Raw genomic sequence first — 56,672 nt, 5'->3', positions numbered from 1 at the left:
AAGCACGCACCCCTGAAGGGCCACGATGTTGAGGATCAGCATGGCAGATGTGTTGTTGCCTACCCTTACCACCTGGGGGTGGTCCATCAAGAGGTCCAGGATCCAGTTGCAGACGGAGGTCTTTAGTTCCAGGGTGCTTAGTGATGAGCTTTGTGGGCACTATGGTGTTGAACGCTGCGCTGTACTCAATTAACAGCATTCTCACATAGGTGTTCCTTTTGTCCAGGAGGATATGTTGGGGCGGTATGCGAAGTGGGTCTAAGGGTGTCCGGGATGATGGTGTTGATGTGGTCTGCTTGAAACATGTAGATATTACAGACTTGGTCATGGAGAGGTTGATATATCAGTGAAGACACTTGCCAGTTGGTCCGCACATGTGACCTTGTTAATGCTGACCTGTTTCAAGATCTTACTCACATCGGCTATGGAGAGCGTGATCACTCAGTCTGGTGCTCTCATACATGCTTCAGTGTTGCTTGCCTCAAAGCGAGCATAAAAGGCATTTAGCCCGTCTGGTAGGCTCGCGTCACTGGGCAGTTCACAGCTGGGTTTACCTTTATAGTTCGTAATAGTTTGCAAGCTCTGCAACAAAAATGAGTGTCAGAGCCGGTGTAGTAGGATTTTATCCTAGTCCTTTGTTGACGCTTTGCCTGTTTGATGGTTTATCTGAATTCATAGCGGGATTTCTTATAAGCGTCCACATTAGTGTCCCACTCTTTGAAAGCGGCAGCTCTGGCCTTTAGCTCGGTGCAGATGTTGCCATGGCTTCTGGTTGGGATATATATGTACGGTCACTTTTGGGACGACATCCTCAATGTACTTATTGATGAAGCCAGTGACTGAGGTGGTTACTCCTCAATGCCATTGGAAGAATTCCGGAACATATTCCAGTCTGCGCTAGGAAAACAGTCCTGTAGCTTGGCATCCCCGTCATCTGACCACTTCCGTATTGAGCGAGTCACTGGTGCTTCCTGTTTTAGTTGTGGTGACAAGCATGAAGTTCCCTGTTATGGTGAAGGAAACCGAGGTGGCAGGAGTGAGGGCTGTCCAGAATGTCTCCTATCCAGGGACGATGAGAAGAATGGAAGTAGGGGGTAAAGTTGAAGATAACATTGTAGGTGGATTAGAGAGACCAGTAAATGTTACTCACCAACAGGATTCTGACACGTTGCATGTTAAAAAGGTGGACTGTATCGTTTATGCATTGCACCACCGCAAACAAAGAGGAAATCTGAGGGAAAAGGCATTGTTTTGAGTGCGGCTGGATGTTTTTTAGGACTCAGGGATTTTACAGTAGAGGCATTACAAGGAATCCTGTCGACAAATGTCTTCACAGGCACCTGAGCCAGTGTCGGGATGTGATTTGGACTATGACTGAAGGAGTGGGATGGGTTTTTAAATGTATTTTATTCTTGTATTGCTTGTGTTTTTCTTCTTCTCCCTTTTCCGCAACCCGTACAGTAGGTGGCAGCATGCACCTTTAACTTTTGTCTGCTGATCGCCATAATTACCAGAGAAGAAGAAGTGACCAACAACATGACTGAAAAACAGGAACCAACTGCCGCAATTATGTATACAGTGGATATGTACTAATTAATGTGATATTAGGGTCTCTTTCAGTGTTTCACTCTCTCAATTGATTGTAGGCTACAATGTACACACATGTGATTTCAGTTCGTGTGTGTCTGGTATGGGAGTTGGAGACATGTTTATTTCGACATTATAAAGAAACACTTTTATAAACAATGCCAACTCAGCCACATTGGTCTGAGTCTTGCTGTTGGAAAACCCATTTTAGTGTCCGACTTTCGGCTGTTGCAGATGCGTTTCCCCCGTCCTTCCTCTAACGTTACAGTAGGTTGCTTTAGCCTTACAACTCAAACGAGCCCCTTAGCTACGCCACAGACACGTATAGAACAATGAGCTAGGTAGTTATAAACAAACAATGTGTTAATTATAAAATCTTTGCCACAGCTGCTGGAGCTTCCTCCCGTTTTCTTTTGCTCGTTGCCAAAAGTAATCGATTTTGAATTTGTCCGTTGCGGCAGAGAGATTGGGGTAAGGTGAAAAAGCGTCTGCACCTGGTGTGATAAAAAATCTAGCAGTTTCGAAACCATGCAAGTTTAATGAAACAAAACCATATGATGTTCGCATTGCATGAACTTTCTTGTTTGGCTTTGTTCTGTTGTTTTTAAATCTTTAAATATGGAGATGTACGTCTCAATAGCATGTGTCAGGATGGCCGAGCGGTCTAAGGCGCTGCGTTCAGGTCGCAGTCTCCCCTGGAGGCGTGGGTTCGAATCCCACTTCTGACAGTATTTTTTTTGTGACTGAATCAGTTTCAGATAAGAAATGCAACTATGTTTATAACCTTGGCTATAAGTAAGTTATTTTAAATGTCCATTTAATGCAATGCTAAATAATTAGGTATAAAATTATGTTGGAACTGTTATCCACGTGAGGGCACTAAAGTGCAACAAATGGTAACTTTTCACATTTTAGGGGTGAAATTGACCTAGGTACAGATCTAGGATCAACTTTCCCTCCCCCTAATCCTAATTTTAACCATCAATGGGGTACATGCAAAACTGATCTAGAGGAAACTTCATCCTACTACTGCTTTAAGATGCATCTATCCATTTCAATGTATTGCTATTGCTCTTCACTTATGCCTAGTCTACATAGACTACACAGTCTACATAGACTAGGCCTACTGAGTCGTTTTTATGGTTGAATAACTCAAGATAGAAAATGTACCTGACATTTGTCGAGACTCTTTTCACTGCACTTCGATAAAAAGTTATTTTCGTTGCAGGCTAGGAGAGAATTTCCACGAACCCTAACCGTTTTCCTAACCTGAACCTCAGTCTCCTGACCTGCTACCCTACTTCTCCGAACCTTATGCGTAAGTTCTCCGAACCTGTTACGAAAAAGTAACTTCGGGATCAAAGTGCTGTGAAAGAGTTTCCCTACATTTGTCTTGTCTCCTGCCATTTAGGCTGCACAATTAGTGAAAAAAATATAATTGGTCTGCCTGTCTGAACGCAGTAAACAGAGCCTTCGGGGGGACGACTAGTGTAACAGGGTAGAGGTGCATTTTCCAGTCACACCTTATTAGAGTAACTACAGTAGTAAATGTGTATGATTTGCTATTGGTCAGTTTGAATTAATTGTTTGTGTGCTTTGATTTGTTTCTGGTGTGACTCTGGAGAATGCACATCCATTCTTTCACACAATAGTTATAACATCTGCAATGAAATCTGCTAAATATGTGTATGTGACCAATACATTTTGATTGGATTTGATTCATGTGAACGATTGTGTTAGAATTCACGGACAGCAAATCTCCACTCCACAACGATCATTACATTTACATTTACATTTAAGTCATTTAGCAGACGCTCTTATCCAGAGCGACTTACAAATTGGTGCATTCACCTTATGACATCCAGTGGAACAACCACTTTACAATAGTGCATCTAAATATTTTAAGGGGGGGGGGGTGAGAAGGATTATTTTATCCTATCCTAGGTATTCCTTAAAGAGGTGGGGTTTCAGGTGTCTCCGGAAGGTGGTGATTGACTCCGCTGTCCTGGCGTCGTGAGGGAGTTTGTTCCACCATTGGGGAGCCAGAGCAGCGAACAGTTTTGACTGAGCTGAGCGGGAACTGTACTTCCTCAGTGGTAGGGAGGCGAGCAGGCCAGAGGTGGATGAACGCAGTGCCCTTATTTGGGTGTAGGGCCTGATCAGAGCCTGGAGGTACTGAGGTGCCGTTCCCCTCACAGCTCCGTAGGCAAGCACCATGGTCTTGTAGCGGATGCGAGCTTCAACTGGAAGCCAGTGGAGAGAGCGGAGGAGCGGGGTGACGTGAGAGAACTTGGGAAGGTTGAACACTAGTCGGGCTGCGGCGTTCTGGATGAGTTGTAGGGGTTTAATGGCACAGGCAGGGAGCCCAGCCAACAGCGAGTTGCAGTAATCCAGACGGGAGATGACAAGTGCCTGGATTAGGACCTGCGCCGCTTCCTGTGTGAGGCAGGGTCGTACTCTGCGGATGTTGTAGAGCATGAACCTACAGGAACGGGCCACCGCCTTGATGTTAGTTGAGAACGACAGGGTGTTGTCCAGGATCACGCCAAGGTTCTTAGCGCTCTGGGAGGAGGACACAATGGAGTTGTCAACCGTGATGACGAGATCATGGAACGGGCAGTCCTTCCCCGGGAGGAAGAGCAGCTCCGTCTTGCCGAAGTTCAGCTTGAGGTGGTGATCCGTCATCCACACTGATATGTCTGCCAGACATGCAGAGATGCGATTCGCCACCTGGTCATCAGAAGGGGGAAAGGAGAAGATTAATTGTGTGTCGTCTGCATAGCAATGATAGGAGAGGCTTGTTTTCAAATTGCTGTGCGTTTTGTTGCCAACCTATTTTGCTACCTGACAACTTTACGGGTTTCACTTTTTAATTACCGTTCATATATTTATTTTTTCCTCGACTTTTTCACTCCGGACGCTTTATCTGGACACGATTCGTCAGGACCTCCAACAGCCGAAGCTAAGTAGTAACATTAACATGATGCCTTCTAATTGCAGCCGCTGTGCTCGCCTTACGGCGAGGATAGCTGTACTGCAAGCCCAGCTTCAGACGCAATCGTTAGGCAAGGGTAATTTCAGTGTAGGAAAGGATGAAACAGCGTCTGTGCCACCAGTAAGTACAGATAGTAGTATAAATCCCCTGGCACAGTCCCCGCAGCCGGACAACTTTCTCACGGTTTCTGGTAGGAAATGCTGTAGGAACGCTCAACCGGTGTCGCTCATTCAGCAGACAGAAACTTTCAACCGGTTCTCCCCATTAAGCAGCGGGTCGGTGTCAGAGGCCGAGTCTTCTCTGGTCTCTACTCCTCCCGTTACGGGGTCTGAGACGCCGAAGCTTCCCACCATTAGCTCTGACAAATTGAAAACTCTAGTCATTGGCGACTCCATTACCCGCAGTATTAGACTTAAAGCGAATCATCCAGCGATCATACACTGTTTACCCGGGGCAGGGCTACCGACGTTAAGGCTAATCTGAAGATGGTGCTGGCTAAAGCTAAAACTGGCGAGTGTAGAGAGTATAGAGATATTGTTATCCACGTCGGCACCAACGATGTTAGGATGAAACAGTCAGAGATCACCAAGCGCAACATAGCTTCTGCGTGCATATCAGCTAGAAAGATGTGTCGGCATCGAGTAATTGTCTCTGGCCCCCTCCCAGTTAGGGGGAGTGATGAGCTCTACAGCAGAGTCTCACAACTCAATCGCTGGTTGAAAACTGTTTTCTGCCCCTCCCAAAAGATAGAATTTGTAGATAATTGGCCCTCTTTCTGGGACTCGCCCACAAACAGGACCAAGCCTGACCTGCTGAGGAGTGACGGACTCCATCCTAGCTGGAGGGGTGCTCTCATCTTATCTGCCAACATAGACAGGGCTCTAACTCCTCTAGCTCCACAATGAAATAGGGTGCAGGCCAGGCAGCAGGCTATTAGCCAGCCTGCCAGCATAGTGGAGTCTGCCACTAGCATAGTTAGTGTAGTCAGCTTAGCTATCACCATTGAGACCGTGTCTGTGCCTCGACCTGGGTTGGGCAAAACTAAACATGGCGGTGTTTGCCTTAGCAATCTCACTAGGATAAAGACCACCTCCATTCCTGTCATTACTGAAAGAGATCATGATACCTCACATCTCAAAATAGGGCTACTTAATGTTAGATCCCTTACTTCAAAGGCAATTATAGTCAATGAACTAATCACTGATCATAATCTTGATGTGATTGGCCTGACTGAAACATGGCTTAAGCCTGATGAATTTACTGTGTTAAATGAGGCCTCACCTCCTGGCTACACTAGTGACCATATCCCCGTGCATCCCGCAAAGGCGGAGGTGTTGCTAACATTTATGATAGCAAATTTCAATTTACAAAAAGAAAATGACGTTTTCGTCTTTTGAGCTTCTAGTCATGAAATCTATGCAGCCTACTCAATCACTTTTTATAGCTACTGTTTACAGGCCTCCTGGGCCATATACAGCGTTTCTCACTGAGTTCCCTGAATTCCTATCAGACCTTGTAGTCATTGCAGATAATATTCTAATCTTTGGTGACTTTAATATTCACATGGAAAAGTCCACAGACCCACTCCAAAAGGCTTTTGGAGCCATCATCGACTCAGTGGGTTTTGTCCAACATGTCTCTGGACCCACTCACTCTCACAGTCATACGCTGGACCTAGTTTTGTCCCATGGAATAAATGTTGTGGATCTTAATGTTTTTCCTCATAATCCTGGACTATCAGACCACCATTTTATTACGTTTGCAATTGCAACAAATAATCTGCTCAGACCCCAACCAAGGAACATCAAAAGTCGTGCTATAAATTCACAGACAACACAAAGATTCCTTGATGCCCTCCCAGACTCCCTCTGCCTACCCAAGGACGCCAGAGGACAAAAATCCGTTAACCACCTAACTGAGGATCTCAATTTAACCTTGCGCAATACCCTAGATGCAGTTGCACCCCTAAAAACTAAAAAAATGTCTCATAAGAAACTAGCTCCATGGTACACAGAAAATACCCGAGCTCTGAAGCAAGCTTCCAGAAAATTGGAACGGAAATGGCGCCACACCAAACTGGAAGTCTTCCGACTAGCTTGGAAGGATGGTACCGTGCAGTACCGAAGAGCCCTTACTGCTGCTCGATCGTCCTATTTTTCTAACTTAATTGAGGAAAATAAGAACAATCCGAAATTCCTTTTTGATACTGTGGCAAAGCTAACTAAAAAGCAGCATTCCCCAAGAGAGGATGACTTGCACTTTAGCAGTGATAAATTCATGAACTTCTTTGAGGAAAAGATTATGATTATTAGAAAGCAAATTACGGACTCCTCTTTAAACCTGCGTATTCCTCCAAACCTCAGTTGTCCTGAGTCTGCACAACTCTGCCAGGACCTAGGATCAAGAGAGACGCTCAAGTGTTTTAGTACTATATCTCTTGACACAATGATGAAAATAATCATGGCCTCTAAACCTTCAAGCTGTATACTGGACCCTATTCCAACTAAACTACTGAAAGAGCTGCTTCCTGTGCTTGGCCCTCCTATGTTGAACATAATAAACGGCTCTCTATCCACTGGATGTGTACCAAACTCACTAAAAGTGGCAGTAATAAAGCCTCTCTTGAAAAAGCCAAACCTTGACCCAGAAAATATAAAAACTATCGGCCTATATCAAATCTTCCATTCCTCTCAAAGATTTTAGAGAAGGCTGTTGCGCAGCAACTCACTGCCTTCCTGAAGACAAACAATGTATACGAAATGCTTCAGTCTGGTTTTAGACCCCATCATAGCACTGAGACGGCACTTGTGAAGGTGGTAAATGACATTTTGATGGCATCGGACCGAGGCTCTGCATCTGTCCTCGTGCTCCTAGACCTTAGTGCTGCTTTTGATACCATCGATCACCACATTCTTTTGGAGAGATTGGAAACCCAAATTGGTCTACACGGACATGTTCTGGCCTGGTTTAGGTCTTATCTGTCGGAAAGATATCAGTTTGTCGCTGTGAATGGTTTGTCCTCTGACAAATCAACTGTACATTTCGGTGTTCCTCAAGGTTCTGTTTTAGGACCACTATTGTTTTCACTATATATTTTACCTCTTGGGGATGTTATTCGAAAACATAATGTAAACTTTCACTGCTATGCGGATGACACACAGCTGTACATTTCAATGAAACACGGTGAAGCACCAAAATTGCCCTCGCTAGAAGCATGTGTTTCAGACATAAGGAAGTGGATGGCTGCAAACTTTCTACTATTAAACTCGGACAAAACAGAGATGCTTGTTCTAGGTCCCAAGAAACAAAGAGATCTTCTGTTGAATCTGACAATTAATCTTAATGGTTGTACAGTCGTCTCAAATAAAACTGTGAAGGACCTCGGCGTTACTCTGGACCCTGATCTCTCTTTTGAAGAACATATCAAGACCATTTCGAGGACAGCTTTTTTCCATCTACGTAACATTGCAAAAATCAGAAACTTTCTGTCCAAAAATGATGCAGAAAAATTAATCCATGCTTTTGTCACTTCTAGGTTAGACTACTGCAATGCTCTATTTTCCGGCTACCCGGATAAAGCACTAAATAAACTTCAGTTAGTGCTAAATACGGCTGCTAGAATCCTGACTAGAACCAAAAAATTTGATCATATTACTCCAGTGCTAGCCTCTCTACACTGGCTTCCTGTCAAAGCAAGGGCTGATTTCAAGGTTTTACTGCTAACCTACAAAGCATTACATGGGCTTGCTCCTACCTACCTCTCTGATTTGGTCCTGCCGTACATACCTATACGTACGCTACGGTCACAAGACGCAGGCCTCCTAATTGTCCCTAGAATTTCTAAGCAAACAGCTGGAGGCAGGGCTTTCTCCTATAGAGCTCCATTTTTATGGAACGGTCTGCCTACCCATGTCAGAGACGCAAACTCGGTCTCAACCTTTAAGTCTTTACTGAAGACTCATCTCTTCAGTGGGTCATATGATTGAGTGTAGTCTGGCCCAGGAGTGGGAAGGTGAACGGAAAGGCTCTGGAGCAACGAACCGCCCTTGCTGTCTCTGCCTGGCCGGTTCCCCTTTTTCCACTGGGATTCTCTGCCTCTAACCCTGTTACGGGGGCTGAGTCACTGGCTTGCTGGGGCTCTCTCGTGCCGTCCCTGGGGGGGGTGCGTCACCTGGGTGGGTTGATTCACTGTTGTGGTCGGCCTGTCTGGGTTTCCCCCCTTTGGGTTGTACCGTGTCGGAGATCTTTGTGGGCTATACTCGGCCTTGTCTCAGGATGGTAAGTTGGTGGTTGTAGATTTCCCTCTAGTGGTGTGGGGGCTGTGCTTTGGCAAAGTGGGTGGGGTTATATCCTTCCTGTTTGGCCCTGTCCGGGGTGTCCTCGGATGGGGCCACAGTGTCTCCTGACCCCTCCTGTCTCAGCCTCCAGTATTTATGCTGCAGTAGTTTATGTGTCGGGGGCTAGGGTCAGTTTGTTTATCTGGAGTACTTCTCCTGTCCTATTCGGTGTCCTGTGTAAATCTAAGTGTGCGTTCTCTAATTCTCTCCTTCTCTCCTTCTTTCTCTCTCTCGGAGGACCTGAGCCCTAGAACCATGCCCCAGGACTACCTGACATGATGACTCCTTGCTGTCCCCAGTCCACCTGGCCATGCTGCTGCTCCAGTTTCAACTGGCCTGGGCCCTAGGACCATGTCCCAGGACTACCTGACATGAGGACTCCTTGCTGTCCCCAGTCCACCTGGCCATGCTCCTGCTCCAGTTTCAACTGTTCTGCCTTGCTATTATTCAACCATGCTGGTCATTTATGAACATTTGAACATCTTGGCCACGTTCTGTTATAATCTCCACCCGGCACAGCCAGAAGAGGACTGGCCACCCCACATATGCTCTCTCTAATTCTCTCTTTCTTTCTCTCTCTCGGAGGACCTGAGCCCTAGGACCGTGCCCCAGGACTACCTGACATGATGGCTCCTTGCTGTCCCCAGTCCACCTGACTGTGCTGCTGCTCCAGTTTCAACTGTTCTGCCTTATTATTATTTGACCATGCTGGTCATTTATGAACATTTGAACATCTTGGTCATTTTCTGTTATAATCTCTACCCGGCACAGCCAGAAGAGGACTGGCCACCCCACATAGCCCGGTTCCTCTCTAGGTTTCTTCCTAGGTTTTGGCCTTTCTAGGGAGTTTTTCCTAGCCACCGTGCTTTTACACCTGCATTGTTTGCTGTTTGGGGTTTTAGGCTGGGTTTCTGTACAGCACTTTGAGATATCAGCTGATGTACGAAGGGCTATATAAATAAATTTGATTTGATTTGATTTGTGAGGTTATGACAGAGCCAAGTGACTTGGTGTATAGCGAGAATAGGAGAGGGCCTAGAACAGAGCCCTGGGGGACACCAGTGGTGAGAGCGCGTGGTGAGGAGACAGATTCTCGCCACGCCACCTGGTAGGAGCGACCTGTCAGGTAGGACGCAATCCAAGCGTGGGCCTCGCCGGAGATGCCCAACTCGGAGAGGGTGGAGAGGAGGATCTGATGGTTCACAGTATCGAAGGCAGCCGATAGGTCTAGAAGGATGAGAGCAGAGGAGAGAGAGTTAGCTTTAGCGGTGCGGAGCGCCTCCGTGATACAGAGAAGAGCAGTCTCAGTTGAATGACTAGTGTTGAAACCTGACTGATTTGGATCAAGAAGGTCATTCTGAGAGAGATAGCGGGAGAGCTGACCAAGGACGGCACGTTCAAGAGTTTTGGAGAGAAAAGAAAGAAGGGATACTGGTCTGTAGTTGTTGACATCGGAGGGATCGAGTGTAGGTTTTTTCAGAAGGGGTGCAACTCTCGCTCTCTTGAAGACGGAAGGGACGTAGCCAGCGGTCAGGGATAAGTTGATGAGTGAGGTGAGGTAAGGGAGAAGGTCTCCGGAAATGGTCTGGAGAAGAGAGGAGGGGATAGGGTCGAGCGGGCAGGTTGTTGGGCGGCCGGCCGTCACAAGACGCGAGATTTCATCTGGAGAGAGAGGGGAGAAAGAGGTCAGAGCACAGGGTAGGGCAGTGTGAGCAGAACCAGCGGTGTTGTTTGACTTAGCAAACGAGGATCGGATGTCGTCGATCTTCTTTTCAAAATGGTTGACGAAGTCATCTGCAGAGAGGGAGGAGGGGGGGAGGAGGATTCAGGAGGGAGGAGAAGGTGGCAAAGAGCTTCCTAGGGTTAGAGGCAGATGCTTGGAATTTAGAGTGGTAGAAAGTGGCTTTAGCAGCAGAGACAGAGGAGGAAAATGTAGAGAGGAGGGAGTGAAAGGATGCCAGGTCCGCAGGGAGGCGAGTTTTCCTCCATTTCCGCTCGGCCTTCCGGAGCCCTGTTCTGTGAGCTCGCAATGAGTCGTCAAGCCATGGAGCGGGAGGGGAGGACCGAGCCGGCCTGGAAGATAGGGGACATAGAGAGTCAAAGGATGCAGAAAGGGAGGAGAGGAGGGTTGAGGAGGCAGAATCAGGAGATAGGTTGGAGAAGGTTTGAGCAGAGGGAAGAGATGATAGGATGGAAGAGGAGAGAGTAGCGGGGAAGAGAGAGCGAAGGTTGGGACGGCGCGATACCATCCGAGTAGGGGCAGTGTGGGAAGTGTTGGATGAGAGCGAGAGGGAAAAGGATACAAGGTAGTGGTCGGAGACTTGGAGGGAGTTGCAATGAGGTTAGTGGAAGAACAGCATCTAGTAAAGATGAGGTAGCGTATTGCCTGCCTTGTGAGTAGGGGGGAAGGTGAGAGGGTGAGGTCAAAAGAGGAGAGGAGTGGAAAGAAGGAGGCAGAGAGGAATGAGTCAAAGGTAGACGTGGGGAGGTTAAAGTCGCCCAGAACTGTGAGAGGTGAGCCGTCCTCAGGAAAGGAGCTTATCAAGGCATCAAGCTCATTGATGAACTCTCCGAGGGGACCTGGAGGGCGATAAATGATAAGGATGTTAAGCTTGAAAGGGCTGGTAACTGTGACAGCATGAAATTCAAAGGAGGCGATAGACAGATGGGTAAGGGGAGAAAGAGAGAATGACCACTTGGGAGAGATAAGGATCCCTATGCCACCACCCCGCTGATCAGAAGCTCTCGGGGTGTGCGAGAACACGTGGGCGGACGAAGAGAGAGCAGTAGGAGTAGCAGTGTTATCTGTGGTGATCCATGTTTCTGTCAGTGCCAAGAAGTCGAGGGACTGGAGGGAGGCATAGGCTGAGATGAACTCTGCCTTGTTGGCTGCAGATCGGCAGTTCCAGAGGCTACCGGAGACCTGGAACTCCACGTGGGTCGTGCGCGCTGGGACCACCAGATTAGGGTGGCAGCGGCCACGCAGTGTGGAGCGTTTGTATGGTCTGTGCAGAGAGGAGAGAACAGGGATAGACAGACACATAGTTGACAGGCTACAGAAGAGGCTACGCTAATGCAAGGAGATTGGAATGACAAGTGGACTACACGTCTCGAATGTTCAGAAAGTTAAGCTTACGTAGCAAGAATCTTATTGACTAAAATTATTAAAAATGATACAGTACTGCTGAAGTAGGCTAGCTGGCAGTGGCTGCGTTGTTGACTTTGTAGGCTAGCTGGCAGTGGCTGCGTTGTTGACACTACACTAATCAAGTCGTTCCGTTGAGTGTAGTAGTTTCTACAGTGCTGCTATTCGGGGCTAGCTGGCTAGCTAGCAGTGTTGATTACGTTACGTTGCGTTAAAAGAACGACAATAGCTGGCTAGCTAACCTAGAAAATCGCTCTAGACTACACAATTATCTTTGATACACAGACGGCTATGTAGCTAGCTATGTAGCTAGCTACGATCAAACAAATCAAACCGTTGTGCTGTAATGAAATGAAATGAAAAATGTGATACTACCTGTGGAGCGAAGCGGAATGCGACCGGGTTGTTGAGTGCGGAAGTTCTATTCAGTAGACGTTGGCTAGCTGTTGGCTAGCTAGCAGTGTCTCCTACGTTAAGGACGACAAATAGCTGGCTAGCTAACCTCGGTAAATTAAGATAATCACTCTAAGACTACACGCTCTAAACTACACAATTATCTTGGATACGAAGACAGCAAAGACAACTATGTAGCTAGCTAACACTACACTAATCAAGTCGTTCAGTTGAGTGTAATAGTTTCTACAGTGCTGCTATTCGGTAGACGGTGGACGTTTGCTAGCTGGCTAGCTGCTGGGCAGATAGCAGTGTAGACTACGTTAGGACGACGAAATACGAAGTTGCAATAGAAGTGCTGACTGTTTCACTTTGTTGTCCTCTTTCTTTTCCTTTTTCTTCTGTCCTTCTTTTGTCCTTATTTTGTCTTCCTTTCTTCTGTTAACTAGATATTTTTTGTTGTTATTCTTTGTAAGCTAGCTAGTTTCTTCCAGGAGAGTCCCTAGCAACATCATTAGATCATCATTCTCCTTTTCTACCTTTCTCAGTTTGAGTATTTTGTAACACACAACAGGTTTCTGCAATACTGCAGTGAATCAAAAAAGAAAAAAGAATCACTTCTTATGTGCAACTTCATTCATTTATTTAGGCATATGGACAATTGGCAAGATTATAAATCTGAATGTACCCGATAATATGTGTCAGCCTACCTTTTGTTTTGTGATGAAGGGAACAGTTATTCAACCTAAACTATGGTTCATCAATTATCAATCACCTATTATAGATTCTGCACAGTCTGGGATTAACTACTGGATATCTACTGGATTCCTCCTTTCAACTCGAAAGGGTGATTGATACATTTGATATGGTTTTATGAATAGCCCTCACGATCTTGGGGCATGTGAATGGAAATGGTCATCGCTGTCTAATACTTCAACTAGTAGCTTCATGTTCAAAGTGCTGTACATATCCCACCACCCAAAACACTAACCCTGACCCAAACCCCCAAAATATTAAACTTAAGGGACATTTCTGACCTGCATCCCATTAACTGCCCAACTAGTCAAAACCTAAAACTGACCCTATTTTAAACTCAAAAATTTAACCTAACCCTAACTTTAACCCTAAGGCTAACATTAGGGGTAAACCTTAATCTAATGTTAAGCAATTGTGAAATTCATCATCGGCTTGCAGCTCAGTTACGTCACTTTAGTTTTCCCCATGACAGAGATGTCTTTATGGAGTCCATGTTGAATCATTATTATCATTTTAATACAGTTGGCACTACCAGACGGAGGCTGCCTTGTTCATATACAATCTCTACATTAAAACAAAAGAAAAAATTGTTGTTTGATAATTTCATGCAATTATTAATGATATCAACACAAACATTCAGAACGCACAGCACAACACAGTTTACTTGCTAGCATTTTTATACAAATAGTAAAAAGAGAGCTTGTATCTGAAGGTAACAAATACCGTATCACATTGCCAGATATATGTTTAGATACTGAAGAAAAAACTATTCTCAGAGGTTTAAAGAAACATGTCTGTAAAGAATATCACTGAATTGAATGTTCAAATTTTCCATTAAAAAGCTTTCACCAACTCGGATGTAAAAAAAGAAAAGTTTAAACAGCCGTTTCAGTAATCACATACAGTACCAGTCAAAAGTTTGGACACACATACTCATTCTAGTTTTTCTTTATTTTGACTATTTTCTACATTGTAAAATAATAGTGAAGACATCTAAACTATGAGATAACACATATGTAATCACGTGGTAACATAAAAGGGTTAAACAAATTAAAATATAGTTTATATTTGAGATTCTTCATAGTAGCCACACTTTGCCTTGTTGACAACTTTGCACACTCTTGGCATTCTCTCAACCAACATCATGAGGTAGTCACCTGGAATCCATTTCAATTGGCAGGTGTGCCTTGTTAAAAGTTAATTTGTGGAATTTCTTTCCTCCTTAATGCGTTTGAGCCAATCAGTTGTGTTATAACAAGGTAGGGGGGTAGCCCTATTTGGTAAATGACCAAGTCCATATTATGGCAAGAACAGCTCAAATGAGCAAAAAGAAATGACAGTCCATCATTACTTTAAGACATGAAGGTCAGTCAATCCGGGACATTTTAAGAACTTTGAAAGTTTCTTCAAGTGCAGCCGCAAAAAAACATCAAGCGCTATGATGAAACTGGCTCCCATGAGGACCGCCACAGGAAAGGAAGACCCACGGTTACCTCTGCTGCAGAGGATAAGTTCATTCGAGTTACCAGCCTCAGAAATTGGAGCCCTAATACATGCTTCACAGAGTTTAAGTAACAGACACATCTCAACATCAACTGTTCAGAGGAGACTACGTGAATCAGGCCTTCATGGTCGAATTGCTGCAAAGAAATCACTACTAAAGAACACCAATAAGAAGAAGAGACTTGCTTTGGGGAAGGAAAAGCAGCTCACCATATTTGGGAACTCCTTCAAGACTGTTTGAAAAGCACTCCAGGTGAAGCTGGTTGAGAGAATGCCAAGCGTGTGCAAATCTGTCATCAAGGCAAAGTGTGGCTACTTTAAAGAATCTCAAATATAAAATATATTTTGATTTGTTCAACCCTTTTTTTGGTTACTACATGATTCCATTTGTGTTATTTCATACTTTTCATGTCTTCACTATTATTCTACAATGTAGAAAATATTAAAAATAAATACAAACCCTTGAATGAGTAGGTGTGTCCAAACCTTTGACTGGTACTGTACAATAATAGAAAGATATCTAAGTGATAAGCCAAACCAATGAACCTCAGAATCAAAATCAACATGAAATAAACAACAAAAATAAAAACATTCAGATACACAGGTGGTAATATCTCGTGGTAAGCAGCTCAGTTACCCAGAACACCTACCCTACCCAGCCCACCACAAACCATTGAACATAACACTTGGATTTCAAGTTCCAAAAGAACCACACAATATTTTGTTGTTGTTTTTTCCTTCATTTTTAAAAACCCAACACAACCTGAAGACTTGGTTGATTGGTTGTCCATCATGTTTTTGGGTGGATAACCACACTTATCTTCTGTTGTAATCTGACTACACAGATGAATCCATCAAACATGCTGCACACCCCTTAACCTCTGTAAATGGTAACGTGTTACTCTGTGGTTTTTAATTGCACTCTTTAGGTGCCATTGTAGAGAAAGGGGCACTAGTACTTCACCAAGCCCTCCTGTTAGAAGATGTCTACATATTGAACGTCCTCGTTCATGTCCCAAGATGAGCAGACCAAATAAACCACATCCTGTTTACAGGATGGCACAGAAGAACTTCTTCTCCCTAAAAGGGTTTTCGGATGCGGGCACCGGCGACAGGAGCGGGTCTTCTTTGGCATGGGCTTCGCAGTATGACATTAAGTCTGCTGCTGCTTTGGACACCTGTAATGAAAGAGAGCAGGACACACACACACACACACACACACACACACACACACACACACACACACACACACACACACACACACACACACACACACACACACACACACACACACACACACACACACACACACACACACACACACACACACACACACACACACACACACACACACACACACACAGTTTGAGTTAGATTCCACACAACAGATTGGTCGGTACCTTTACATTAACTCACAGACTAAAGTGCTAATAAAATGGTAATTATAACCTGTTGTTACTACCATATCACAATGTTACAATGTCTTCCATGCTGTAATGTAAAGGGCAAGTGATGCCTCCAATATCGGTAAGGTTGCTATATCTTTTTGGGCAGGGATGCTACAGATTTCTCCTATATCTGTTATGTCTGTTTTCCTCTTAGCCAGGGATGTAGGCCTAATTTCTCACCTTTATCCTGTCGATGTTGGCCTCCATCTTCAGCTGCTCTACCAGCTTCCTGGCCTGGGCGATGCTTGCTGTGTTGTTGGACGCCATGATAGGGCTTCTGAGCAAGGCCTTGTGTAGTCTGTCTGTCTGTCTGTGGTGGGGAGAGAGAAGAAAGTTTTGGTTCCTAATGAATCCAAATACATACAGGCACTAGAGATAAAATCCTATTCAAGGGAGAAGATCTTAGTTGGCACGCTGACAATACAAAAGAGTATACTGAAGGAGAGATTCATCCACACACACACACCGCAGACACACACAGACATATTATTTATGGTGGCAGTTGCTAGGCAGCACATGACAGTGAGGGGGTGGGACAAAAAGATAGTGTGAAGAGAGAGAGACCGAGGGGACATTGCTTTGTCCATTGTTAGGTTTGCAGCCAGTACGAATGTTATTTGGTGTGTGTGCTTCAAGGAACTGCAATTATGTGCTGACCATAGGGATGGCGTGTGTGTCATAGGGTCATAAAACAGGTTTACCCTCCAGTCTGCTTGGTGGTGCATGTGAGAGAATTTAGTAACAGCCATCCCTGCTCACTGTGTTGGTCGTATCATAAATCAATGTACAGTAGTCTGTCTCTGGTGTATGGTGTGTGTGTAGGATACACAAGTTGTCCTCTCAGTCAGCATTGCTAAGCAATAAATTAGTACTACTCCCCTGCTTTAGTAGTTTCAGGTAGCAGTCTGATTCCCTCTGTCAGGCTGTGTCCCAATGGCACGTTTATTACCCACACAGCGCACTACTTTTGACCATGGTAAAGAGTAATGCGCTGTATAGGGAATAGGGAGCTGAATTTATGAAACATGAACAGGCTGAATTATTGCCACCATTGAACATCAATAGGAATGTGATGACAAAGACACAGCTTGATCATCTCTATTTACAATATTCACAGTGATGATCATCCGACTCACCAGTTGACACAGTGCTGATCCCCTGACAGTGACCTTATTACACCAAAGGTTACATCCAGGATACTTTGAAGGTCAAATTCAAAAAGTGCCCCAATTACATGTTGCTGTGTGTGTATGGTGTGTGTGTGTGTGTGTCACTGACTGGCCTTCCCCAGTGCTTAATCCCATCAGGGTCTCCTACCACTCTGCCCCATGACGCAGCAGGGTAGGGCTCACCGTGGGATCAGATGAGTCAGTGTGTTGTTAAAGACTTATCTCAGATCTCTGCGTGGTGTTGGAACATCAATATTGATGTCCCACAGTGGCACACCACAGCGCCACACCTGTCCATCTCACTGTGGCACACCTGTCCATGTGGATGCCTTAGGGACAGCCCTGTAGGGGGGCCAGTTTCCACTGCTGATGCAGCATGGCCGCACCCTGTCCCTGATCTGCCTCAACCACAGGGTCCAGCCCAAACCAGTTACCACAGACTGTAGTGTTTTTGCTGACATTGCTGTAGTATTTACTAGTGTTTTTTTGTGGATAAGACTGTAGAATTTACAAAAGTATGATCAAGTATAATATAACATTCCATAGTAAGTACTACACATGATCGAGGGATACTAAAGTGTGTAGTATTGAATTATACAGTACACTACAGTTTGCTACAGAATTACATTGTAATACTGTAGCATTCTACAGTAAACTGTAGTATTTTTCATGTGGGTTGAAGGATATTGCCGCTGAGCGTAATTCTTCAGACCCTGTCGAGAAGTTGAGTACTAACCGGACAGTTTTTGCTTTTGAGTAGAAATTCCAATTTCTTCTTCTCAGTCTCTGTTGGTAGCCAGTGTCACTGCTAGCTATTGAGACTCGGTTAGCCAATGCTGCAAGGCTACCTTACCTGCAACATAGTAGCATTGCTAGCTCCCTAGTCTCGTTCACCCGTTGTGTTAGCTAGACCAACCCTCTCTGCCTTCACGGCACCATCGGTCACGGGAGCACTCTTTCTGAAGGCTAACTCGGTCACTCGGTTTCCTTCAGCCAGCACTGAGCTAGCCACGGCATACCTTCACCATGACCCTTACAAAAACAAGATTGCCATTTGGAAACTGCAGTAAAAGTGCAGTAACTGCAATCGACTGGTATTTTGCATGTATTATTTTGGACAGATTTTGGATGCAGTAATTGCAGAATAACTGTAGTTAGACTTCACTTTAACTGCATTTATACTGCATTGTACTACAGTTAAACTGTACTCTGATCTTTTTTCGTAAGGGGAAGCAGCTGCTAGCTAGAATACGCTAGGTGGGACTAGCTGGGACTCTTATGACTAAAGAGGCTTCATGCATAGCTTTCATTTTTACCCATAAGAGTAGAGGTAAAATGTCTCTATTCTCAGCACTTATGACCAATTTTCTACTCTGAGGCATTTTGTGGATACAGCTTCAGGTCAGAAGAGGAAGCTGAAACGTGCATCTATCTCGACAGCCCTTCTTGCCTCCGAGCCAACAGCGACAGTTGAGGCTCAGCTCTCAGTAAACGAGCCCAGTTAGGGCAACGTCATGGATAGGCTTGACTAGTGTCTGCGGAAGGCGAGCTAGGGGATGAAGAGGACGACAATGGAATTAATCTCATGGAGTTCCTCGAGATAGTCCACAACTCCTGCGCTGACGACCCCATTCTCCCGCCCTCTCAGGCCACACACCTGATGGCCCGAGAGCAGTGGAGCTGCCCCTCCTCCAGTGGAGTTTGGGCTCCTTCATGTCTGCAAGTGGATTGCTGCCTGACTCAACATCGAGTGGTCGTCTTCTGTAGGGGATCAGGTCTTTAAGTGACCTGAACGATGGGAAGCGACTCCAGTACAATACAGCCTGATAAAGGAACTGCTTCCTGCAGTACCAGCTTGCCTCAGTGAAAATAAGAGCTTGTAGAATAACCCCTCACTCGCAGGATTCTTGCTAAGCGTACCCCGGAGCTGGACATGCACATTATAAAGGAATCCAGGTTAGGCAACACTCCCATGGTGGAGCTGTCACTGGCTCGACACTTCAGCCCCTTTCGTTGTTTTACTAACAACACCAGCGCTTCACTCCCTAGGAAAGCGGAGCACTTTACTGCTTCCGTTTTTCAGAGAACGTACAAGACCCTCAACGTGACCTCTTTACTGTTGGCTTATTTTATGAGTTACTGGAGGAGGTGGGGAAGCAACTGAACTAGGAGACCCTAGACCCAGATGCTTTGGAAGAGATCTGTATGGTTACAGACCTGAAGGCCTACAGCTCTCTGCCCTACCCCCTCTCTTCGGGATTCTTGGCAAAGACTGTAACTGACAGTTAGACTTACAGGTTATGTCGTTGTCTTTTGTTTGAATTGTTTATGTGTCCGCTGTGCGGGGGAAATGATAATACAAGCGGAACTACGTAGCTAATACTGTTGTAACGGGGATCCTTATTGTAGCAACACACTTTTGGAGGGAAGGCAATCCTGCGCTGCGTTAGCTAAGTTTTCATGTCATCGGGTGTAGTTCATAAAAGTTGAAGAGTGTATGTTAGGATGAAGTGTGAATTCATGCAAGGAATAATAAGTGTGAAGTTTGATTTCCTCCCTTCTGTAATAAGCAGCCAATGAGGTATTTGTTCCTTTATTCATGTGTTAATCTGAACCTGTTATAACGCCGGTTAATAATAATAATAATAATAATATAATAATAATAAACTGTTAAACTGTTATGTATGTAAGCACTTCAGAGTTATACCAAGCTGATAAGTCACTCGTAAGATAAGGTTGTAAGAGTGTGCTTAACTGTATTTTTCATTTACTTTATAGTTCTCACGGAAGGTGATAATTCTGACTAAAACTACAGAATAAAACCGCCAGTTAAAATCAAGGAACGGTTGCGCTCGTGGTTACTGAAGGGAGCTACAAAGACGACTTAGCTCTGCTATGGAGAACACTCTCCATTGAGCTAGACATCAGTCAGTATTGTTGTTCCTTACTTTAGTTTCTGGGTCTCAGGGAAAAGACGGGGGGACCGCACCCTCACAGGCGTCAGAACCCTAGACAGCTATCTTTTGGTACTCCCGAGCCCACAAAGCTTGGGCTTTTCCTCGTCATGTTTTTACAGCGATTGGTTCACGCAACTGGGCCGCAGCCTGCTCTACATCCCCATCGCACGTGTGGCTGAGTAAGCGTCTTTGCTCATGACAACCCTCCTCCATGGAACGGGGCCAAGATATACCAGTTATGTAACTGTCCTTCAGATATATTGCCCGACGTCATGCATCATGGCGCTGGTTGCTCTTTCCCAAGAAAGCCTGCTTCCCGTATCTTTCCAGATTGACCTACTGTAGCCTGGTAGAAGCCACGATCCAATAGGGGAGACCCCATCCCATAACATGTCATCGAGCCCTCGATGACAAGTGATTTCCCGGTCAGCAGTTACAACCCTGCCTACGACCAGTCCTGGTAGCTATTGTCATGCAGGGCTTATATCCTAGAGAGAAAAAGCAATTCTCCATCCTCACCCAGATGCTTTAGCTTTCGTGGGCACAGGCAGAAGAAAAAAATGAAAGACAGGCCCGAGACTCTTGGAAAAGAGTGCCAGCTGCTTATGCACACTCTGGTTTTACAGTTGGTGCATTTTTTGTTGTGGAGATGTTGTGTGACTATACAGATTGTTCATCCCCACAATCAGTTGTCCACGTCCTGTGTCCTTTTGGACGGAGAGAAGGTTAAGGTTAAGGTCCCTCCCTTTGCCACGTTCTCAGCCTGCCAAGGTCCCGACAGTGATACAGATTATCCATAACTGTGGTGCAGTCTCTAAGTGGGGCATGTTGCTTACGCCCAGTCTCTAAGCTTTTAGCTCGTCCTGGGGTGTCACTATTGTGCTTACAATCTTTATCACGGCATCTATTAGCCGCTGAAAAGCTTGATAATGTCATATTCCTCCTTTTTTTGCTTTACTACTGCCATAAGCATATGCGTGGACTATGTTCTACCAGCCACTGTTCACACAGTCTGCCCATGGGTTTTTCAGGTTAATGTTCCTAAACCCATCTTTGGCTAGGGATGACTTTTATCCATTGCCACACCTTGGAGCTTATGGCTTTTCGCCTGTCGCCTAATCGTTGTCCAGTACGTGCGGTTCGCATCTACTTGAATTATAAGAAAGCTAGGGCAAGGGTGTCATGCTCTTTGCTCATTGGGCAACCACCCTCAGAAGAGGGCCTTTTCGACTGTATCCTGCCTGATCCGTAGGACCATTATATTGATTAATAATGGCAAGGGAAGGGCTGTCTCCTACAGAGGAGTTGACCTCTTGGACAATGTGTTTGGGACATGTCTCATTATACTGACATTTATTAGGGTTTCCCTCACTTTGTTATGTGTTTTTTCCCGGTGGGCTTTCTGCAGCTTTTTGGTGTGAACTCCCTCTGAGTGTTACTGATGTTGGGACTTCCCTGGCTTCAGAGAGCATGTTTCTTGTGATATGGGAGTTGGCCATATGTTGGCCACATGTGATACATCAAAATGATTATTTGAAAGAGAACTCAAGGTTACGTAACCCTGGGTTGCGTAACCCTGGCTCTCTGATTTGTAGTCAATTTTGACAGTAGAGTAAATGTTTCTGACTAATACCAAGGCCACATAGGCTGTTTGAAAAGTCGATTTTTAGGGGCAGTTGCTCTTTAATGTACATTGTCCTCAATCTGAGGAGACAAATTGCAGAGAAGGGATTCACTTTTGACAGGTTAAGATAATTCAGATATCCCTCAATTATTTTAGCTGCATATACAGTTGAAGTCAGAAGTTTAAATACACCTTAGCCAAATACATTTAAGCTCAGTTTTTCACAATTCTTGGCATTTAATCCTAGTAAAAGTTCCCTATTTTAGGTCAGTTAGGATTACCACATATTGTAAGAATGTGAATGTCAGAATAATGTCAGAATCACATTCCCAGTGGGTCAGAAGCTTACATACACTCAATTGGTATTTGGTAGCGTTGCCTTTAAATGGTTTAACTTGGGTCAAATGTTTCAGATAGCCTTCTGCAAGCTTCCCACATTAAGTTGGGTGAATTTTGGCCCATTCCTCCTGACAGAGCTGGTGTAACTGAGTCAGGATTGTAGGCCTCCTTGCTTGCACATGCTTTTTCAGTTCTGCCCACAAATGTTCTATAGGATTGAGGTCAGGGCTTTGTGATGGCCACTCTATTACTTTGACTTTATTGTCCTTAAGCCAATTTGCCACAACTTTGGAAGTATGCTTGGGGTCATTGTCCATTTGGAAGACCCATTTGTGACCAAGCTTTAACTTCCTGACTGATGTCTTGAGATGTTGCTTCAATATATCCACATAATTTTCCATCCTCATGATGCCATCTATTTTTGGAAATGCACCCGTCCCTCCTGCAGCAAAGCACCCCCATAACATGATGCTGCCACCCCCGTGCTTCACGGTTGGGATGGTGTTCTTTGGCTTGCAATCCTCCCCCTTTTTCCTCCAAATGTAACAATGGTCATTATGGCCAAATAGTTCTATTTTTGTTTCATCAGACCAGAGGACATTTCTCCAAAAAGTACGATCTTTGTCCCCATGTGCAGTTGCAAACCATAGTCTGGCTTTTTTATGGCAGTTTTGGAGCAGTGGCTTCTTCCTTGCTGAGCGGCCTTTTAGGTTACGTCGATATAGGACTTGTTTTACTGTGGATATACTGTAGATAATTTTGTACCTCCAGCATCTTCACAGGGTCCTTTGTTGTTCTCCTGGGATTGATTTGCACTTTTCACACCAAAGTGCGTTCATCTCTAGGAGACAGAACGTGTCTCCTTCCTTGAGCGGTATGACGGCTGCGTGGTGTTTATTCACAATTACTGCCACATCAAGGGAAGTACTGGATGTACTGGATGTGAGGTAGTCTATAGTTTTAGCAGGGGCTGTAACATTATTTTTTATTGTATTTGTAACAGAGTGTCATGCAGGTGAAAGAGGACCCAAAAGCGACTTGGCGAAAACAGAGTCTTTAATCCAGTAAAGTAAATACAATCAAAAAACACAACTTTCACTCGAAATGACGAGGACAAACTGGAGACTCGATCTTGAACAGCAGGTGAACAGCAGGTTGCCTCGGGAAGGCACTTGAACCAAACAGACTCAGACACCTGCTCACCACGCAGCATCTGAGGAAAACACGACACGACAGGGCGATACACAAACACAGCACGGTGAATTCTAGACAAGGAACCGACAGGGCAGAAACGAATAACAAGGAGAGAAATAGGGAATCTAATCAGGGAAAAGGATCGGGAACAGGTGTGGGAAGACTAAATGATGATTAGGGGAATAGGAACAGCTGGGAGCAGGAACGGAACGATAGAGAGAAGAGAGAGCGGGAGAGTGAGAGAGGGAGGGGAGAGAGAGGGATAGAAAGAGGGAAAGAACCTAATAAGACCAGCAGAGGGAAACGAATAGAAGGAGAAGAACAGGGACAAGGCATGATAATCAATGACAAAACATGACAGTACCCCCACTCACCGAGCGCCTCCTGGCGCACTCGAGGAGGAATCCTGGCGGCAACGGAGGAAATCATCAATGAGTGAACGGTCCAGCACGTCCCGAGACGGAACCCAACTCCTCTCCTCAGGACCGTAACCCTCCCAATCCACTAAGTATTGGTGACCCCGTCCCCGAGAACGCATGTCCATGATCTTATGTACCTTGTAAATAGGTGCGCTCTCGACAAGGACGGGAGGGGGAGGGAAGACGAACGGGAGTGCGAAGAAAGGGCTTGACACAGGAGACATGGAAGACAGGATGGACGCGACGAAGATGTCGCGGAAGAAGCAGTCGCACAGCGACAGGATTGACGACCTGGGAGACACGGAACGGACCAATGAACCGCGGAGTCAACTTACGAGAAGCTGTCGTAAGAGGAAGGTTGCGAGTGGAAAGCCACACTCTCTGGCCGCAACAATACCTTGGACTCTTAATCCTGCGTTTATTGGCGGCTCTCACAGTCTGTGCCCTGTAACGGCAAAGTGCAGACCTCACCCTCCTCCAGGTGCGCTCACAACGTTGGACAAACGCTTGAGCGGAGGGAACGCTGGACTCGGCAAGCTGGGATGAGAACAGAGGAGGCTGGTAACCCAGACTACTCTGAAACGGAGATAACCCGGTAGCAGACGAAGGAAGCGAATTGTGAGCGTATTCTGCCCAGGGGAGCTGTTCTGCCCAAGACGCAGGGTTTCTGAAAGAAAGGCTGCGTAGTATGCGACCAATCGTCTGATTGGCCCCTCTGCTTGACCGTTAGACTGGGGATGAAACCCGGAAGAGAGACTGACGGACGCACCAATCAAACGACAGAACTCCCTCCAAAACTGTGACGTGAATTGCGGGCCTCTGTCTGAAACGGCGTCTAACGGGAGGCCATGAATTCTGAATACATTCTCGATAATGATTTGTGCCGTCTCCTTAGCGGAAGGAAGTTTAGCGAGGGGAATGAAATGTGCCGCCTTAGAGAACCTATCGACAACCGTAAGAATCACAGTCTTCCCTGCAGACAAAGGCAGACCGGTAATGAAGTCTAGGGCGATGTGAGACCATGGTCGAGAAGGAATGGGAGCGGTCTGAGACGACCGGCAGGAGGAGAGTTACCCGACTTAGTCTGCGCGCAGTCCGAACAAGCAGCCACGAAACGGCGCGTGTCACGCTCCTGAGTCGGCCACCAAAAGCGCTGGCGAATAGACGCAAGAGTGCCTCGAACACCGGGATGACCAGCTAACTTGGCAGAGTGAGCCCACTGAAGAACAGCCAGACGAGTGGAAACAGGAACGAAAAGGAGGTTACTAGGACAAGCGCGCGGCGACGCAGTGTGCGTGAGTGCTTGCTTAACCTGTCTTTCAATTCCCCAGACTGTTAACCCGACAACACGCCCATAAGGAAGAATCCCCTCGGGATCAGTAGAAGCCACAGAAGAACTAAACAGACGGGATAAGGCATCAGGCTTGGTGTTCTTGCTACCCGGACGGTAAGAAATCACAAACTCGAAACGAGCGAAAAACAACGCCCAACGAGCTTGACGGGCATTAAGTCGTTTGGCAGAACGGATGTACTCAAGGTTCTTATGGTCTGTCCAAACGACAAAAGGAACGGTCGCCCCCTCCAACCACTGTCGCCATTCGCCTAGGGCTAAGCGGATGGCGAGCAGTTCACGGTTACCCACATCATAGTTGCGCTCAGATGGCGACAGGCGATGAGAAAAATAAGCGCAAGGATGAACCTTATCGTCAGACTGGAAGCGCTGGGATATAGAATGGCTCCCACGCCTACCTCTGAAGCGTCAACCTCGACAATGAATTGTCTAGTGACGTCAGGAGTAACGAGGATAGGAGCGGACGTAAAACGTTCTTTTAGAAGATCAAAAGCTCCCTGGGCGGAACCGGACCACTTAAAACACGTCTTGACAGAAGTAAGAGCTGTGAGAGGGGCAGCAACTTGACCGAAATTACGAATGAAACGCCGATAGAAATTAGCGAAACCTAAAAAGCGCTGCAACTCGACACGTGACCTTGGAACGGGCCAATCACTGACAGCTTGGACCTTAGCGGAATCCATCTGAATGCCTTCAGCGGAAATAACGGAACCGAGAAAAGTAACGGAGGAGACATGAAAAGAGCACTTCTCAGCCTTTACGTAGAGACAATTCTCTAAAAGGCGCTGTAGAACACGTCGAACGTGCTGAACATGAATCTCGAGTGACGGAGAAAAAATCAGGATATCGTCAAGATAGACAAAAACAAAGATGTTCAGCATGTCTCTCAGAACATCATTAACTAATGCCTGAAAAACAGCTGGCGCATTGGCGAGACCAAACGGCAGAACCCGGTACTCAAAATGCCCTAACGGAGTGTTAAACGCCGTTTTCCACTCGTCCCCTCTCTGATGCGCACGAGATGGTAAGCGTTACGAAGGTCCAACTTAGTAAAGCACCTGGCTCCCTGCAGAATCTCGAAGGCTGATGACATAAGGGGAAGCGGATAACGATTCTTAACCGTTATGTCATTCAGCCCTCGATAATCCACGCAGGGGCGCAGAGTACCGTCCTTCTTCTTAACAAAAAAGAACCCCGCCCCGGCCGGAGAGGAAGAAGGCACTATGGTACCGGCGTCAAGAGACACAGACAAATAATCCTCGAGAGCCTTACGTTCGGGAGCCGACAGAGAGTATAGTCTACCCCGAGGAGGAGTGGTCCCCGGAAGGAGATCAATACTACAATCATACGACCGGTGAGGAGGAAGGGAGTTGGCTCGGGACCGACTGAAGACCGTGCGCAGATCATGATATTCCTCCGGCACTCCTGTCAAATCGCCAGGTTCCTCCTGAGAAGTAGGGACAGAAGAAACGGGAGGGATGGCAGACATTAAACACTTCACATGACAAGAAACGTTCCAGGATAGGATAGAATTACTAGACCAATTAATAGAAGGATTATGACATACTAGCCAGGGATGACCCAAAACAACAGGTGTAAACGGTGAACGAAAAATCAAAAAGAAATAGTCTCACTGTGGTTACCAGATACTGTGAGGGTTAAAGGTAGTGTCTCAAATCTGATACTGGGAAGATGACTACCATCTAAGGCGAACATGGGCGTAGGCTTCTCTAACTCTCTGAAAGGAATGTCATGTTTCCGAACCCATGCTTCGTCCATGAAACAACCCTCAGCCCCAGAGTCTATCAAGGCACTACATGTAGCACCCGAACCGGTCCAGCGTAGATGGACCGACAAAGTAGTACAGGACTTTGATGGAGAGACTTGAGTAGTTGCGCTCACCTGTAGCCCTCCGCTTACAGATGAGCTCTGGCTTTACTGGACATGAATTAACAAAATGTCCAGCAACTCCGCAATAGAGGCACAGGCGGTTGGTGATCCTCCGTTCCCTCTCCTTAGTCGAGATGCGAATCCCTCCCAGCTGCATGGGCTCAGTCTCTGAGCCAGAGGAGGGAGATGGTTGCGATGCGGAGCAGGGAAACACCGTTGATGCGAGCTCTCTTCCACGAGCCCGGTGACGAAGATCTACCCGTCGTTCTATGCGGATGGCGAGAGCAATCAAAGAGTCCACATCTGAAGGAACCTCCCGGGAGAGAATCTCATCCTTAACCACTGCGTGGAGTCCCTCCAGAAAACGAGCGAGCAGCGCCGGCTCGTTCCACTCACTAGAGGCAGCAAGAGTGCGAAACTCAATAGAATAATCCGTTATGGACCGTTCACCTTGGCATAGGGAAGCCAGGGCCCTAGAAGCCTCCCTACCAAAAACTGAACGGTCAAAAACCCGAATCATCTCCTCTTTAAAGTTCTGGTACTTGTTAGAGCAATCAGCCCTTGCCTCCCAGATAGCTGTGCCCCATTCTCGAGCCCGGCCAGTAAGGAGTGAAATGACGTAAGCAACCCGAGCTCTCTCTCTAGAGTATGTGTTGGGTTGGAGAGAGAACACAATCTCACACTGCGTGAGAAAGGAGCGGCACTCAGTGGGCTGCCCGGAGTAGCAAGGTGGGTTATTAACCCTAGGTTCTGGAGGCTCGGCAGGCCAGGAAGTAACAGGTGGCACGAGACGAAGACTCTGGAACTGTCCAGAGAGGTCGGAAACCTGAGCGGCCAGGTTCTCCACGGCATGGCGAGCAGCAGACAATTCCTGCTCGTGTCTGCCGAGCATGGCTCCTTGGATCTCGACGGCAGTGTAACGAGCGTCTGAAGTCGCTGGGTCCATTCCTTGGTCGGTTCCTTCTGTCATGCAGGTGAAAGAGGACCCAAAAGCGACTTGGCGAAAACAGTCTTTAATCCAGTAAAGTAAATACAATCAAAAAACACAACTTTCACTCGAAATGACGAGGACAAACTGGAGACTCGATCTTGAACAGCAGGTGAACAGCAGGTTGCCTCGGGAAGGCACTTGAACCAAACAGACTCAGACACCTGCTCACCACGCAGCATCTGAGGAAAACACGACACGACAGGGCGATACACAAACACAGCACGGTGAATTCTAGACAAGGAACCGACAGGGCAGAAACGAATAACAAGGAGAGAAATAGGGACTCTAATCAGGGAAAAGGATCGGGAACAGGTGTGGGAAGACTAAATGATGATTAGGGGAATAGGAACAGCTGGGAGCAGGAACGGAACGATAGAGAGAAGAGAGAGCGGGAGAGTGAGAGAGGGAGGGGGAGAGAGAGGGATAGAAAGAGGGAAAGAACCTAATAAGACCAGCAGAGGGAAACGAATAGAAGGAGAAGAACAGGGACAAGGCATGATAATCAATGACAAAACATGACACAGAGTCCATGTGCCCCAAATGGAACCACATAAGGTTCTGGTCAAAAATAGTGCACTATAAAGGGAATAAGGTGCCTATGTCTGTGACAGGGACAAGGACCGGACTTCAGTATGTCTGCTGATTAAGCTGCAGCCACAGCATGCTGAGGTGGTGCTGTGTGGCTCAGCTGGTCAGCTACCTCCCTATCATGCTTTATTCAGTCTGGTTCTACCACCGAACACAGTGTACCTGAGGTAACATACACAAATATATGTAATTTAGCAGATGCTTTTATCCCAGGTGAGTTACAGTTATGCATGCTGCATGCATTTAATGTATGGGTGGTCCCAGGTGACCATTTTCTAAGCCCCACCCCCTTGGTTACTGTTGCAATCTTGGACATTTTCTAGGGAAGCCCAATTCTCCATTCAACCACTGCCGAAATTCCCTCACAATGATCTAACACAATGAAATTAAACACAGACTACCCTTGCTAATCATGAAACTCATGGGTATGTTGCAAGAGCATAGGCACAGGCCCACTGAGGAGCCAGGCCCACCCAATCAGATTGTGCAAAAACACATTTTTTATTTTACTATGAAATGTTTTCTATGCTCTTTTACTTGTCAGTGTTCCAAACGGGGCATTATTTATATTTTTACCTAAACATGGAAATATCATCGGATAGATTTAATAGCAAGCAGTGCACTGGGTTAGTGAGATGTGATGAAATATCACAGAACAGATGAACTGGAATGACATTCATTCTCACGGGATGGGTTGCCAAAAATAACTAACTGAAAGCCACAACCCCAATAATCCATGAATGTGACTGTATTGAGGCTTCTATGACTGTATTGTGCTTCTGTGGCTAAATGCACCACGGCACTGCCTATTGCATTTGTTCATTTAGTTTACAAGACAGCTCATAATCCAATGCCGTATCACAGTCAACAAACCTATATTTGAGCTTTAATTTGCTTTAAAAATGCTACATTTTCTCTCAGCCTCATGGCAAAATGTGTACTGTAGAATAGCAAGAGATTAGCTATAAAAATTTCCATTTAACTCTCTGCCCCATGACATAATGTGTAGAATTGCAGGAAAATAGCTTTAAAACAGCAACATTTTCTCTTAACCTCATGGCAAAATGTGTAGAATAGCATGAGATAAGCTATATTACTGCAAATGTTTCTATTTGCCCCATGGCAAAATGTGTAAAATTGCAGGAAGTTAGATGTCCTCACTGGCTTTCATGTGTTTGAAACAGAGCTTGTCCGAGGTGTCGGACTCGACAACAGTTGCTATCCATTGGAGCGCTGTGATTGATCTCTCAAAATTATGGGTGGGGCTGAGCGAAGGGTCAAAGGCAAAGGTGTATAAAGATGTCAGAATTTACCCTTCACTAAGCCCTGCCCACAAATTTTGGGCAACCAATCGCAGCGCTCCAATGCATATCAACTACTGTTGAGTCCGGCACCTCTGACAAGCTAACTTTTAAACCGCATGAAGCCAAAAAATAAATGTTTATTAAATGGCTTAAAAATTGAACACCAGAAGTACTTACTACTGTGCTGATGGGTTACGACAGTTGATCTAAGATCATGAGGCTATATTCTTAAGCTATAAGTTACATAACATAAGTTATATTCTTCAAGAATCAATGGGTCCATATCATTAATTTCTAAGTACAAAATAGATGTACTATAGAGCAACTACTGATTGCCTCCTTTAAACTGCTCCTATTTTATGATTTTAAGACTGTAACCACCCAATCTCACTATTTATCTTATGTGTATATTATTTGGATGGCTGTCACACATTTGAATGAATGTTGTTTTTATTGTTGTAACCCAGACTGCACTACACATTTCCCAATCAGGACAATGAAGATATCGATTGATTGAATACTGAATATATTCATTTAATATCCAGGTGGTAAGGGGAGGGAAAACATAATATCTGCCATGCTGATCCTCAACACGGGTGTCCATCAGGGGTGAGCTGTCATGCCGGTGAAAGAGGACCCAAAAGCGACTTAACAGAAACAGAGTTTATTTAAGTCCAAAACGGAATAACAGAAATCCTCTAGACTTGTAGAGGGGAAACAACTGGAGAAGCGGCCACAGACTGCAGGTCGCTTCGGGTAGGCGCAGGCCGTAGTCGACAGAGACACCTGCTCACACGCAGCATCTGATGAAGGCAAAAAACACGACAGGACAGGGCGATACACAATCACGGCAAAAACACGACAGGACAGGGCGAAACGCAATCACAGCATGGTGAATACAATACAAGGAACCGACGGGACAGGAACGGATCACAAAGGAATAAATAGGGACTCTAATCAGGGGAAAGGATCGGGAACAGGTGTGGGAAGACTAAATGATGATTAGGGGAATAGGAACAGCTGGGAGCAGGAACGGAACGATAGAGAGAAGAGAGAGCGAGAGAGTGAGAGAGGGAGGGGAGAGAGAGGGATAGAAGGAGGGAAAGAACCAAATAAGACCAGCAGAGGGAAACGAATAGCATGGGGAGCACAGGGACAAGACATGATAATAAATGACAAACATGACAGTACCCCCCCACTCACCGAGCGCCTCCTGGCGCACTCGAGGAGGAATCCTGGCGGCAACGGAGGAAATCATCGATGAGTGAACGGTCCAGCACGTCCCGAGACGGAACCCAACTCCTCTCCTCAGGACCGTAACCCTCCCAATCCACTAGGTATTGGTGACCCCGTCCCCGAGAACGCATGTCCATGATCTTATGTACCTTGTAAATAGGTGCGCTCTCGACAAGGACGGGAGGGGGGAGGGAAGACGAACGGGGGTGCGAAGAAAGGGCTTAACACAGGAGACATGGAAGACAGGATGGACGCGACGAAGATGTCGCGGAAGAAGCAGTCGCACAGCGACAGGATTGACGACCTGGGAGACACGGAACGGACCAATGAACCGCGGAGTCAACTTACGAGAAGCTGTCGTAAGAGGAAGGTTGCGAGTGGAAAGCCACACTCTCTGGCCGCAACAATACCTTGGACTCTTAATCCTGCGTTTATTGGCGGCTCTCACCGTCTGTGCCCTGTAACGGCAAAGTGCAGACCTCACCCTCCTCCAGGTGCGCTCACAACGTTGGACAAACGCTTGAGCGGAGGGAACGCTGGACTCGGCAAGCTGGGATGAGAACAGAGGAGGCTGGTAACCCAGACTACTCTGAAACGGAGATAACCCGGTAGCAGACGAAGGAAGCGAATTGTGAGCGTATTCTGCCCAGGGGAGCTGTTCTGCCCAAGACGCAGGGTTTCTGAAAGAAAGGCTGCGTAGTATGCGACCAATCGTCTGATTGGCCCTCTCTGCTTGACCGTTAGACTGGGGATGAAACCCGGAAGAGAGACTGACGGACGCACCAATCAAACGACAGAACTCCCTCCAAAACTGTGACGTGAATTGCGGGCCTCTGTCTGAAACGGCGTCTAACGGGAGGCCATGAATTCTGAATACATTCTCAATAATGATTTGTGCCGTCTCCTTAGCGGAAGGAAGTTTAGCGAGGGGAATGAAATGTGCCGCCTTAGAGAACCTATCGACAACCGTCAGAATCACAGTCTTCCCCGCAGACAAAGGCAGACCGGTAATGAAGTCTAAGGCAATGTGAGACCATGGTCGAGAAGGAATGGGGAGCGGTCTGAGACGACCGGCAGGAGGAGAGTTACCCGACTTAGTCTGCGCGCAGTCCGAACAAGCAGCCACGAAACGGCGCGTGTCACGCTCCTGAGTCGGCCACCAAAAGCGCTGGCGAATAGACGCAAGAGTGCCTCGAACACCGGGATGACCAGCTAACTTGGCAGAGTGAGCCCACTGAAGAACAGCCAGACGAGTGGAAACAGGAACGAAAAGGAGGTTACTAGGACAAGCGCGCGGCGACGCAGTGTGCGTGAGTGCTTGCTTAACCTGTCTTTCAATTCCCCAGACTGTTAACCCGACAACACGCCCATAAGGAAGAATCCCCTCGGGATCAGTAGAAGCCACAGAAGAACTAAACAGACGGGATAAGGCATCAGGCTTGGTGTTCTTGCTACCCGGACGGTAAGAAATCACAAACTCGAAACGAGCGAAAAACAACGCCCAACGAGCTTGACGGGCATTAAGTCGTTTGGCAGAACGGATGTACTCAAGGTTCTTATGGTCTGTCCAAACGACAAAAGGAACGGTCGCCCCCTCCAACCACTGTCGCCATTCGCCTAGGGCTAAGCGGATGGCGAGCAGTTCACGGTTACCCACATCATAGTTGCGCTCAGATGGCGACAGGCGATGAGAAAAATAAGCGCAAGGATGAACCTTATCGTCAGACTGGAAGCGCTGGGATAGGATGGCTCCCACGCCTACCTCTGAAGCGTCAACCTCGACAATGAATTGTCTAGTGACGTCAGGAGTAACGAGGATAGGAGCGGACGTAAAACGTTCTTTTAGAAGATCAAAAGCTCCCTGGGCGGAACCGGACCACTTAAAACACGTCTTGACAGAAGTAAGAGCTGTGAGAGGGGCAGCAACTTGACCGAAATTACGAATGAAACGCCGATAGAAATTAGCGAAACCTAAAAAGCGCTGCAACTCGACACGTGACCTTGGAACGGGCCAATCACTGACAGCTTGGACCTTAGCGGAATCCATCTGAATGCCTTCAGCGGAAATAACGGAACCGAGAAAAGTAACGGAGGAGACATGAAAAGAGCACTTCTCAGCCTTTACGTAGAGACAATTCTCTAAAAGGCGCTGTAGAACACGTCGAACGTGCTGAACATGAATCTCGAGTGACGGAGAAAAAATCAGGATATCGTCAAGATAGACAAAAACAAAAATGTTCAGCATGTCTCTCAGAACATCATTAACTAATGCCTGAAAAACAGCTGGCGCATTGGCGAGACCGAACGGCAGAACCCGGTACTCAAAATGCCCTAACGGAGTGTTAAACGCCGTTTTCCACTCGTCCCCCTCTCTGATGCGCACGAGATGGTAAGCGTTACGAAGGTCCAACTTAGTAAAGCACCTGGCTCCCTGCAGAATCTCGAAGGCTGATGACATAAGGGGAAGCGGATAACGATTCTTAACCGTTATGTCATTCAGCCCTCGATAATCCACGCAGGGCGCAGAGTACCGTCCTTCTTTTTAACAAAAAGAACCCCGCCCCGGCCGGAGAAGAAGAAGGCACTATGGTACCGGCGTCAAGAGACACAGACAAATAATCCTCGAGAGCCTTACGTTCGGGAGCCGACAGAGAGTATAGTCTACCTCGAGGAGGAGTGGTCCCCGGAAGGAGATCAATACTACAATCATACGACCGGTGAGGAGGAAGGGAGTTGGCTCGGGACCGACTGAAGACCGTGCGCAGATCATGATATTCCTCCGGCACTCCTGTCAAATCGCCAGGTTCCTCCTGAGAAGTAGGGACAGAAGAAACGGGAGGGATGGCAGACATTAAACACTTCACATGACAAGAAACGTTCCAGGATAGGATAGAATTACTAGACCAATTAATAGAAGGATTATGACATACAAGCCAGGGATGACCCAAAACAACAGGTGTAAACGGTGAACGGAAAATCAAAAAGAAATAGTCTCACTGTGGTTACCAGATACTGTGAGAGTTAAAGGTAGTGTCTCAAATTTGATACTGGGAAGATGACTACCATCTAAGGCAAACATGGGCGTAGGCCTGTCTAACGGTCTGAAAGGAATGTTATGTTTCCGAGCCCATGCTTCGTCCATGAAACAACCCTCAGCCCCAGAGTCAATCAAAGCACTGCATGTAGCACCCGAACCGGTCCAGCGTAGATGGACCGACATAGTAGTACAAGATCTAGATGAAGGGACCTGAGTAGTAGCGCTCACCAGTAGCCCTCCGCTTACTGATGGGCTCTGGCCTCTTACTGGACATGAATTAACAAAATGTCCAGCAACTCCGCAATAGAGGCACAGGCGGTTGATGATCCTCCATTCCCTCTCCTTATTCGAGATGCGAATCCCTCCCAGCTGCATGGGCTCAGTCTCAAAGCCAGAGGAGGGAGATGGTTGCGATGCGGAGCAGGGAAACACCGTTGATGCGAGCTCTCTTCCACGAGCCCGGTGACGAAGATCTACCCGTCGTTCTATGCGGATGGCGAGAGCAATCAAAGAATCCACATCTGATGGAACCTCCCGGGAGAGAATCTCATCCTTAACCACTGCGTGGAGTCCCTCCAGAAAACGAGCGAGCAGCGCCGGCTCGTTCCACTCACTAGAGGCAGCAAGAGTGCGAAACTCAATAGAATAATCCGTTATGGACCGTTCACCTTGGCATAAGGAAGCCAGGGCCCTAGAAGCCTCCCTACCAAAAACTGAACGGTCAAAAACCCGAATCATCTCCTCTTTAAAGTTCTGGAATTTGTTAGAGCAATCAGCCCTTGCCTCCCAGATAGCTGTGCCCCATTCTCGAGCCCGGCCAGTAAGGAGTGAAATGACGTAAGCAACCCGAGCTCTCTCTCTAGAGTATGTGTTGGGTTGGAGAGAGAACACAATCTCACACTGCGTGAGAAAGGAGCGACACTCAGTGGGCTGCCCGGAGTAGCAAGGTGGGTTATTAACCCTAGGTTCTGGAGGCTCGGCGGGCCAGGAAGTAACAGGTGGCACGAGACGTAGACTCTGGAACTGTCCAGAGAGGTCGGAAACCTGAGCGGCCAGGTTCTCCACGGCATGGCGAGCAGCAGACAATTCCTGCTCGTGTCTGCCGAGCATGGCTCCTTGGATCCTGACGGCAGTGTAACGAGCGTCTGTAGTCGCTGGGTCCATTCCTTGGTCGGTTCCTTCTGTCATGCCGGTGAAAGAGGACCCAAAAGCGACTTAACAGAAACAGAGTTTATTTAAGTCCAAAACGGAATAACAGAAATCCTCTAGACTTGTAGAGGGGAAACAACTGGAGAAGCGGCCACAGACTGCAGGTCGCTTCGGGTAGGCGCAGGCCGTAGTCGACAGAGACACCTGCTCACACGCAGCATCTGATGAAGGCAAAAACACGACAGGACAGGGCGATACACAATCACGGCAAAAACACGACAGGACAGGGCGAAACGCAATCACAGCATGGTGAATACAATACAAGGAACCGACGGGACAGGAACGGATCACAAAGGAATAAATAGGGACTCTAATCAGGGGAAAGGATCGGGAACAGGTGTGGGAAGACTAAATGATGATTAGGGGAATAGGAACAGCTGGGAGCAGGAACGGAACGATAGAGAGAAGAGAGAGCGAGAGAGTGAGAGAGGGAGGGGGAGAGAGAGGGATAGAAGGAGGGAAAGAACCAAATAAGACCAGCAGAGGGAAACGAATAGCATGGGGAGCACAGGGACAAGACATGATAATAAATGACAAACATGACATGAGCGCTTAGTCTCCTCCGGTACTCCCTGTTCACACACAACTGGGGAGGGAGTTTTTCCTAGCCACCATGCTTCTTCACCTGCATTGCTTGCTGTTTGGGGTTTCAAGGCTGGGTTTCTGTGCAGCATTTTGTGACATCAGCTGATGTAAGAAGGGCTTTACAAATACATTTGATTGATTGATTGATTGATTGATTGATTGATTGACTACGTGTCTATCATGACATTTTCTGATGACATGATGTTGGTAGGCCTGATCACCGACAACGTTGAGACAGTCTATAGGGACGAGGTCAGAGGCCTGGCAGTGTGGTGCCAGGAAAACAACCTCTCCCTCAATGTGAGCTAGACAAAAGAGCTCATGGTGGACTACAGGAAAAGGCGGGCTGAGCACACCCCCATTCACATCAACGGGGCTGTAGTGGAGCGGGTCATGACCCAAACACACCAGGACAGTTGTGAAGAGGGCACGACAACACCTATTCCCCCAGGAGACTGAAAAGATTTGGCATGGGTCCCCAGATCCTCAAAAAGCTATACAGCTGCAACAACTGCTCGCCATCCGACCACAAGGTGCTACAGAGGGTAGGGCATATGGCCCAGTACATCACTGGGGCCAAGCTTCCTGCCATCCAAGACCTCTATACCAGGCGGTGCCAAAAAATTGTCAAAGACTCCAGCCACCCTAGTCATAGACTGTTCTCTCTGCTACCGCACGGCAAGCTGTACTGGAGCTCTAAGTGTAGGTTTAAAAGGCTCCTTAACAGCTTCTACTCCCAAGCCATTAGACTGCTAAACAGTTAATCAAATGGCTACCCTGACTATGTGAATTGTCCCCTTTTTTACGCTGCTGCTACTCACGGTTTATTATCTATGCATAGTCATTTTACCCTTACCTACATGTACATATTACCTCAATTACTTCGACTAACCTGTACCCCCGCAAATTGAAACGATACAAATTGGGGGAAACACACATTCTTTCCCAATGACCCCCATTGTAAAAGAGCCAACCTCTTCAACAAACATGCCGGAAAGCTTCTGTGTTGTTCAATTGACATGTAACAAGGTCAAAAATCCCGACCGACGGTTCGCAATGCTCCCACATAGGGAAATAGAGCTTACGAGAAGAGCCCAGTGGCTTCAGGCTAATCGGCGTGGGAGAGTGGGAAATGTGGGGAACCGGTGTCCAAGTAGGCTACATGTAGCTATGTGTGTGGAAAACATTTAATCACAGGTAAGACATTTAACTTGTTTAGTAAAGTCTGTTTGTTTGTGTTGCTGGTCTTGGCTAGCTTAATGTCCGGTTGGTACAGTACCTAGCTAGCACTCACTCACTCACATGGCTGCTAGCACTCACTCACTCACATGGCTGCTAGCACTTTCATGAAAAGCGGCATGAGGGCAGCCCGACAATATTACATTTACATTACATTTAAGTCATTTAGCAGACGCTCTTATCCAGAGCGACTTACATATTAAGTAGTGAGAATGCTCAGGAGTATGCAATGTTGAAAAGTAATCTTTGGACATGTTGTACTTTTCTTAAATGGAGTTTTGTAATTGATGAAAACAAGCAGACAAGAAGAAAATTGCACTTGAAAAAGGTTAAGCTTTTACTGTGGCCTACTGTAGGTATCCACAGGTTGTTTTCCCCACAGGCGGGCGGGGCTGCAACATTTTTTCTAATGCCGACTGGGACTATACTATACTAAAAACGCTAGAATTAGTGAATACTACAACGATAATTATTTCAGAGAGGTAACACAGAGTAAGGCCCATTGTATGTATTTATATTTGTGAGCAGGGTGCTATAATCTGTAACCTGGCTGGAACACTATATAATAATAATCTGTTCTCATCTGGGTCCCCTCTGTGGAGGCCATATGCCTGCCCTTCTCCATGTTGGCCCCTGATGGGTGTCAGGAAGACCAGCACTGTGAGGGTGATGTCCCCAGGGGCCACGTCATATGTTGGACCAACAGAAGGTTACTGATTAAGGGCTCTGTTCGAAAGTTCTGAGTTACAGCATGATGGAAATTTAATGGCAAATGTTAGTGGAGACAGCAGTCATGGTAAACTCTGCATTTGTCGGCTCAATTGGTAATTTCCGACAAATGCTACTATCGCGTAATGCTTCAGCAATACAGATTAAATAAAGCCCTCCAAGGTTTGTTTTAGAGAAGCGAGTCATTCTTGACTTTTAAAGGTAATATACACTTCAGCCAACATTTGCGACGTTTACTATGAATGTGATCTTCGTGAACATCGGGAATAATGCCTTTAAAAGGTGCATTTAAGACAGACCAATGCGCTTCCCTACAACTCGCCTTGGATTGAATCCCGGACTTAGTCTTCCAAATGAACATGAGAATGTAATTTAAGTTACCCTACTTATTGAAATAGGGCAGAAACTACATGACAAGGGCTTCATTGACAAAACTCTGAACAACTCTCAAATAATGCTATAATGCAAATAATGCTATAATGCAAATAATGCTATAATGGGGCCACAATATAATAATGTTCAATGCTCATGGGAGATGTCAAAACAGGCCATACTATCATCAGCCAGTTGATAGATACCCGAGTCACTTGTTGAAGGTTTCTGCAGTGTATCAGGGAATGTAGGTCTTATGGAAACAATTCAATTAGGAATGGCTGAACACTACAATATAGTTTAGTGTACAGTGCATTCGGAAAGTATTCAGACCCCTTGACTTTTTACACATTTTGTTACGTTACAGCCTTATTCAAAAATGTATTAAATAAAAATACATCTTCATCAATCTACACGTAGTAACCCATAATGACAAAGAGAAAACACGTTGTTAGAAATTTGGGCAAATTTATGAAATATAAAAACAGAAAAACCTTATAGACATAAGTATACAGGCCCTTTACTATGACAATCAAAATTGAGCTCAGGTGTATCCTGTTACCATTGATCATACTTGAGATGTTTCTACAACTTGATTGGACTCCACCTGAGGTAAAATCAATTGATTGGACATGATTTGGAAAAACACACACCTGCCTGAAGGTCCCCAAGAACACAGGGGCCTCCATCATTCCATCAAGTTTGGAACCACCAAGACCTTTCTAAGAGCTGGCCGCCCAGCCAAACTGAGCAAACGTGAGCTCCAGAGTTCCTCTGTGGAGATAGGAGAATCTTCCAGAAGGACAACCATCTCTGCATCACTTCACCAATCAGGCCTTTATGGTAAAGTGGCCTGACGGAAGCCATTCCTCAGTAAAAGGCACATGACAGTCTGCTTGGAGTTTGCCAAAAGGCACCTAAAGACTCTGAGACCATGAGAAACAAGATTCTCTGGTCTGATGAAACCAAGATTGAACTCTTTGGCCTGAATGCCAAGCGTCACGTCTGGAGGAAACCTGGTACCATCCCTACGGTGAAGCATGGTGTTGGCAGCATCATGCTGTGCGGATGTTTTTCAGTGGCAAGTATTGAGAGACAGGATCGAGAGAAAGATGAACGGCGCAAAGTACAGAGAGATCCTTGATGAAAACCTGTTGCTGAGCGCTCAGGACCTTGGACTGGGCCAAAGGTTTACTTTCCAACAGGACAACGACCCTAAGCACACAGCCAAGACAACGTTGGAGTGGCTTCGGGATGAGTCTCTGAATGTCCTTGAGTGGCCCAGCCAGAGCCCGGACCTGAACCCAATCGAACATCTCTGGAGAGATTTGAAAATAGCTGTGCAGCGACGCTGACAGAGCTTGAGAGGATCTGCAGAGCAGAATGGGAGAAACTCTCCATGTACACAGGTGTGTCAAGATTGTAGCATTATACCCAGGAAGACACATTTTTAGAAATGTGCTAAATCTTCTAAAAAAAACATTTTTGCTTTGTCATTATGGGGTATTGTGTGTAGATTAATGAGGGGGAAATTATTTAATACATTTTAGAATAAGGCTGTAGCGTAACAAAGTTTTGAAAAAGTCAAGGGGCTGAATACTTTCCGAATGCGCCGTATTAGCCTACTTGGTATTGAATTGTTTGAATAGACAACTGCCAGATTCTGAAATAATCATTTGTACCAGAGGACTCATGATCTTGTGCCGTATGTCTCAAGAGTCTTAGAGTAGGAGTATTGAACTAGGATCAGGAACCCCTGTTCGTGTATTCATTGTGATCTAAAAGGCCAAAACTGATCCTAAATCAGCATTCCTACTCTGAGAAACTTGATACATATGTCCCTGAACCTAATCTTTTAATAGGACTAGATAGAGGATGAATGAATGGAGTCTTGGCTATCAGTGTCTAGACTGTTAACACTCTTGAACCCTGTCCTATCTGCTGTCCAAAACACCACTCTGAAATGTTACACATGGTGTCAACATGCTGATAACGATGACATTCTATTATACAGTGATAACGTGGGACATTCTAAATGGACAAAGACCTTAAGTGTGTCCCAAATTGTGTATAGTGCACTATTTCTGACTAAACCCTCCTACACCTTGGCTGTGCCCCAAATGGCACCATATGGAAAATGGCACCCTATCCCTCAAAAGTAGTACACAATATAGGGAATATGGTGCCATTTGCGACGCAGACCTTATCTCTCTCCGCTGACCCCTTTGTGAACAGCTCTCAAGTACTTATCATTGGCACAACTTTTAAAAACGTTCAGAGTTGAGAACACAATAAGTATAAGTACAGAACAAAGTGTTAGTACAGTACTGTCATGCAGGTGAAAGAGGACCCAAAAGCGACTTAACAGAAACAGAGTTTATTTAAGTCCAAACAGGGAATAACAGAAATCCTCTAGTCTGTAGAGGGGAATAACTGGAGAAGCGGCCACAGACTGCAGGTCGCTTCGGGTAGGCGCAGGCCGTAGTTGACAGAGACACCTGCTCACACGCAGCATCTGATGAAGGCAAAAAACACGACAGGACAGGGCGATACACAATCACAGCAAAAACACGACAGGACAGGGCGATACGCAATCACAGCATGGTGAATACTAAACAAGGAACCGACGGGACAGGAACGGAACACAAAGGAATAAATAGGGACTCTAATCAGGGGAAAGGATCGGGAACAGGTGTGGGAAGACTAAATGATGATTAGGGGAATAGGAACAGCTGGGAGCAGGAACGGAACGATAGAGAGAAGAGAGAGCGAGAGAGTGAGAGAGGGAGGGGAGAGAGAGGGATAGAAGGAGGGAAAGAACCAAATAAGACCAGCAGAGGGAAACGAATAGAATGGGGAGCACAGGGACAAGACATGATAATAAATGACAAACATGACAGTACCCCCCCACTCACCGAGCGCCTCCTGGCGCACTCGAGGAGGAATCCTGGCGGCAACGGAGGAAATCATCGATGAGTGAACGGTCCAGCACGTCCCGAGACGGAACCCAACTCCTCTCCTCAGGACCGTAACCCCGTCCCCGAGAACGCATGTCCATGATCTTATGTACCTTGTAAATAGGTGCGCTCTCGACAAGGACGGGAGGGGGGGAGGGAAGACGAACGGGGGTGCGAAGAAAGGGCTTAACACAGGAGACATGGAAGACAGGATGGACGCGACGAAGATGTCGCGGAAGAAGCAGTCGCACAGCGACAGGATTGACGACCTGGGAGACACGGAACGGACCAATGAACCGCGGAGTCAACTTACGAGAAGCTGTCGTAAGAGGAAGGTTGCGAGTGGAAAGCCACACTCTCTGGCCGCAACAATACCTTGGACTCTTAATCCTGCGTTTATTGGCGGCTCTCACAGTCTTCCCCGCAGACAAAGGCAGACCGGTAGTGAAGCCTAAGGCGATGTGAGACCATGGTCGAGAAGGAATGGGGAGCGGTCTGAGACGACCGGCAGGAGGAGAGTTACCCGACTTAGTCTGCGCGCAGTCCGAACAAGCAGCCACGAAACGGCGCGTGTCACGCTCCTGAGTCGGCCACCAAAAGCGCTGGCGAATAGACGCAAGAGTGCCTCGAACACCGGGATGACCAGCTAACTTGGCAGAGTGAGCCCACTGAAGAACAGCCAGACGAGTGGAAACAGGAACGAAAAGGAGGTTACTAGGACAAGCGCGCGGCGACGCAGTGTGCGTGAGTGCTTGCTTAACCTGTCTTTCAATTCCCCAGACTGTTAACCCGACAACACGCCCATAAGGAAGAATCCCTCGGGATCAGTAGAAGCCACAGAAGAACTAAACAGACGGGATAAGGCATCAGGCTTGGTGTTCTTGCTACCCGGACGGTAAGAAATCACAAACTCGAAACGAGCGAAAAACAACGCCCAACGAGCTTGACGGGCATTAAGTCGTTTGGCAGAACGGATGTACTCAAGGTTCTTATGGTCTGTCCAAACGACAAAGGAACGGTCGCCCCCTCCAACCACTGTCGCCATTCGCCTAGGGCTAAGCGGATGGCGAGCAGTTCACGGTTACCCACATCATAGTTGCGCTCAGATGGTGACAGGCGATGAGAAAAATAAGCGCAAGGATGAACCTTATCGTCAGACTGGAAGCGCTGGGATAGAATGGCTCCCACGCCTACCTCTGAAGCGTCAACCTCGACAATGAATTGTCTAGTGACGTCAGGAGTAACGAGGATAGGAGCGGACGTAAAACGTTCTCTTAGAAGATCAAAAGCTCCCTGGGCGGAACCGGACCACTTAAAACACGTCTTGACAGAAGTAAGAGCTGTGAGAGGAGCAGCAACTTGACCGAAATTACGAATGAAACGCCGATAGAAATTAGCGAAACCTAAAAAGCGCTGCAACTCGACACGTGACCTTGGAACGGGCCAATCACTGACAGCTTGGACCTTAGCGGAATCCATCTGAATGCCTTCAGCGGAAATAACGGAACCGAGAAAAGTAACGGAGGAGACATGAAAAGAGCACTTCTCAGCCTTTACGTAGAGACAATTCTCTAAAAGGCGCTGTAGAACACGTCGAACGTGCTGAACATGAATCTCGAGTGACGGAGAAAAAATCAGGATATCGTCAAGATAGACAAAAACAAAAATGTTCAGCATGTCTCTCAGAACATCATTAACTAATGCCTGAAAAACAGCTGGCGCATTGGCGGACCGAACGGCAGAACCCGGTACTCAAAATGCCCTAACGGAGTGTTAAACGCCGTTTTCCACTCGTCCCCCTCTCTGATGCGCACGAGATGGTAAGCGTTACGAAGGTCCAACTTAGTAAAGCACCTGGCTCCCTGCAGAATCTCGAAGGCTGATGACATAAGGGGAAGCGGATAACGATTCTTAACCGTTATGTCATTCAGCCCTCGATAATCCACGCAGGGGCGCAGAGTACCGTCCTTCTTCTTAACAAAAAAGAACCCCGCCCCGGCCGGAGAAGAAGAAGGCACTATGGAACCGGCGTCAAGAGACACAGACAAATAATCCTCGAGAGCCTTACGTTCGGGAGCCGACAGAGAGTATAGTCTACCTCGAGGAGGAGTGGTCCCCGGAAGGAGATCAATACTACAATCATACGACCGGTGAGGAGGAAGGGAGTTGGCTCGGGACCGACTGAAGACCGTGCGCAGATCATGATATTCCTCCGGCACTCCTGTCAAATCGCCAGGTTCCTCCTGAGAAGTAGGGACAGAAGAAACGGGAGGGATGGCAGACATTAAACACTTCACATGACAAGAAACGTTCCAGGATAGGATAGAATTACTAGACCAATTAATAGAAGGATTATGACATACTAGCCAGGGATGACCCAAAACAACAGGTGTAAACGGTGAACGGAAAATCAAAAAGAAATAGTCTCACTGTGGTTACCAGATACTGTGAGAGTTAAAGGTAGTGTCTCAAATTTGATACTGGGATAGATGACTACCATCTAAGGCAAACATGGGCGTAGGCTTGTCTAACGGTCTGAAAGGAATGTTATGTTTCCGAACCCATGCTTCGTCCATGAAACAACCCTCAGCCCCAGAGTCAATCAAGGCACTGCATGTAGCACCCGAACCGGTCCAGCGTAGATGGACCGACATAGTAGTACAAGATCTAGATGAAGAGACCTGAGTAGTAGCGCTCACCAGTAGCCCTCCGCTTACTGATGGGCTCTGGCCTCTTACTGGACATGAATTAACAAAATGTCCAGCAACTCCAATAGAGGCACAGGCGGTTGGTGATCCTCCGTTCCCTCTCCTTAGTCGAGATGCGAATCCCTCCCAGCTGCATGGGCTCAGTCTCAAAGCCAGAGGAGGGAGATGGTTGCGATGCGGAGCAGGGAAACACCGTTGATGCGAGCTCTCTTCCACGAGCCCGGTGACGAAGATCTACCCGTCGTTCTATGCGGATGGCGAGAGCAATCAAAGAGTCCACATCTGAAGGAACCTCCCGGGAGAGAATCTCATCCTTAACCACTGCGTGGAGTCCCTCCAGAAAACGAGCGAGCAGCGCCGGCTCGTTCCACTCACTAGAGGCAGCAAGAGTGCGAAACTCAATAGAATAATCCGTTATGGACCGTTCACCTTGGCATAAGGAAGCCAGGGCCCTAGAAGCCTCCCTACCAAAAACTGAACGGTCAAAAACCCGAATCATCTCCTCTTTAAAGTTCTGGAACTTGTTAGAGCAATCAGCCCTTGCCTCCCAGATAGCTGTGCCCCATTCTCGAGCCCGGCCAGTAAGGAGTGAAATGACGTAAGCAACCCGAGCTCTCTCTCTAGAGTATGTGTTAGGTTGGAGAGAGAACACAATCTCACACTGCGTGAGAAAGGAGCGGCACTCAGTGGGCTGCCCGGAGTAGCAAGGTGGGTTATTAACCCTAGGTTCTGGAGGCTCGGCAGGCCAGGAAGTAACAGGTGGCACGAGACGTAGACTCTGGAACTGTCCAGAGAGGTCGGAAACCTGAGCGGCCAGGTTCTCCACGGCATGGCGAGCAGCAGACAATTCCTGCTCGTGTCTGCCGAGCATGGCTCCTTGGATCTTGACGGCAGTGTAACGAGCGTCTGAAGTCGCTGGGTCCATTCCTTGGTCGGTTCCTTCTGTCATGCAGGTGAAAGAGGACCCAAAAGCGACTTAACAGAAACAGAGTTTATTTAAGTCCAAACAGGGAATAACAGAAATCCTCTAGTCTGTAGAGGGGAATAACTGGAGAAGCGGCCACAGACTGCAGGTCGCCGGGTAGGCGCAGGCCGTAGTTGACAGAGACACCTGCTCACACGCAGCATCTGATGAAGGCAAAAAACACGACAGGACAGGGCGATACACAATCACAGCAAAAACACGACAGGACAGGGCGATACGCAATCACAGCATGGTGAATACTAAACAAGGAACCGACGGGACAGGAACGGAACACAAAGGAATAAATAGGGACTCTAATCAGGGGAAAGGATCGGGAACAGGTGTGGGAAGACTAAATGATGATTAGGGGAATAGGAACAGCTGGGAGCAGGAACGGAACGATAGAGAGAAGAGAGAGCGAGAGAGTGAGAGAGGGAGGGGGAGAGAGAGGGATAGAAGGAGGGAAAGAACCAAATAAGACCAGCAGAGGGAAACGAATAGAATGGGGAGCACAGGGACAAGACATGATAATAAATGACAAACATGACAAGTACAGTATGTGTAAGATGGGATCTCCCTCAGTTTCGCACTGTAACATTACAAGACTCACAGACACATTCATTCTTCATGCACACATTCTAATATCCCGGGCTCGCCCATTTCTCAATGTGCATTGTGGCACAGACGCTCTCAGGCAGGCAGGCTCTACAGCCTGCTCTTTTCTGTGTTCTCCGTCTTACCTTGTCTGCTCACTCCGCCGCACACTGTCCTGGTGTCCTCCTGGCCTGCAGTTCTGTCAGAACTCTGGTTCAGCCCTACTCTGTAGAGAGAGAGAGAGAGAGTAAGAGAGAGCAGAGTACAGTCATTCAGAACAGCACAGCATATAGAAAGTACAGAGATAGTAAAGTACAGACACTGACTGCATGCTTCTTCCTTGCATCAGAGGCCTGCTGTATCCCAGTTAAATTATATTGAGGCCTGTGTAGCCTCTCTTGTCTGGTCACTTACACCATATACAGTACTGAAGTCCCCTCCTCCCCCTCTCTCTCCCTCCCTCCCTCCCTCCCTCCCTCCCTCCCTCCCTCCCTCCTCCCTCCCTCCCTCCCTCCCTCCCTCCCTCCCTCCCCCTCCCTCCCTCCCCCCTCCCTCCCTCCCCCAGTGGATCCATTCTTCTTCATGCATCTGTGAGTTGGTTTTCTGCTGCCTCTGTTAAATGGGGCAATTACTCTACAAGAACAGATCTGCAGCGGAAGGGAATCCCACCACCGCAAATCATCTCCTCACACAATGTTAAAGCAACTAAACCTTGTTTGTACCTTCCACTAACATGCATCCTTTGTCCTGATCTTTTCCACATGCTGATTGTGCCCACATTTTCAGAAATGTTTACACATGGTATTAAAGTGTGTCTCATATTTGTCCACTGTGTCCGCATTGTGACCACTTGTAAGATATCCAGACACAATGCGTTTCTGACTGCCTCCGGATGTGCTCAGAAAATATCTGTTCAGAATCAGATCACAATGTGTCTTTTCATCGTTTACACCTGTCTACAAATGTGGGCACAATCAGAAGATCAGGACAAATGACACATGTTAGAACCAGGCTTATGTGGTCCTAAGTGCATCATGTGTCCATGTCACTTCCTTCCAGTGTGGTTAAACTCCACTCATAACAAATGGGCTGGAAGATGCTGTCATCCATCATCCATTTCTATCACTGTCTATTTTGTCTTTACTCTCGCAATTACTCTCTTCTTTCCTCTCATGTCTCCCAGTCTCTTCTAATAAAATGACTTATTGAAGAGCTACTGAACACGCCAATTGGCACGTGTGTTTTTCTGTTGCTTGTTAGAAAAATGACATTTCAGTCTTGGAGGTATGTTTCCTAACCAATTCTGCGGTTAGTGATGTTAATGATGTTTGTCCCCCATGAGACACTGTAGATGTGGAAGCCTATTTAACTTCCGGAAGTTAAAATCTCCAGAATGAGCCAGAATAAGCCAACAAAAATCTGTAATTCATTTGGAGGTTTTTGCTGAGGATGTGTTTGTTGTGCAATTTTTCATCTATAAAGGTGTTTGGTGCAGTATTTCTCAAGTTAAAAAAATGTCCGAAGTGTGTTGTCTGATATAAACAAAGTCGGAGCTGCAAGGCAGGTCTGTCTCACTACGCTATTGGATAGAGAGCAATCACCGCAGCTGTTCACACCATGTTAGTGGGCAAATGGACATTGTCAAATCAAAGCCCAACCTTCGAGACGCACAGATGTTCCAAACTTCGTTTTAGATGACACTGACTTTATGACCAAAATTATCCTATTTACACTTTGTAGTCAATGATCAAATCAAACTGTCACATGCGCCGAATACAACAGGTGTAGTAGTCCTTACAGTGAAATGCTTACTTTACAAGTCCTTAACCAACAATGCAGTTTTAAGAAAAATGTTGACACTAGAATGACTGTTTCTGAATTATATCGATGCCACATATGCCGTTTTCAAAGGGATTAGTTGCTTTTTTAAAAGCCGTTGCTTTTTAAATCTGTGTTTCAATGAAGCTCCCCTGCCTGATTTCACACCCTGGGCTTCGCAGCATGGGGCAGAGGTGTGTGTGTGTGTGTGTGTGTGTGTGTGTGTGTGTGTGTGTGTGTGTGTGTGTGTGTGTGTGTGTGTGTGTGTGTGTGTGTGTGTGTGTGTGTGTGTGTGTGTGTGTGTGTGTGTGTGTGTGTGTGTGTGTGTGTGTGTGTGTGTGTGTGTGTGTGTGTGTGTGTGTGTGCAGAAGGCCTGGGACATTAGAAGGGATGGGAGGGAAAGAGAGGAGGCTGGGACACAGGGGAGCAGAGGAGCAGGAAAGGGAACTGGATCACTAGTCATGATGCCCCTTGTACATCCTTCTTAGTCCAGATTCTAATACTCTGCTCTGCCCGGGAGCATAACTCAACCACGATGACGACATGCACAAACAGTAACAGGAAAAATAGTGTGCTTGCTTCAGAATAATTACTATAAGTGAGAAGTATGTGGAATATTCAGAGGGGTCTTGCTCACCAAGAACAATAATAACAACAACATGATCAATTCTACTACCTCCACTAGTGCTGTATACAGTCTGTAGTGCTTGTGCTGTTCAGTATTAGTCACAGACATCACATTTCTGATTTCTACCCGGTCTTGTACACTCATGGGACAGGGTTGTGATGATGTTGATATGGGTGTGTTCCAATGACACCCTATTCCCTATATGGCCAAAACCCTATGGGCACTGTTGAAAAGTACTGCGCTACATAAGGGAATAAGGTTCCATTTGAGACGCCATTTTAGTCTCTATGATGCTCCAGCTGAACATTAGTGCATAAATAGATCCTGTCCTATAGTGTATCCATCAAAGTCAGACTACCACCCCCCACCACCATTAGATTACCCCAGACATCTGTGCCCTCCCCTGGCCTCAGCAGGCACTGCTATGCCCAGCCTGACTACATGGGCTCCAAGGTTTAGGGGGGAGGGGAGAGGGCAGTGACCCAGGAAATGATGCCTTCCCTGGGATCCGAGGAGACAGCAGGCAGGGCCCTGCCTCCAGGGCATGGAGATACTGTGGTTATTTTAGGTTATTATTATCAACTGGTCTGGGGCCTGCCTCACGAATAGGATTGTAAATGGTGAAGGGACAGAGAGACAGAGGACTAATTCTAGATCAGGTGCTAGAGAAAGCATGAGAGTGACCAAGGAGGGTAGAGATGCAGATAGCTTTGAGTATGTGCACATTTGGATTATAATCTTTATTATAGATTCTATACTAATAGATTGACTGAGGTATTTTTAAAATGCATTAGTGTGGTGTAGTGTGTAGATGCGTTCCTTTGTCTCTGGATTGCACTGACGGATGGACTTCACATGAAGTGCACTACTTTTTGACCAGCGTCCTATAGGCTGCTATGGGTGCTGGTGCTATGGGCCCTGGTCAAAAGTAGTGCACTAAATAGGGATTAGAGTGCCATTTGGGACACAGCCCTGGTACAGGGTTCTACAGGGGCCATGTTCCTTCTATCAGTGAGCAGTGTTGGGGATGATGCACATTGCACAATTATCTGGGCTCAGAGAGTTTTGAGTGAGAATTTCACCTGTTCCCTACATAGTGCACTACATTTGACCAGGGCCCATAGGGATCATATACCTTTATCCAAATGAATCCAGCCCTGCATGTTGCTGATAGCTAGTTTCCATTAGACAGATATGTTGCCATCGAATGTGCATACCCACTGGCATACCACTGGCGTACCAAAAGCCTAAAGGCTTTTTTTGTGTGTTGGTTGGCCAACTGGAAGTCACCCCCCTTCCCCGATAGCATATGAACAGGTCATAAGCCAACAATGTGTAGAAGTACAGGAAATTACCTGTAAAACTGCAACATTTTCTCTCAGCCTCATGGCAAAATATGTACACTAGTGAGTGGAATGTAGTGCTATGTTACGTTGCTCCGGTTGAGGAGGAATAAACATAGTTTCCTCTGGCATCAATCAGCCAGCCAACAATAACACTGTCTGACTCACTCCGCTAGACTGTTGACAATAATGTCTGAATCCCAAATGGCACCCTATTCCCTATACAGCACACTATTTATGGGTCCGGGTCAAAAGTAGTGCACTGAATAGGGAATAGGGTTCCATTTGGGACACAAGCAATTTTACAAACATTCAGGCTTGTTTAGAGTGTGCAGGACTGGAGTATGCTCTTAATGTTTCAGTACATAAACTAACCATGCTGTCCAGATAGATATGGAGGCGCTACACAGAGGGAATCATAAAACGAGTACTAAAGCTTGTTAAAACTACGAGGCCTGACAAAAAGACTGCAAGGCACATACATACCATTGGCTGTTTGATAACTTGGAGAAAAAGAAGATGGAAGGGAAGAGCTGCTAGGATACAATATAGATCTTTGTAGTGTCATAAAAAAACAACAGGACCAAGGCACATTGTTATGGCATGTTCAAGAAAAACTGGTTTGGCATGGCCTTTCTTTTCAAACATAGCCTTTGACCAAGATACTATAAAAGTGCAATATACTGTACAATTTTACTTGTGCAATGGTAAGTAATGAGGTCAAATGTGTCCTTTAAAGGTTATAAAAGGGCTGTCCGTATACATTCCCGGTAACAGTATGCTCACCACTTATTTATCATTACATTTTTGTATGCTAGTTATTCACAAATGTATGTTTATTTCCTTAAATATTGTGTTGTGTGATTATTATTAAGCATAAATAGCGTTCCCTTTAGATTAGGGGCAGCAAAAATACTTTACTAATGATTAGTATCTAACTTCCCGGACAGGGAGTCTGATTGACTGCAGACCTCCAACCCTAATCCATAGGTACAGTATGCGAGGCTACAGTTATTATTATTATATTTCACCTTTATTTAATCAGGAAAAGCCCATTGAGAAACAGGGTCTCTTTTGCAAGGGAGACCTGGCCAAGAAGACTGCAGTTGGCAATACATTACAAAATGAAGCAATAACGCACAAGGGGGTGTGATATATGGCCAATATACCATGGCTAAGGGCTGTTCTTATCCACGACACATTGTGGAGTCCCTGGATACAGCCCTTAGCCATGGTATATTGGCCATATACCACAAACCCCGAGGTGCCTTGTTGCTATTATAAACTGGTCACCAACATAATTAGAGCAGTAAAAATACATGTTTTGTCATACCCGTGATTTAAAGTCTAATATACCATGGCTGCCAGCCAATCAGCATTCAGAGTTCGAATCACCCAGTTTATAATGTAAAACATATTATACAATCATCCACACAATCCAGCCTATCGGAAACATTTCAAATCAAATCAAATTTTATTGGACACATACACATGGCTAGCAGATGTTAATGTGAGTATAGCGAAATGCTTGTGCTTCTAGTTCCGACAGTACAATAATATCTAACAAGTAATCTAACAATTCCCCAACAACTACCTAATACACACAAATCTCAAGGAGTGAATGAGAATATGTACATGTAAATATATGGCTGAGCGATGGACGAGGGGCATAACCAAGGTGCAATAGATAGTATAAAATTCAGTATATACAAAAATGAGTAGTGTAAGATATGAAAACATTATTAAAGTGGCAATATTTAAAGTGACTAGTGAACCATTTATTAAAGTGGCCAGTGATTGGATCTCAGTGTAGGCAGCAGCCTCTCTGAGTTATTGATTGCTATTTAGCAGTCTGATGGCAGTGAGATAGAATCTGTTTTTCAGTCTCTCGGTCCCAGCTTTTATGCACCTGTACTGACCTCGTCTTCTGGATGGTAGCGGTGTAAACAGGCAGTGGCTCGGGTGGTTGTTGTCCTTGATGATCTTTTTTTGGCCTTCCTGTGACATCGGGTGCTGTAGGTGTCATGGAGGGCAGGTAGTCTGCCCCGGTGATGCATTTTGCAGACCCTTGCGGTTGGTGGAGAGCCTTGCGGTTGAGGGCAGTGCAGTTGCCGTACCAGGCTGTGATAAAGCCCAACAGAAAGTTTTCAATTCTGTAAAAGTTTGGCAGGGTTTTGGGTGACAAGCCAAAATTCTTCAGCCTCCTGAGGTTGAAGAGGCACTGTTGCGTCTTCTTCACTACACTGTCTGTGTGGGTGGATAATTTCAGTTTGCCTGTGATGTGTAGGAACTTAAAACTTTCCACCTTCTCCACTGCTGTCCCTTCAATGTGGATAGGGGTGCTCCCTCTGCTGTTTCCTGAAGTCCACAATCATATCCTTTGTTTTGTTGATGTTGAGTGAGAGGTTGGTTTCCTGACACCACACTCCGAGTGCCCTCACCTCCTCCCTGTAGACTGTCTCGTCGTTGTTGGTGATCAAGCCACCTACTTTTGTGTCGTCTGCAAACTTGACGATATAGTTGGAGGCGTGCATGGCTATCCAGTTGTGGTTGAACAGGGAGTACAGGAGGGGGCTGAGCACGCACCCTTGTGGGGCCCCAGTGTTGAGGGTCAGCGAAGTGGAGATGTTGTTTCCTACTTTCACCACCTGGGGGCGGCCCGTCAGAATGTCCAGGACACATTTGCACAGGGCAGGGTTGAGACCCAGGGCCTCCAGCTTGATGTTGAGCTTGGAGGGTACTATGGTGTTGAATGTTGAGCTGTAGACAATGAACAGCATTCTGTAGGAGATGGGATAGGGCAGTGTGCAGTGCGATGGCAATTGCATCATCTGTGAACCTGTTGGGGCGGTATGCAAACTGAAGTGGGTCTAGGGTGGCCGGTAAGGTTGAGGTGATATGATCCTTGACTAGTCTCTCAAAGCACTTCATAATGACAGAAGCGAGTGCTACGGGGCGGTAGTCAGTTAGTTAGGTTACCTTTGCCTTCTATGATACAGGTTCAATGGTGGCCATCTTGAAGCATGTGGGGACAGCAGACTGTGATAGTTAGTGATTGATATGTCCGTAAACACACCAGCCAGCTGGTCTGCGCATGCTCTGAGGACACGGCTAGGGATGCTGTCTGGGCCAGCAGCGTTAACACGTTTAAATGTTTTACTCACGTCAGCCACGGAGAAGGGGGGGTGGGGCGCAGTCCTTGTTAGCGGGCTGCGACGGTGGCACTGTATTATCCTCAAAGCGGGCAAAGATGGTGTTTAGTTTGTCTGGAAGCGTGAAGTCGGTGTCCGTGACGAGGCTGGTTTTCTTTTTGTAGTCTGTGATTTCCTGTAGACCCTGCCACATACAGTGGGGCAAAAAATGATTTAGTCAGCCACCAATTGTGCATGTTCTCCCACTTAAAAATATGAGAGAGGCCTACTTATTTCCACCATAATTTCCACCATAATTTGCAAATAACTTCATTAAAAATCCTACAATGTGATTTCTGGATTTTTTTTCATAATTGAAGTGTACCTATGATGAAAATTACAGGCCTCTCTCATCTTTTTAAGTGGGAGAACTTGCACAATTGGTGGCTGACTAAATACTTTTTTGCCCCACTGTACGTCTTGTGTCTGAGCCGTTGAATTGCGATTTCATTTTGTCCCTGTAACGGCATTTCGTGGTCTGATTGCCTTGCAGAGGAAAAACTATACTGTTTATATTCAGCCATATTCCCAGAACTCTTTCCATGGTTAAATGCGATGGTTCGCGCTTTCAGTTTTGAGTGAATGCCACCATTCGCGGTTTCTGGTTATGGTAAGTTTTAATAGTCACAGTGGGTACAACATTTCCAATGCACTTCCTAATAAACTCACTCACAGAGTCAGCGTATAGATCAATGTTGTTCTCTGAGGCTGACCAGAACATATCCCAGTCCGGGTGATCAAAACAATTTTGAAGTGTGGATTCCGATTGGTCAGACCAACGTTGAATGGTTCTAGTCAGTGGTACATCCTGTTTGAGGGTCTGCCTATAAAACGGGAGGAGCAAGATGGCATCATGGTCAGATTTGCCGAAGGGAGGGCGGGGGAGGGCTTTGTATGCATCGCGGAGGTTAGAGTAGCAGTGACCGAGTGTATTACCCCCGCAAGTACTACAATCAAAATGCTGATAGAATTTAGGTAGCCTTGTTCTCAAATTTGCTTTGTTAAAATCCCCAGCTACAATAAATGCAGCCAAAGGATATATGGTTCCCAGTTTACATAGAGTACAGTGATGATCCTTGAGGGCCTTTCGTGGTGTCTGCTTGAGGGGGAATGTACACAGCTGTGACGATAACTGACGAGAATTCTCTTGGGAGGTAATATGGCCAGCATTTGATTGTAAGGAGTTCTAGGTTAGGTGAGCAGAAGGACTTGAGTTCCTGTACGTTGTTATGAGTCATTAATCATGAGTCGTTAATCATTTACACTCCTCCTGAAGAGTATTTTGCACCAGAGTTTTAACCTAGGTGAGCAATACTTAGTAGACTAGACAATTCTTCTGCTGCACAAGAACCCTATGGGACACAGACAAAACAACAAGAGTGCAGTAATATAAAGTGTGACACTCAGTCTTGGCCTCTATACTGTACCATCTCCACTTGTTACTGTAACCAGAACTAGGCCACTGACTCAGTAGTCTTTTAGAAGGGGCCACTGGGAATGGAAGGCAACAATGAGCATTTCATGAAAAGAGAGAGAAAAAGTAACAAACTGAGAAATGATTAGTCTTTTGTCAAAGTCAAGGCCTTTTGTCTCCCTACATTTGTATTCTTTTACTCTATCTCTCTATCATGCACACAGAGTGTGAATTACGGGGGCCCAGGTGGGTCTCAGACCCCCTGAATGAGACATGAGAACCACTACATGCAACAAAGTCCAACTTTGGGGGGTGTCTAAATAATGGTAATTTGTTGTTTATAAAAGCTTAATCCAAATAAAATGAACACTCCCACCTCTGTGTCATGGTTTAAACCATTTCTCCCCCATGTGGCTACACAGTCATTGGTCTGCACTTATCATTCTGGGAAAGCCCCATATCTTAGACCCTTTTCAAGTGGCCCAATTTTTCTTTCTACAACAACGTCCTTTTGTCAGCAAGACACATCAATTACTTCAGGCTACAAGAGTATAGACCCAATGACAATCATCAAATGTCATTACACTTTTTGGTGTTTTGTAACAGATGTCTCCTTCCATTTATCAGGTAGCCTACTTTTTGAAGTGATGTATTCGACAAGAAGATTAAAACATCACGACTGGTTGTATTCATGCCAAATGAAAAGGTAACACACTTTTATTACAGTTAAATGACAGGTCTTTACTATTAGGGCTATAGGCGGCCGCCTGAAAAATATTGAGAGCCCCCGAACTTCACTGTATAATTTGCACTCTGTGTATACACACTTACACACACAGTCCATTGTTGCCTTTTCTCATAGTGGGTAGCTATGGAGTCTGTTGACATTTAGTGTGCCATTGTTTCAGTCTCAACATGAATGTGTATCAAACAATATGTGGCCTTGCAGCCAGTCCAGCACTGCAAAACATGCCAGCTCGGCGCTCCCTCTCCCCCTCCCCCCACACACACACGCACACGCTCGCACACACACACGTCCCTTCTCCAACATGTCGGTTCTGTTCTGGTTCTCAACAAGATTGGAGCACCCCGGAACGGAGTGGTAGCACAATTCTGGCCCTCGACTTATAGTGTGCCTCTATAATACGAGGACTGAAAACACTAATCTATCTTAGCAGTGGCGGTGAGACCATTTTCACATGCTCACCACACAGGGCTAACTGATACTGAGATACAGATGTATTAAGTGAGAGCCTTATAATGGAAGCACACTTAACATGGCTGACTGGGGATGTGAGAGTGTGAACGTGCACTGTGTGTGTTTTTGTGTGTGTGTGTGTGTGTGTGTGTGTGTGGGCGCGTGCGTGTGCATCTATACATCTGAATGTGCGTGAATGTTTGTTTGTATCTGCATCTGTAGCTCATCAGTGTGTGCTTATATTTCCCAATAGTACTGAATGGCCACTGCCTTCTGAATAGGAACGACCAGAGAACCCACGGGAGGGTTGAGGGATTCCTCTTCCATTCTCAGCTGCCCCCCCCCATCCTCTCTCGTTCTCTCTCTCGCAGCATCTCTCGTCCAGTCCTCTCCCTTCCCCCCAACCTCAACTCTCCCCATCTCTCACCCCCCCACCTCATGCTAATTTTCCCCAAACCAGATGCTCCTAATTTCTCTCCCTCATACAACAGACCTGTCCAATGTGACAGGAGAAGGAGGAATAGGAAAAGAGGAAAGAATTCCATTCTCTCATTCCCTCACTCTCTCACATACACACAGAGATTAGAAATCCAAAGAGAGCAAATTATAAACACACCCCAGAGAGAGAAAGATACAGAGGCTTTAGCCTCCCTAATCTAGAAGGAGGAAGAGGAGGGGATTCCATGATGTAGAGACCAGGGAACAGAACACAGGCATCTTTCTCTCCCCTACAGCACTGACACAACCACTGACTGTAAATCAACACACGCACACAAACAGACCAACGTCTCCTCTAAAGCACACCCTCCCCTAAATAAGCCTTTGTCTTACAACCAAACAAAGGGAAAGACATCAAGAAATGGTTAGAAAATGGTGGAAATGTGTGTCTTACCTCTGTAATGTGTGTGCTGCTCCCCTAGTGTCGCCAGAGACATGCAGTCTGGTGGAGTAGTATCCACACGCTTAATGACTCTCCCTCTCACACACACACACACACACACACTCACACAGTCAGGCAGGCTAGCAGGAAGGCAGGCAGGCGCGCTCATACACACACACTCTCTCACTGTGCTGTGCTGTGGCTCCCTCTCTCATACACACACACTCCCTCACTGTGCTGTGGCTCCCTCTCTCCTGCTCTGCTCTGGCTGCTCTCTCTTGCTGATCCAGCTGACATACGCCCTCTCCGCTGCTGCTCAGTCTCCACCCTCCAGCCAGCACCAACCCCACACTACACACGGCCTACAAGAAGCTACCAGGAGCCCTCCTCCCTCCCCCTCCCCCTCTTTCTTTCTCTCTCTGGTCGGCTATCAGACACAGTGCTTCTCTGAGGCCACAGGAAAAGGCTTGCCTGTCTTTTGTAAACACGGACTGTAAACAAACACATAATGTAGGTGCAGCTGACAGTGACACCCATGACTTTTTCATCTTTGCATGTAGATTGTTCATGTATTATGGAA

At 46.4% G+C, this 56,672-nt stretch overlaps 1 protein-coding gene and 1 non-coding gene across 2 annotated transcripts; one reads left to right on the top strand and one right to left on the bottom strand.

Moving 5' to 3' along the window:
• The first annotated feature begins 2,232 nt into the window (after positions 1-2,232).
• On the top strand, positions 2,233-2,315 carry trnal-cag. The gene has a single exon. It is a non-coding gene; the product is annotated as a tRNA-Leu (tRNA).
• A 12,782-nt stretch (positions 2,316-15,097) lies between these two features.
• Positions 15,098-56,336, bottom strand: LOC124002252 (guanine nucleotide-binding protein G(I)/G(S)/G(O) subunit gamma-2). The gene is made up of 4 exons (XM_046309623.1): positions 56,105-56,336; positions 45,767-45,846; positions 16,345-16,474; positions 15,098-15,894 (listed from the first exon to the last, which is right to left on the bottom strand). The coding sequence occupies exons 3-4, from the start codon at positions 16,429-16,431 to the stop codon at positions 15,766-15,768; spliced, it is 216 nt and encodes a 71-aa protein (XP_046165579.1). The 5' UTR covers positions 16,432-16,474; positions 45,767-45,846; positions 56,105-56,336; the 3' UTR covers positions 15,098-15,765.
• Between the last annotated feature and the right edge of the window lie 336 nt (positions 56,337-56,672).

The sequence above is a fragment of the Oncorhynchus gorbuscha genome, linkage group LG17 (assembly GCF_021184085.1).
Source record: "Oncorhynchus gorbuscha isolate QuinsamMale2020 ecotype Even-year linkage group LG17, OgorEven_v1.0, whole genome shotgun sequence".
NCBI classification, from domain to species: domain Eukaryota; kingdom Metazoa; phylum Chordata; class Actinopteri; order Salmoniformes; family Salmonidae; genus Oncorhynchus; species Oncorhynchus gorbuscha.
Note: the sequence above shows the minus strand (reverse complement) of the source record. Positions and strands in the feature narration are given on the sequence as shown.

Excerpts from the sequence above, each read along its gene's own strand:
- LOC124002252 (XM_046309623.1), bottom strand. The coding sequence starts at position 16,431 with ATGGCGTCCAACAACACAGCAAGCATCGCCCAGGCCAGGAAGCTGGTA. Across the intron at positions 15,895-16,344 it reads CCAACATCGACAGGATAAAG|GTGTCCAAAGCAGCAGCAGA; the intron begins GTGAGAAATTAG and ends CTTTCATTACAG.